General features: G+C 41.3%; 2 protein-coding genes and 1 long non-coding RNA gene across 6 annotated transcripts in view; 2 read left to right on the top strand and 1 right to left on the bottom strand.

Moving 5' to 3' along the window:
- Positions 1-340: 340 nt before the first annotated feature.
- On the top strand, positions 341-23,028 carry LOC118359981 (transmembrane protein 269-like). Of its 2 annotated transcripts, XR_008083103.1 has the most exons (9): positions 341-515; positions 595-616; positions 2,967-3,027; positions 5,719-5,866; positions 9,059-9,156; positions 11,670-11,813; positions 11,983-12,183; positions 14,080-14,240; positions 18,991-23,028. XR_008083103.1 is itself a non-coding variant. In XM_035738951.2 (8 exons), the coding sequence occupies exons 1-8, from the start codon at positions 439-441 to the stop codon at positions 19,098-19,100; spliced, it is 861 nt and encodes a 286-aa protein (XP_035594844.2). In that variant the 5' UTR covers positions 352-438; the 3' UTR covers positions 19,101-23,028. The 2 variants fall into 2 exon arrangements, 1 of the variants encoding a protein (XP_035594844.2); XM_035738951.2 differs by lacking the exon at positions 14,080-14,240 and having other exon boundaries at positions 352-515.
- On the bottom strand, positions 22,378-33,907 carry LOC118359982 (uncharacterized). The gene is made up of 3 exons (XR_004820788.2): positions 30,224-33,907; positions 29,367-29,436; positions 22,378-28,697 (listed from the first exon to the last, which is right to left on the bottom strand). It is a non-coding gene; the product is annotated as an uncharacterized LOC118359982 (long non-coding RNA).
- Positions 33,908-44,630: 10,723 nt separating this feature from the next.
- The window catches only part of LOC118359979 (membrane-associated guanylate kinase, WW and PDZ domain-containing protein 3-like), a 195,799-nt gene continuing 179,481 nt past the window's right edge, over positions 44,631-60,948 (top strand). Inside the window, exon 1 of one of the 3 annotated variants that reach the window (XM_035738950.2) lies at positions 44,631-45,919. In XM_035738950.2, coding sequence (XP_035594843.1) covers positions 45,613-45,919 — 307 coding nt within the window. In that variant the 5' untranslated portion in view covers positions 44,631-45,612. The remainder of the gene's footprint in view (positions 45,920-60,948) is intronic. The other 2 variants (XM_035738948.2, XM_035738947.2) reach the window with 2 other exon arrangements.

Genomic DNA, 60,948 nt, shown 5'->3' with positions numbered 1-60,948 from the left:
GCCGAACCGATGGGAAAAGTGTTCCGTTGCTATGTTTCGTTCTACCTTTATAAAATAAAAATACATATTTATACTCTGAATTATACGTTGAAACATACAGATTATGAAAGCAAATACATTGTTTTGTTAAAACCAGATGAAACCAAACCGCGAAAAATCAAAATGTTGACAACCACCATATGGAAATTAGCCATAGCGACTTCCGACTGATTATGACAGAGTGCGTCACATATGTTAATGTTCATTTAGAAAATAGATTACCAACTACACTTGTGTTATAACTAAATCCATCAGTAAAATTATGATATTATCATAATGTAATGTTGTACAGTAGCCAGACAAACGAAAGACAGTTTATTGTGCGTCACATCCGGTGGAATATTCTAGCGGATTCTTCTGTTGGACTTTAAAAGCAGGCGCGCAGAGACGCAGACTGAGATGCTTTTTTTTTTTACAGGTGAACCACTGAAACGTTATTGGGACGCAACAAACAACCACTTTGTACACATGAAGAAGTAATTATTACAGAAGAGATTCATTTAATACGATTGCTTAGTTCTATTGAAGCCGTGTCAATCATTTGCACTATTTCAGCATCATCTTTAGGTCCTTCCAGGTAAGTCAGACAGTTTAAACTATCCTCAAATCAGTTTACATAGTGCGCAGAATACCGATTGTTGACTTCCATATATAATTATTATAAGCATTTCAGTCTATTCTATTTAGAAAGGCAATGAATTGTAGATTTTGTCCCCTAAATGTGTGACGCACTTGGTATAAAATAAATTGCAGCAACCATTTTGTTTTTGTATTTTGAAAAATTATTGTATTTTTAAAAATACATCTACTGTGAGAATGATGCGTTTAACACCCGAGTTTACACATTTTAGGGGAAACCCTTACAAAAAAATATTGCAGATTTGAAACTGTAGTAAATGTGCAGTAACTGCAGTCGACGGTGATATTTTGGACGCATTAATTGCAGTTATACTGCAAAATTACTGCAGTAAAAAAAACGTATGCAGGACGCAGTATTTGCACCATACTGCACTCTGACTGCAATCTTTTTTGTAAGGTTAGTAAGGAATTGATGTAGTTATTGTTATTATTGTTATGTAGTTATTGTAGCTATTGTAGTGAAGAAACTGCGTAGTGTGCGCACACAATAGAGATAGGTAGAGGTCTCAACTTGAATATAACCCATTTTTAGCATGGACATTGCCATTGAGGGCTTCAGCAATTTATAGTCAACTGGATTTTGATTCCTATGGGTTGGGAACTATCAGCCAGTAGACGGGTTTCCACCAACTCAAGATTATTAGACAAAAGCAATGTTGCCCAAAAAATAGTTGTAATTGGATATAGGATTAGGATTGTCCTTACTTTCAACAATGTGTGAATTGCTTCACCTTGCTTTTCTGGTTGGCTGACAAGTTTCACCATGGCAACACGTTGACACATGAGTATTATTAGAATGTCAAATATTAGTCAATTATTGCATTCTATCCTTGTGGGCTACCTGAGACATGAAACCGATAGGTTGGGAGGGCATACAAGCTGTCGGCAATTTTATTAATGTGCCATTTGCCTAAATGGGTAATGGAAACACTTCAACCACTACATTTTTATTTTACACAAAATATAATAGCATAGTAGAAAGTTAGGCTACTGTAGGACAAAAACATCAACACATTGTTCTCTGTGGCCAAAACTCAACTAAAATGAAATATCCTGAAATAGTTGGATCCACAGCCACATATGGAGGTTGCATGGGCAGCGACATTGAGACAAAGATGAGACCTCTATCCATCTCTATGGCGCATACCCACTGGCTCAACCAATAGCATAGGTGAGCAGCACTGAGTGCCTTGTGATCCATGGCATTGTAGCTAAATCATCTAGTACTTTAAGTGTGTGTAGTACATTTATCATGTAGTTAATGAACTAGAATTATTGCTTTTGAAATAGATTTTCCTTTGAAAATGACAATCTTATATATAGGAGTGTATTTGACTAGACTAGATAACGCTGGTATAGCGTGCAACATGACTGCTACTACGAGCCTAATGTCATTTATTCATTTTTGTGGGGAAAAAATTCGCTTCAGACATGCATTGCAATTTCCGAGATATTGATGGGTGATTGAGGTACTGCAGGCATACAGTGTTCCTTTATGCCTGACAAGAGTCCATTCCGAGAATGATTAGAAGATCGCTCGGTCAATTATCAACTGCAGAGGACTAAACCAGTAGTGCTAATTGTTTTGTAGCATACCATCATTGACAAATAGACATGGCTTAAAACCTCAAGCTCTAAATAAGACATGATTTACGTGCGCCATTAGCTATTGTAGCAGTGGTTTTTCTGTTTGTTGTTATGAAGTTGATCATGACATTAAGACTGATAGATGGCCAAATGAAAATAAAGTAATTGACGATCAATCAGTCGGACATTCCTGGACACAGTATATACTGTATGATGGCCTTCCTTCAGTGTGTAACTTAACTTGTATGGTGAGTCAATGAATAAGGCAGTATAATATTGGTCTGAGACGCATGATCATTTGCTATTAAAGAAAAATAAGAATTGAGTGTTATGTTTCGAGGTGACATTACTTGAATGTACCGATTGTCCAGTCTTTCAATTAAACAGTGGGCCGGAACTAGAAAGAATAGTTTTAGGCTACTGGAATTCTTGCAGTTTAAAAAATGTATCCTGCCCAATGGGGCAACATCAGAGCAGTCTCAATTTGCCCAACTGCTCTTCATCATGCCCTGCCAATAGAGCAACTTTTAATGTCAATCCAACACTTGCATAAGGCAAGTGGTTGGGCCAGTTACCTGGACACAAGTCTAGTCGTGGACTGAAAATGATATTTTAAGCTTTTCATTAAGTATGCTTTTCAGTCCAGCACTAGGTTTAATCTGTTTCTGGGTAACAGTCTCTAAATGTAGACTGTTTTCTAGCTGCTGTGCTGTGGGCAGACTGACCCAGAGAGAATCATGATTCTGCTGACTCCATCCTCTGGTAAGTGCTTATTGCTGGATGCCCCTGGACAAATGTGCATGACATGGTTGTGATTTTCTGTGTCAACACTAGAGCCAAGGCCTGGTAAGAATCATGCAAAACCGGTGTAGTTTATTATTATATATATATTTTTTCACAACTCAGATCATTTTTTCTTCTTCTTGTACTTATACTAGCTTAGAGTTATATAGCAAGTTGTCAACTATTAAATTGTAGAGTGGATAATACATAGTTACTCATCAAAATTAAATCTATAATCAAATGTCAATGCAGGTTGTATGTGACTAGGTAGAATGTAATGCTACGATAATATCTTGTTTTTGTTATTATTTTTCATCATTTTTGTAATATTAAATTAATAGGAAATTATTTCTCAGTTAGTGTGAGCATGATGTTTTTTTAAATGTACATATTCCATAATTTCCCAGTTGTGAAATTTGCCCCCCATGCTCGTCTTAATAGGCAGACATCCTGGGCCTGTATTCACAGAGCGTCTCAGAGTAGGTCCCCACTGTCTTATTGCTTATGATCTAAAAGGCAAGACTGATCCTAGATCGGGACTTCTACTCTGAGACACTGTGACTATAAGCCCAGAAACATATCAACCTAAAAGTGTGAATGTATCTGGCTCTGGCTTAATACTTGGTGGTATTTCTCTGTGGTGAGACAGTATTGACTGGCCGGATTAGGGATCAGACCTGACATATCCTTTTCCATTGAGTTATGAAAAACAAGTTGGCCATTTTTTTATTTTTCCAGAAGAGCTGCTAACTGGGTCAATATTTCAATATTTTTCAATATTTGTTGACATTCTAGGCAAACAGACAAAGATTAGTGGCAGATACTGTAAATGTATCTGCTTATTGATTCGCCATAGTTTACCATTTGGTGTTTTCTGGTTAGGTTGTCGAAAGCCAAGTAATGTAAAATGTAAATCAGAAATGAGAAGCATGCTTGTCAAGTGAACTTCTTAAAAGTTGTTGTTGGCTTGTGCTATGTCTCATACACTGTTTTCTTTCAGATGAAGAGTCTCTTGAACTCGACTGGCTTTGGAATCACACGAAGTTCTGTGTGCAAAACAGAATAGTAGGAACATGACTTTAACCCTTTTTCACGTACAGACGTTAGTTTGTTAGACTCTTTTAGTTTTAAAAAGGGTTGCTATGGTAACTTTTTTATTTATGTTTATTTTATGTAGAGGTATATGGGTCTTTGTCGGCAGAGAATAATCTCTTGGCTACTTTTATCACCTCGGCTTATTAACTTCTGTGTGAAATCCAAACTCCATAGCGAAGCCACAGACACTCAAGAACAAAGATCCTTTGTTTGCCTTCTGTGAAAACCCTCAGCATTGCAAGGACAAAAAACAGCCCTGGCCATAGTGAAGTACCTAGCGTCACTGGACCATCCTGGTTTTTAAGTAAGATAACCTATCTATGATGCCCTTTAATGCTTCAAGATTCTGGCATCATTAATTCAATGAAAGTCCAATTAAATTGCCCTTACACTCTTCGATTACTTTAATAACCATAATGGTGGAATTACACAGTATTACACTGATAGGAACTTTGATATAACAATACTTGGCTTTCACATAACAAATGTATAAGGAAAGTATGTAATTACTATGACATTTCCACAAAATACAAACTATGGAAGAAAGAAGAAAAACCGAACAAGCAAACTGCCATTGACACTTTTTAAAAGCTACCCATCCATGTGAATGTTGCTGTCATTGTTCCAGGTCACTGTTTTGCCAGTCAACTAACCTAATGAATCAACAGCCCAGTAGACTCATTATCTCAGGGTTTCACTATAGTACTATGTGTGGACAGTCCATTACAATAGTATAGTACCATGTGTGGACAGTCACTTACTCTCTCCCCACCAGCCCGTCTCAGCTATACATGCACTATATATTTGCTGAATAATTATTCCATGTGGCAATGACTATGAGTATATTAACACTACCAAATGATGGTTACTGTACATACTGTGCCAGCCCCTTTTCTGAAAAGTGGATTAGTCTATCGAATGGTGGGTCTCCAATAAACTTACATACTTCTTGGTAAGTGCTACTACTTTTTATTAGCTACATGAATCAATCTTGCATAGGTTTGTAAATAATGTACAATTTGTATATAAAAAATGAAGTTTCTTTGCAAATGTTCATTCTTTGATAACAAATACATTATTTAATACTGTGTAACAACTATACATTTTTTTTTAAGCACAACCTAAACCACTTGTGAATTTTATTTAGGTTCTCGCCTATACTTGAAATCTGCTGGTTACTAGTACTACTGTATGTTGGATGCTGCACAGTAGGTTGGGTGCATGAGGTTTGACTTTTTCCCTTTTAATTTGCATTCATCTTTTTTCATATCTTGGTACAGCTTCTGATTCTATCCTGGTCTTGAGGGGCCACAAGTAGCAAGCCAAACACGTTAAAGCTGATAATTGGCAAAGAAAATATTGGTTAAAGCAATGATTATCTTTTGCGTGTTTGGCTTGTTTGACATATCCGTTTAAACCGGATTTACATACTGTACAGCAGTTTAGGTATGTCCATCAGATATGATATGGTCCTATCATATCTGTAGTGTTTTAGCTACAATCCTCTTAAGAGCAGCTAAGTGAATCTAACATAGACCACCAGCTAATAGCAATCACTGTCCTCACTGTTCTCAGGTTTCTTCCAGCGTACCAATAAGCTATTTCTAAGCGAGCAGGCCACGGGTGTCCAGCTCAAGGAGTTTGTACGCAAAAATGCAGCCAATGCTCTGTCTATGGCCAACATGCTCATGGGCATGGCCTCTATTCTCTGCAGCCTGAACGGGTGAGTGAACACAGCATACAGTATCTGATTTTCTTTGACAAAACCATACTATAGCTAACATAGACAGTGGCAGTGTTATGTTATTGTAGTATACATCTTTGTTATATCTGTGAGGCGTTTCTTTTTTTTTTTAAATGTCCTGTTGACGGTTGACACAAGCGCATGTCCTGCCAAAAAAAAAAAGGCTGCGCTGTTGAGGGAAGCCAGATGAACGCAAGCAGCTTATCAAGGTCAGGTCGTCTGACCGTCGGCTCTAAAACATACAGCACACATCAACCACCACCCTTAAAGCATTGGTGGTGTTAAATTATATACTGTTTCTGAAGTGTCTATGGCACGAAAAGCCGTCAGTAAGTAGAAGATACCGTTTATGATATTTTCTGTCAACAAAGCTGCCCTAAATGCAATTTTAAGATCCTACGTCAACTGTATGTCACTCCTGTGTCTAGGTATAGAATTAACCCTAATTTGTGCAGTTTGTAATAGTTTCAGGGTTTCAGGTTTTCATTCATTGTTTCTGGAATTGGCCTTCCATAGAAAAATGTGGTCAGAGGTTCTACAAGAGATGGATCAAGTTTATTTGAATGCTCTCCCCAGCTGGGTGCAAATTCTTGTATACTGGGAACAAGAGATGAGGATTTAACACTTAACTACAAATGTATTCTTCTGCTGTGGCCATCTGATAAGGCTCCCTCAAGAAGTCAATGGGAACAAAGGATCATTGATTTAATTCCCAATGAGGCTTTCTCTACAGCATTTCTTTAAGATGTGTAACCCCTTTTTGAACTAACTTGGCCAAAACAAAGCCCACATTTAATTTCAGGACTGCCTGGCCTGGTGCGATTTCCATTACTTGAAAGTTCTCGTACTCTACAGTGCATTCGGGAAATATTCAAATCCATTGACTTTTTCAAAATGTTGTTACGTTAGAGCCGTATTCTAAAATTGAATACATTTTTCCCTCATCAATCTACACACAATACCCCATAATGACAAAACAAAAACAGTTTGCTCAAATGATCACATTTACTTAAGTATTTACATAAGAATTCAGACCATTTACTCACTACTTTGTTGAGGCACCTTTAGCAACGATAACAGCCTTGTCTTCTTGGGTATGACTCTACAAGCTTGGCACACATGTATTTGGGGAGTTTCTCACATTCACTCTGCAGATCCTCAAGCTCTGTCAGGTTGGATGGGGAGCATTGCCGCACAGCTATTTTCTCCAGAGATGTTGAATCGGCTTCAAGTCCGGGCTCTGGCTGGGCCACTCAAGAACATGCAGAGGCTTGTACCGAAGTGTGCTTAGGGTCATTGTCCTGTTCGAAGGTAAACCTTCGCCCCAGTCTCCGGTCCTGAGCTCTCTGGAGTGAAGATCTCTGTACTTTGCTTCGTTCATCTTTCCCTCGATCCTGACTAGTCTCTCCGTCCCTGCCGCTGAAAAACATCCCCACAGCATGATGCTGCCACCGCATGCTTCGCCATAGGGATGGTGCCAGGTCTCCTCCAGACCTGATGCTTGGTATTGACCAAATAGTTCAATCTTGGTTTCATCAGATGAGAGAATCTTGTTTCTCATGGTCTGAGAGTCCTTAAGATACCTTTTGGCGAACTCCAAGCGAGCTGTCATGGGCCTTTTACCGAGGAGTGGCTTCCGCCTGGCCACTCTACCATAAAGGTCTGATTGGTGCAGTGCTGCAGCGATGGTTGTCCTTCTGGAAAGTTCTCCCATCTCCACAGATGAACTCTGGGGAGCAAGACCATTGGGTTCTTGGTCACCTCCCTGACCAAGGCCTTTCTCCCCCGATTGCTTAGTTTGGCTGGGAGGCCAGGTCCTGAGTGCTCTGGTGCGAAGATCTCTGTACTTTGCTTCGTTCATCTTTCCCTCGATCCTGACTAGTCTCTCAGTCCCTGCCGCTGAAAAAATCCCCACAGCATGATGCTGCCACTTCCATGCTTCACCGTAGGGATGGTGCCAGGTTTCCTCCAGACGTGATGCTTGGCATTCAGGCCAAATAGTTCAATCTCCACAGAGGAACTCTGGGGCTCTGTCAGAGTGATCATCGGGTTTTATCATCTCCCTGACCAAGGCCTTTCTCCCCAGATTGCTAAGTTTGGCCGGGCGACCAGCTCTAGGAAGACGATCAATAGAAACAGGATGCACCTGATCTGAATTTCGAGTCTCATAGCAAAGGGTCTGAATAGTTATGTAAGTAAGGTATTTCTATTTTTTTTTTAATGCAAGTTAGCAAATTCTAAAACCGGGTTTTCACTTTGTTATTATGGCTTATTGTGTGTAGATTTGAGGTGAAAAAATATTTTATCCATTTTAGAATAAGGATGTAACGTGTCAAGTGGTCTGAATACTTTCCGTATGTCGGCTTTAAAACACTTTTTACACATACTTGACCTCTGTGATTGTCGTCTGGTGCTTGTATGTCTATGATCTGCATAAATCCATTTAAATTCAATAAATTTTTGACAGCACCCAGTTTGACTTGACCAAAACCTTCCATACATATTTGGCCATTGTAGGAAATGGAAAATATACACGTTTTGAGATATAATTTAAACGCTTACAAACAGGGTTGTCTTTAACATAAATTAGCAAAAAATGTGTGAAATAAATAATCAAATAGTTTGACCACACTGTAAGCTTTGAAATGATATGAAACTCGACCATTGATCTTTTCCAGTGATGAAGACACGGATGTGTCATGGTATGGTGGGGGTATGCAAAATGGGTCAACTTTGAGCACCTTTTATCTCCTGTATTTTTGCATTCAGGGAAAATGAACTTACGGACCACTTCTTCTGTGGACAAACGTTTATGGAAAGTTTTGTTTAAATCAAAAGTGATGCTGTCAAATTTTTTTATTTTTTATTGTTTTGTCTGTCTGTTCATCTTGTTTATCTATTTCTGTATCAAAGCTATGCTCTTTATTCCCCTTTGTTTATTGTTTTTTAGCCTTGTTTTATTGTATGATATGTGTTTTTCTTACTCTGTAAAAGCCACAAGTTAATCCAAAAATAAAAAGCAGCCCTTGGTGTGATATTGCCATAAGTACAGTGGTAATAAACAAGTAATCCATAGGTTACTGTGTAATTACAGTTGTATCATGTAATGTCTTACTATTGTCATTTCTATTTTGTAAAACTGCAACCCAACATTTTCCCCTCCTTTTGCAGCCACCAACATGCAGCCTGCTGGCTGGTCCTGATTGGCTACCTGCTGGATTTGGCAGATGGGGCAGTTGCCAGGCGACTTGATGCATGCTCACCACTAGGTGAGTGGAGTGGTGTCCAATATCTCTAGCCGGGGCTAAACTTCCACTGAGACACTGATTATTCACTAGCCTGAAACATGTAGTTATGACAAGGACTATGAGCGGGAAAGACACCACAAACAGGATCAGGCTAGTGATGCACACAACCCAGCCATCTACTACTGGCACTGGTCATTATAGCTGATGGATCAAATGGCCTAATGGGCAACGGTTACGACCTTAAAAGACAAAAATATATGCCATGTATAATTCAGAAGATCATTTACCAACCTACAGTGCATTCGGAAAGTATTCAGACGCCATGATCTCTTCCCCCCCACCTCACTTTGTTACTTTACAGCCTTATTCTAAAATTAATTAAATACATGTGTTCCTCATCAATATGCACACAATACTGACATAATGACAAAGCGAGAACCGGTTTAGACATTTTTGCAGATTTATTAAAAATAAAAAACAGAAACCTTATGTAAATAAGTATTCAGACACTTTGAGACTCAAAATTGAGCACAGGTGCATCCTGTTTCTATTGATCATCCTGTACATAATTTGGAAAGGCGCACACACCTGTCTATATAAGGTCCCACCGTTGACAGCCATGTCAGCAAAAACCAAACCATGAGGTCGAAGGAATTGTCCGTAGAGCTCCGAGACAGGATTGTTTCGAGGCACAGATCTGGGGAAGGATACCAAAACATTTCTGCAGCTTTGAAGGTCCCCAAGAACACAGTGGCCTTCATCATTCTTAAATGGAAGAATTCTGAACATGTTTCTGAATTTCCTTGAGTGGCCCAGCCAGAGCCCGGACTTGAACCCGATCGAACATCTCTGGAGAGACCTGAAAATAGCTGTGCAACAACGCTCCCCATCCAACCTGACAGAGCTTGAGAGGATCTGCAGAGAAGAATTTGAGAATCTCCCAAAATACAGGTGTGCCAAGCTTGTAGCATCATACCCAAGAAGACTTGAGGCTGTAATCACTGCCAAAGTTGCTTCAACAAAGAACTAAGTTAAGGGTCTGAATACTTATGTAAATGTCATCATTTTTTCCACAACAAAAACATTTGATTAGCAAAAAAATCTGTTTTTGCTTTGCATTATGAGGTATTGTGTGTAGATTGATGAGGAAGGAAAAACTATTTAATCAATTTTAGAATAAGGCTGTAATGTAACAAAAGTCAAGGGGTCTGAATACTTTCCATATGCACTGTATATACATATTTTAGAGATGGAACCCAATCAGCATAAACAAAAGGTGCTATCCAGAACCTTAAGGTTATTTGGCTGTCCCCATAGGAGAACCCTTAGAAGAACCCTTTTGGTTCCATGTAAAACTGTTGGGTTTCCACAGAGGGTTCTACATGGAACCCAACATATTTTTTTCCCTGGAACCAAAAAGGGTTCTCCTATGGGACAGTAGGTTGTATACTGCAACAAGTTTGTACCAAACGGGTTTTCCTTACAAAGACCCTATTAAAAACATTCATTAATGTTTGGGAGAATCCAAAGGGAACTTAAGCGATAGCAAACCACAGAAAAACGAATCTCGTTGCAGTAAGTGTACTTGCTGTCATTTAGCTGTGCTGATCAGCTTCTGTCTCTGTAGGTAGATCAGTAAATTATCTTCTCTGCATTGCACTGGTTCCATGTCTTTGTTGAAATATGTCTGCCGTAGACTGTATTATTAGGAAATGGCCTAGCTAATGATTATATAAAAAAGTTTATTTAAATATATTTTTTTAAAGCAAACTCCTATTGTACACGACACAGCATATTCTCAAGTGATCATAATGGGATATGGCGTAATAAAAAGGCACATGCAGGTGGCTTTATACATAACGACCTCCTGTGTGCAGATAGTCACGTCTACACTGCCATGGATCCCACGGCTGCCTGAAATAGCTCCCAGCAGGTGCACCACAATGCATCGTCACCCGGATATTTCAGGAGCTTTGTGTTCCAACACTGTTTTTCTGCATGACTTTGCAGGTGGGTGTTGTTGTGCCCCCGTTTTTGTGTCAGTTGAACTTTCACTTTCCGACTAAGCAATCTGATTTGGGGGGGGGGGGCTCATGCTCCAATTGTCTGTTTTATCCCAATGCTTTCGGCACTCAACATATCTGAAATTGTTGACCCCTGTGCTGTGGAATTCCATCTCGTTCATTGAAGCTGGGGTCAGAATCACCTCCTGCTCGACTCTCGGTGACAACATGCTCCCTGCTCTGGGGGGACAAGCAGACTGTGGCATTCGGGAATGTTGTTTACAAAGGAAAGTGGCAGGCCTGTTATGCTGACACCGACATTTCCACTACAGATGACCCCTTTTTACATAAACACAAATGCGCACACAGGAAAGGGAGAAGTAGACCATTGGCATCAACGAGATTAGATCAACTTGTTTGGTCTTATGTTAGCAGTGAACTAACCTCACAGCAGTAGCATGTAGACATTAATCTGAGACAAGTCATGAGACAAATGTATAACTGGTCACTTCCTGTCGTTCTCTGGTTCAGGTGCTAAACTGGATGATTTTGCAGATTTCACAACCTTTGGGATTGCAACATCATTGCTCCTGAGGACACATGCCTTAATGGACAACATCCTGTGCATGTGCTACGTCCTGTCTGTGTTTGTCCGCCTCTGCTTCTTCTCCAGCGGTAAGTGACTTTGCAAGGAAACGTGAAATGCCAGGATAATGGCATGATCAATTTCACTCTTTGTGTATTTATCATTCAAAGTACAGTCTAGGCTGAATAAAGACTGAATCATGTCAGATTCGGTCTTCATTTAGGTCTCGTCTCTCTTTCTGTGTTTATTCATCTCCAGGCATCCCCTTCATGTACCGTGGCCTGCCATGTATCTACTCTTCCGCCATCCTGGCCTGTCTCTCCCTGTTGACCGGAGGTAACATGGTGATCCTGCGGGTCACTGCTGTGGCCATGATTCTCTTCATGGTCAACCAGGGCTTCTACCCTCACGACAGGGTCCTGGAGTCACAGGCCTGGAAGAAGGTGGTCTACGCTGGAGGTAATACACCAGATGCTGTGTTTCTTGGTCCAGGGGACAAAGGAGTGCACTATTTAGTGTTTGCCCTAGCACTACACATCTGATTCAATGAATCAAAGGGCTGATGATGATGAGTGGAATCATATGTGTAGTGCTAGCCTCGTACAACCAAGCCTGATCTCGCAAGCATGCATAAATAATTTGCTGCGCGGATCGTTTATATAAGCTCGCCGGATCAGGCTGGTTACACGGGGCAAGTGTAGTGCTACGGCAAAGACAGAATGGTTCACCTCTTTGGGTCCCCAGGACCAGGGTTAACAAACTGCACCAGTAGAATAGGTAGTAGAGATGCTGATTTAGCTCTTGAAAATGTAGAATTCAAGTTAGAAACACACAAAAAAAGCTGAGGCTGCACGTTCAAATCGACGGCCCTCTTCCGCCCTCCCCGTCCTGCCAACCTCTGGAAGCCTCTTCCCCAGAACAACTGTATCACGTTCTGCACTTTGTGCTACTTTACCTTTTTTTGGTTTATGTTTTTTTTTTTTTACGTAGCTGCTGTTCATTTTCTCTCTTTTTTTCCACGTTTCTCACGACACCATCGTGAATTATTCTTCTTCACGTTTTACGGGTGAAACACCCATGCAGCATCTGCATGCCAACCATTTTCATGGGAAAATGCATTTAGATGTTTTTGTTCAGTGTTTTTGTGAACAACTTTTAAAGCAGATGTTAAACTGTATCTTATCTGGGTTTTGTTTCAATCAAAGCACATTTTGCTAAAATCTCTTTTTTTTTAATGAGGTGGATGTTTTTGTCTTACAGTGACATTATACTATGCTATTATATTCAGTTATGTAGAACACTAATGAATCATTATGTGATTTTGCAGATATTGATTCAGCTTTATTAAATGAGCACCGTTCTCCATTATTATAGTTTTCTGTTTCTATATTAGAATTTTTGAAACATCTGTTTTTTAAATGTATTCAGTTAAGTTTGTTCATTTTCCGACTTGATTTACTAGGTTTTTATTCAGTTTTAGTATGATAAAAACGTTCATATTTTATATTATTCAGTTTTTTTGGTGTTAGGGACAGAAAGTAGCCTGCATGGGAGGCTTAGCAGCCATTGTTTGCATTGTAGGTTCTAGTTCTTCCCTGTTAGCTAGTAGTCTCTGAAATCCCAGACCTAGAGCAACAGCACATGTTGGATTCTCTTGGACATTTCAATAACAACAAAAATTCTTCAGATCGACAACTCTCCCAACAAATCCTGAGTTTGGGTAGGCGGGCCAAAGCCTGTAAAATCAAACTTTCTGTAGCCTGTAGAAAGATGTCGCGATTTGAGAAACGTTTTCAGGCAAAACCTTTGCAGTGGTTTTAGTGAAGGCAGAGGATGCAAACTAGCCACTTGCGAAATGCACTCATTAAAAATAACTTCTGATCTCCTCCTTGCTAGTTAGCTAGCTACTACATTGTGTCCGGCGAGGATGTTGACGCTAGGCCGTGACATCAGGCAGTTCAATAGAGATCATTACATGGAAATAACACATTTTTGCATGAACATTGCCATTGAGGGCTTTCACCATTTTAAAGTAGTCAATTGGGTGAGACTTCCTATGGGTTAAGGTAGGATCACATAATTCCATTTTGTTCATCAGGAGGGGTCAGACAATTAATTATACTTGTGAGCAAACATTCCATAACTTGAGGTGGCAGTAAATCGCCAACATTTCCTTTATGCTTGTTCAAACACATTTCCAGGTGGCCATATGCACCCTTTCAGTTTGTTTAACAATGCATAGAAGTATTAGAAAAATAAAATGGACTACTTCAAAATGGAGATAGCCTCAATGGAGCTGTCCGTGCTCCCACAGACGCCATTTCCCCCAGCCTCTGACGAATTGTCTGCTTTCAGAGCGCCTCAGACAGACTTTACTGGAAGCCTATGGCAGGAGCGGATGATCTCTGTCCACCACCATCTAGCGCAACTCGTAGAGCCTTCCCCTAAGTGGGCTGCATCCAGGAGCCAGTATTGTTTCTGTGTGCAACAAAGAGAACCCTCTGAATCAGAACTCGGTGAGCTTGTGCAATATGGAAATACACTACCTATTCACAGCTGCTTTTGTAGTATCTGCTAAGAAGAGTTTGACACTTCACAAACAGCCAGTGGCAAGCCAGCTCCCACATAGATGGGTCCAACAATCTCCTCCAGTTCTTTATAGTAGTTGTAGCGTTCTACGTCATTGGTATAAAAAATATTGTGTGTTCACTTTTTACTGGGATAGTGTTCTGCACAACGACATACTGTACATCATTCTGCCTCTGATGGCATCTTTACTTTTTCTATTTGAAAACAGTGTACATCACGTTACGCTGGCTAGCTATTAGCGTGAACGGTGATGTTTAGAAGTTGTGGCGATATGTTCCTACTACCTCGGGCTCTGGGAAGTTATTTCAGCATAATTAATTTTACCGACCCAATAAGATCCCACCTTGTCGAGACTATTTTGTTTTATCGACAATTGGAAAGTTTAGCGAAACGTTTTCTGTTTCAGTCAGTCCTGTCATGTTTTTTTTTTTTTAATGGGCATGCACTTTATTCGCATAACAAGGTTTGATGGAAACATGGCGCGTCAATTCGAATGATCAGTCTGCTGCACATATGGTACAATGTGTGTGTGGGGGGTAAATTCAATTGTTTATAGTTACAACAGACAATGATTGTTTATAGTTACAACAATTTGGTGAAGTTTCTATACCAGACAGACACCCAATCGTGTGTGTGTGTGTGTGGGTCGAGTGAGAACAGGAGGAAGGGCAGGGGAGCAGAGGGAGCAATGGCTACATAAAAACAAATAAGCGATGTAAAGTAGAGAATCCCGCACATGTGCAGACGGTCCGGTTGTTTACCTATTGGGAAGTGGCATCCAGAGAATTTAGTCCACACAGCTACTCTGTAAAACAAACAAAAATCTGTTCTGGGATAGTTAATATAGCACCTTTTTTAGAGATGTTTAAACAATTCTTCAAAAAACTGGATGTTTGGTCCTGTGAAGTCTATTGGAATGTTGATACCAGGGGCCTCATTTGTAAAGGTGAGTATGTATAAAAAACATGTACCCCAAAATGTGCATGCACCAGTTTTCCCACTTTTAAAACTGAACTTGATGTGAGGGTCTTTAGACCATGAGTACGCATATCTTCTAGTGTGAGTACGAATATCTTCTAGTGTGAGTACGCATATCTTCTAGTGGTTGTACTATTGTATTGCAAGTAGAACTAAGTATTTTTTATTTTTTTTTCAAACGGGGGATATTATGACGCTTATTCATAATCACAAGATGCAGCCATTTGCCGTTAGTGAGAAGAGCAAAAATATATTTTTTTAAATCTCAAATAATTAGATTTGGGAATCTATTTACTATTATTTTATTTTCATGACCATTGCAGAATAAATTCCTCACCTTTTTCTAGCAATGATTGGTTCATATTCCCGGACTAGCCATGAAACAAATGATTATGCGTATCTCTCATTTAATTGGGCCTATGTAGGTAGGTTACGTTTTTCAGGTTTCGCTGTATGTGATCCCACAGGCAGCATCGTTTTATTGCCTACAGACTCATTTACCAGGTGAACCTCGAGACAGTTGATATTATTTTTATTACTTGGAAGTAGGCCTATGTATGCTACTGCAGTATGTCATTTCAATATGTTTTGAGTAGCTCAAGACAATGTTTCCCAATTGGAAATCAAACATTATGCAGACAGATCCACAATAATGTCCCATTGTTTTTCTCGTTCAGAAACTCAGTCCTTTTCTACGTACAGCATACATTCTACCAACCTTGTAAATAGACGGTAGATTATATCAAATATTTGACACTGAGTCGGCTACAGTATTGCTGTGTGACAGGAGCAAGACAGTCTAAGCCTTTGTAATCTCAGAACCTATACCAAGGCAGGACATGGAAACACAACATAATCCATTGATAAACATAATATTGAGCAACAATTCATCCTTTGCATAAAAGTGTGGGCTGTAGCCTACTTCTAAATTGTTTCCAAATGTACAATAAATCAAACAGAATGTGCAGACAGGCATTTGGTATAGACAGCCAGGGATGAGTATAAATGACAAAATACCCTGAAGACCAATGTAACAAAATAAAATGTGAAATGTAAGTGAACAGCAACAACATTCTCTGTCAAGGTTTTACATAAACATCTTGCTATGACTGATATGTTGTTGTTGATTTACCTTAGTTGAATGTTCTGTCACTCTGGATAAGAGCTTCTGCTAAATTACCAAAATGTATATGTGAAAATGAACAACTGCAAAGCACACTGGGTATTGTCATTGGGCTTGTTGTGGGGCAGTGCTCATAAGAGTAATACTCAGCATGCTTTGCAATGGTTGATTTAAAAAAAAATATTTAGATGTGGTTGATTTAATAGCCGCTATTATCACACCTTTGTGCCATCAAACTTGATACCAATTTAGGGTGGAAGGGGGCCACTATTGGGAACCGCTATTAAGAAATGGTATAGAAAAAGTTATTGGAGTGTATTTCAGCCCAGTGTAATACAAAATACTCAGAAGTAATTCAAATACATATTTCAAATACATGTAACAGAAATACTGCCCATCTCTATAGGAAGCATGCGTGTTTAATTTGACAAAGTTACTGCAAAATATTGCGCCCACGCCTCTACAGAAATGTGATCAAATATGCTATTGTTCATTTACAAACTGTTGTGACCTAATTCCAATAGTATCAAATTATACACCATAAAAGGTGGAGTGCGTTTTCTGGGCGGAGTTTGATGCTCGTTCACGTATTCACAGTTTTACGACAGGTAAACACGGGACAAATGCATTTATGGCTTGCACCAAGTTTATAGATCTTTTTTTTTTTTTTGATGTACATATTCTTTTCTGAAATGGCACACGCAGATATTTAGTATGACATTTACACAATGGTTATAAATGAGGCCCCGGGGCCTCATTTACAGTGGGGCAAAAAAGTACATATTTATTTTCCACCATAATTTGCAAATAAATTCATTAACAATATTTTTCCTCATTTTGTCTGTCATAGTTGAAGTGTACCTATGATGGACATTACAGGCCTCTCATCTTTTTAAGTGGGAGAACTTGCACAATTGGTGGCTGACTAAATACTTTTTTGCCCCACTGTATCAACCGTGTGTAGATTTTTTACTAAATTATGGCATTTGTGGAGATTCTACGATTTGCGTGCGCCACAAATGATTGGGATTTATCGAACTGTCGCTCGTAATATATACGCATGCCTTCACTGATAAATCAGAGCCATACTATATTTGTGTGCTCGAGACCGAGCGTTACAACCCGGCCTGGAAAACACCCTCCATTCACCTTTTTATGGAAACAAAAACACCCTAATTTGCTGTATGATTTGAAGATGTTGGTACTTTGCCATCTCTGTTTCTTAAAGAAATCGGAATAGCAAATGAGATCACATTTCTGTAGGATGTTTTAATCTTTTGCAGTAACTTTTTCACCACAAAAAAATACATGCCACCTATAGCGAATACTGTCCGTGCATTCTGCAAGATTGATTTGTCTATTGAAGAATTTAAAAGTAAATGCGGCCTACCGCCCCACACGTCTATGCAAAATATTCTTCTTCAATATTTTGTTTGTCAATACATGATTGTGTTTCTATATCCTGCCTTAGTACACGCTATTATGTTGAGCTCCTATTGCACAGCAATACTAGCTATACATACTTACATAGGTTACTGGTCTATTTACTTTCGAACATGGTTGGCTATTGAATGAGCGGTGGATAAATGCTAGCGTAATATTGTGTAGAGGGAATAGATGAGTTATGTCAGAAAATGAGCAACATGGCCTGCAATATGATTGTGATTTAGACCTATGTGGGCATAATAAATGTATTAGGTGACATGCTGCTATACGATCTTCTTATCAACTGCAAATGCATCCATTTTGTCATTAGGCTACTTTTTATTAGCCTACCATTATAATTCCTGTGCAAACGCTTACATCTCCCGAAAAATAACTATATTTGCTTGCAATACAAAAGATTTGCAAACTTTCCTGTCAAGTTCAACATTTCTAAATACCAACCTTTGTGGGTAAACTTGTGCAAGCAAAGTAGGCTTTTTATGCTCACGCACCTTTGATAAATGAGGCCGCAGGTACTTTAAACATGTGAGCAGTAATACGAATCCTCCATTCAAAATAAGTTCTTACTTGAAGGGCAGTTCCACCAATTTTCAACTTCATTTTCATTATCTTCTGCACAATACAAATGTCTACATATGTGGGAAATTAAAGGTCTACCCAATGACATCATTAAAAGTTAAAGCACTGATTTTAAAACATTTTAAAATAACTGATTATACAACACTATAACCCTAACCCACGATGACTTGGAGAGCAAGACAATACCTTCCCTCTGGCTAAACTCTTTGCAGGTTTTTAAAAAGCCCATTATTTATTTATATTTTTAAAAATTATTAAATGTAATCCTCCTATTTTGTGAAGTCGCAAAGGAGCATTTTTTTTTTTTTTAGGACTCTCTTTTTAACCACAGATCAATGCTGTAGAAACTCTCCTTTCGCATATGTAGACACTGGTTTGGTGCTGGAGATAATGAATATGATGTTGAAAAATGGTGGCATTTCCCTTTTTTTAAATCGAAATGAAAGCTTTCTAAAATGGTTTCAGATCACAATAATCCAGCCATGAAAAAAGGTAGGCTATTCATTAGGTAGACGACTCATCTCATTTGTTTTTCCTGTTTTGTTTTGCAGGAGTTGTCATGGTGTTCTGTTCCTCTTTCTCTCCGGCATGTGTGTACTACCTGTTGTGGTCTGTCTCCTACATTTTGTTCCCAACATCTCTTTGGAGTTGCAAAGTGTAGTAGGAGTTAAAGGCCTTGCTCCAAACTCACACATGGCTTGTCAACAGGCCGTCCGGCGGGGTTAACTAAAGCTCCCAGACTGCTGCTGCTAGCTATCCACAGCGGATCGAAAAAGGACGTAAGAGGACGTTTTAATGTTTTTGTAAGATTTAACTGCCTTTTTCATCATGACCACTTGATGGATAATGTAATGTACCTTAGCCATTTTGTTTTTGATTAATACAGTGTTTGAATGTCTAGGTATGTTTTTACAATACAATGGCAGAATTGTACTGTACTGTCTTGTGTGTACTGTGTGCATAATTGTGCTTGAGATTACTCCAACTATTATGAAGTATTTTCAGTAAATAATAGTCATTTGAGACTTACTGTAAACATGGTAGATTCAAACTTATTGCATGCTCCCAATTTGTAATACATTTAATTAAAAATATTTTATTTTCATCATATTGCAGATACAAAAGAAGTCCATTGTATAATTAAGCAATAAGGCCAGAGGAGGTGTGGTATATGGCCAATATACCATTGCTAAGATCTGTTCTTATGCACGATGCAACACAGAGTGCCTGGATACAGCCTTTAGCCATGGTATATTGGCCATATACCACAAACCCGCAAGGTGCCTTATTGCTATTATAAACTGGTTACCAATGTAATTAGAAGAGTAAAAAGTAATTTTGTCATACCCATGGAATACTTAAGTGATAATGTCCGAGAAGTCGGTGTTTGGAGGATATATTGGCACGGGCGTTAAGCCCGAGACAAAGTCGTGGGGCCGGCTAACCATGCCAATTTATCCTCCAAACACCAGCTTCTTGGCCATTATCACTTGTATACAACTGGTAACCAACATATTCAAATAATGATTTACAGATTTTCATAAATTATATTTTGGTGACTTTATTCATTCCATTTAACCCTTCCACGGGATATATAGTCCTGACACAAATCTAGTGTTGCTACCGAGAGCCGGCTGGTCATTCGTTCTATCGGTTAGGTTGCCAGAGACGCGATCCAGTCGTTCGTTCTAAATGTTCCATTGCCATACTGGCTGGCAATTTTCTAATCCCTTGCTTGCTCGCCAACTACAGCTAATTTACAGTCACGTATAACAGTGCAGACAGAATAACAACAAAGTAGCTTCATTTTCATTTGTTTTAAGGTGTTTTTTAGTGACATTTAATTTCACCTGGCATGGAAAATGTGTTCAGATGAGCTAGCCAACAACACAGCTAACACAATCACTTCAAACTCGAGCTGGAAAGACTGCAAACTAGCTGCACTTTGTTTTTTCGTTTGACCAGTTTTCTATTGACATTTCTTCATATATCCATAAAAATGATGCTGATTCATTTTGACTGGCTGAGAAAAGCTGACTGCCTGTCTCATCCCGACACCTTCATTACTATGGGACAGCTGGAGATCGAATTTGAATATTGAAACAATGTTGCAAATTTCGGAGACAGGCAAGCAAGGTTTATACAAATCTCCGCTGTTAAACTAAATGTTAGTCTAAAAGAAATGTGAGATAATGTCTAGATGCTTTTTGTAGAGGAGATCAAGTTTAACTTCCCTGCCTGGTCTGATGAGACAGTGGATTGCGCAGTCAGATGGAACAGCAGTGGTGGAAAAAGTACCCAATTTTCATACTTTGAGTAAAAGTAAAGATACCTTTTTAATAGAAAATTACTCGAGTGAAAGTCACCCAGTAAAATATTACTTGAGTAAAAGTATTTGTGTTTAAGCCCAGGCTCTGTTGCAGCCGGCCGCGACCGGGAGGTCCATGGGGCGACGCACAATTGGCCTAGCGTCCGGGCTAGGGAGGGTTTGGCCGGTAGGGATATCCTTGTCTCATCGCGCACTAGCGACTCCTCGCGCGCATTGCACGCTGACCAGGTCGCAAGGTGTACGGTGTTTCCTCCGACACATTGGTGCGGCTGGCTTCCTGGTTCAATGCGCGCTGTGTTAAGAAGCTGTGCGGCTTGGTTGGGTTGTGTTTCGGAGGACGCATGGCTCTCGACCTTCGTCTCTCCCGAGCCCGTACGGGAGTTGTAGCGATGAGACAAGATAGTAGCTCCTAACAATTGGATACCACGAAATTGGGGTGAAAAAGGGGGTAAAAAAAAAAGTATTTGTTTAAATATACTTGAATATCTAAAGTATAAATCATATCAAATTGCTCATGCATTTATTTTAATTGTACGGATAGCCAGGGGCACACTCGGGTAACACTCAGACATAATTTACAAACAAAGCATATGTGTTTAGTGTGTCCGCCAGATCAGAGGCAGTAGGGATGTTCTCTTGATAAGTGTGTCAATTTGACCATTTTCCAGTCCTGCTAAGCATTCAAAATATAAGTACTTTTGAGTGTCAGGGAAATGTACTTTTCATTCCATACATTATTTTATTTAGAAATGCAGTAAAGTGAAAGTTGTCCAAAAGTAAAGTACAGATTCCCCCAAAAAACAACTGAAGTTAAAAATACTTTAAAGTACTACTTAAGTCCTTAACACCACTGGAATAGAGTAAATAGGCATTTTAACATCAGATTTAGCAGGTGGTAACTTGTGGAATAGACACAGGCTGGAATGCGGTTTTAACCAATCAGCATCCAGGATTAGACCCACCTGTTGTATAAGGTCTGATATACCATGGCTTTCAGCATTTAGGGCTCAAACCACCCGGTTTGTTTTGTAAATGATGGTCGACAGACTCTGGTTCATATCTTCTGTTCTACTTAACTCTACCACAGTGATTGTACATAATACATTGTGTGTGCATATGGGATTGTTAAATATTTAGTTTTTTATTTTAATTTCAAAAACCAAGTTTGTTTTTTTAGCATCAAACTGCATTCTTTAATCTTAAATTTGTCCCTTTTTTTTGTCCTCCTACTATTGCGACGAGAGATTAGTTTCATTTCATTGGAGGCAAAATGTATTCGTGCTTATGTTCCCACAAGATATTTGAATCACTAGAATTACAGTGCTATTATAAAAAAGATGTCACGGGCTAGCTATGGTGAATACAATATTGAGCATCCATGTAAGATAACTGGTTCTCGTGTTTAGCTCCAAACACATGAGCAAATTTTTATTCTAAGTAAGGGTTTGACATCTTTCAATTTGATTTACACGAGTGGTTAGGTTTTTATCTCCTGTGAACGTAGCTTTTTATTTGGTATTTGTGCACCTCTGCTTCTGTTTTAGGAGGCTTTGCACTTTCAGTAGTACCAAAAAAATAGCTTTTTACCCAAGGTATATTGATGAATGTATTATTTTTTTTCCATAACACTAGTGCCGGCCCGAACTGTGCTGGCTTGGATCATTTCCTTTCCTGCTGTCCTTTCCAGCACTGTTCCAGTAACTATGGTTTATGTGTAACTAGTCCTGCTCATCTTGGCTTGGTTCGGCTCTGCTCAGTAGTGTGAAAATATCTAGATATTCCTGTTCTTGATCCAGTCGGTCGAGCAAGGACTTATTCCATTTCCGCATGACTGGGTGTGTTATGAAAATGGCGGTTTGTGCCTCGCTTTAGGATTTTAGATGTGTGTGAGTGATGGAGACAATGTGACGAGTTTGTTTTGAAATGTCTTGAGACTGACAACAGCAACTCTACAGTACACCTATAAATGTCACCTCCACGTGGTCCAAACTGCTGGTTTGTTAACATCATGGTCAATGACGTGCAATTTTATGAACAAAATCAACAGCGTAGAGGGAGTGAAGTACACTTAAAGGCCAATTTTGCGTAGCATGATCAGTGACTTCAAGACTTCAACTGTATGACCACAATACATGCCTCATTACTACAGTTCAATGCACAAGAGTGATACTCACCCAATTATAAACCAGTAATCGTCTTATGAAGATCTGTATTTTTTATTCTGTACCTTTTGACAATAAAAAGTGGTGATTTATAATGACTTGCCTGGTTTCATGACAAGATGACATCAAGAACGCTTATTACATCTGTACAATTTCAAAAAATAACTCACTACTGATGGACCAAACATGTGAGGTGAGCAATTGTGACGTGACAATAACATTAGAAGATTTTTCTTCCTGACATCCATTTTGTGCTGAAATTCTCACTCATCCAAAAATCCCCAGTGTTCTACAACATGTGTACAATCTTACAATAAGGCTATAGGTTGCATTCGCCATACAATACTTACACACCCTTATGTTAAATAATTTACAACATTTAATCTAGGTTTAATAAAATCTCTCTTGATGTTGATGCCACAGTACACCTGAACCTAGAATCAACTACAGCAATGCTTTGTAAGGGACCAAATCCTTGCTTTCAGGGGCAGACTGGGACCAGAAATTGGCCCTGGCGTTTATCACGCCAGGCCATTTATTTTCGAGGCCCCCCTCACTGGCCAATTTCTAGTTTATCGCCAGATAATAATTTTGAACAAAAAAAAGTTAAACTCACTGAGCTAAAAATGGACCGGCCATCTGGCATTTGCCAGATGGCCAGTCTGCCCCTGCTTGCTTTTAGCCTCTTCATTCATGAATGTGATGCTTTAGGCTAGATATTTAGAGGAGCACACCTGCCCTCTTGGTGTAGTCAAAGATGTCTATGCCCTCTGGGATGTAGATGTCTAGTATCAGGTATGTGTAGGACTCCAGAAGCTTGATGATGGCGGAGAACACAGGCCGGTCCTTGAAGCTCCACATCCATACCTGAGAGATCTGAATAGCACAGAATGAGAGCCCAATGACATTAAATAGGTGGCCACAACATGGAGGCGGTACACAGCTAATAACAGGCTTTACTTGGCTGTGGAGTGATTGAATATACATTTTTGTTTAATGAGAATATTATACAGACTTTTTTTCCTCCACTAAAACTGGTCACCCTAAATTTTGTTAGCTTATTGGTGAGGTATATTTGCAAAATTACTTTAAATCAGATATGTGCAAGGTAACAGTTACCCAATGTGATCAATTCATATATGACGTATAGATTCCAAAAGATCATCTGAGGGTGAGAGGAAAACCGCTATCAAGCATGTTGATATTACAAAAAGCAACAAAGGCATGTAGAAATATTTAGTCAGAACGTTAATTAAACAAGCATCTACGTATACTCTAGGCTACGGGGGCAGATTCCCAAACACAGATTAAGTCCCAACGCTCACACATCACTCCTGTCTAGTTGGATGCTTCATCCTCTCTGGAACCTGCCATTTGAGAGGGACATCAGCTGTCCCCTGATTGGCCAGCTTGTCATGTTGGCCTGCTGCCATCTTCTTTGCCACCAAAAACACTGATCTCTCTGAAAAGTGCTGGAGTGGATCCAAGGACTCTGAATCCCTTTGGAGAACAGGGAAATTTATTTAATCTTATTTAAGTCAGTGGATGACTGGAATTAAATGTCTGAAATTAAATGGACCAATTATTTCTCTCTGAACCTTTTAATTAAATGTATCTGAAAAATGTAATAATGATTTTACATAATATTGGGAATAGAATTATTCAACATAGTTGATTAGTAAGAGCACTGCTGAGTACGATTTCAGCAAAGTAGTTACAGCTAAGTTGAACGTGAAGTCCCGGCCTTTGTTGTCTTACATTCCTCAGGGTCCATAGGTAATGCAGGAGGTTGCCAGGACTACAGAACCAGGTACATGGGTAGTGGTTCGTACTGGCACCACAGCATCTGGACTGGACCAGGTGGAGATGTTTACACATTGTCCCATGGAAAAGGATCCCGTCCACAAACTCTTGCCTCAGGCTGTTTTAAGCCATTTGAAAGGAGACACAGTATACTGCACGTAAGAGATTTCACCAAAGTTTTCAACTTATCAAAAGGAACAATATCCACTTAACTTGTTTTTCTATTTAATACAGTGGGATGAGAAATTCCCGCTAAGAGGTCAATTCCAAAATGTATTGTTTTTACCTGTGAGGTACTCACAAATCTATTCCATAACTCAAACTTTCTTGAGGCAAACACTCCAAATAGATGCAACTATGTTCCACACACACACACAGCCTCTGATAGCGCTGTGCAGTACAAGAGCATACCCCTGAGTGTCTTGACCACCACAGCAGTAGATATGTCCTCTCCAGAGTGTGCTTCTGCAGATGAGTCCATAGTGGCCCATCTGCTAGAACTCCAGCCCCCCCAGAGAACAGTCTCCTGGGATCTCTCATGGACCAAATGGGCTAATGGGGACACACTCTGACCTGATGGATGCAATGCAGTAGAGTGCTAAGCATTTGTGACAGAATGCATTTTAATTTCAACTTAAAAAGTGTTTTCTTGAGGTTGACCTTATAATGTTCTGTACTATGCCCTTCTACACTATATATACAAAAGTATGTGGACACCCCTTAAAATTAGTGGATTTGGCTATTTCAGCCACACCCATCGCTGACAGGGCTATACAATCGGGAACACAGCCATTCATTCTCCTGGCCTTACTGAAGAGCTCAAAACAAATTTTATTTGTCACAATGCAGTTAAGAAAATACCCACCAAAAAGTAAGAGATAAGAAGAACAAGTAATTTAAGAGCAGCAGTAAATAACAAAAGCAAGACTATATACAATGGGTACTGACCGGTACAGAGTCAATGTACATGGGCACTGGTATTAAGGTCATGTACATGTAGGTAGAGTAATTAAAGTGACTATGCATAGACTTTCAACGTGGCACCGTCATAGGATGCCATCGAGTGCTGAAGCGCATAGCGCGTAAAAATAGTCTGTCCTCGGTTGCAACACTCACTACCAAGTTCAAAACTGCCTCTGGAAGCAACGTCAGCACAATAACTGTTCGTCGGGAGCTTCATGAAATGGGTTTCTATGGCCGAGCAGCCGCACACGAACCTAAGATTACCATGCGCAATGCCAAGCTTTTGCTGGAGTGGTGTAAAGCTTGCCACCATTGGACTTTGGAAACGCGTTCTCTGGAGTAATGAATCACGCTTTACAATCTAGTAGTCCGACGGATAAAAATCTGGGTTTGGCGGATGCCAGGACAACACAACCTGGCTCAATACATAGTGCGAACTGTAAAATTTGGTGGCTGTTTTTTTATGGTTCGGGCTAGGCCCATTAGTTCCAGTGAAGGGAAATCTTAACGCTACAGCATACAATGACATTCTAGACGATTCTGTGGTTCCAACTTTGTGGCAACAGTTGTGTTGAAGAACTTGACTGGCCTGCACAGAGCCCTGACCTCAACCCCATCAAATACCTTTGAGATGAATTGGAATGCAGACTGCGAGCCTGGCCTAATCGCCCAACATTAAGTGCCCGACCTCAATAATGCTCGTGGCTGAATGGAAGCAAGGCCCTGCAGCAATGTTCCAACATCTAGTGGAAAGCCTTCCCAGAAGAGTGGAGGCTGATATAGCAGCCAACTCCATATTATTGCCCATGATTTTGGAATGAGATGTTCGACGAGCAGGTATCCACATACTTTTGGTCATGTAGTGTTTGTGCCTTCCTAGGTAGTAGAGGTTAGTCATGGTTAACAAAAGTGTACACTAATGCAGAGTGATGATAAGAGCAGATTGCATGAAACATTCATTCTGAAGCATGGTGGGGACTTCACTCAAATCTGCGCTATGTAACTTTTTGGCTGACCCAACCAAATTCACATAGAAATGTGTTATAGATCTGCCATTCTCAATGAAAGCAAGTCTAAGAAGCCGTAAATCTGTTCTACTGTATGTGGGCTATTTCTATGTGTCCCGGTTCTTAAGTTTTGTTTTTGCTTCTTTTACTTTCGGTTTTGGACACTAGCTTCAAACAGCTGAAAATACAATATTTTTGGTTATGGAAAATATATTTTATGACAGTTTAGATGGTACAATGATTCACTAAACTATACTTACTGGTTTTGTCACATAAACTGAAATTAAGCGAAATATTGGAATTTTAGCAACCAGGAAATGGAGGAGTGATTTCTGCATAGTGCATCTTTAAACAATATTACCGATCTAATACTACATGAGGCATTTACATTGAACAAAAATATAAAATTCAACATGCAAATTGTTGGTCCCATGTTTCATGAGCTGAAATAAAAGATCCCAAAAATGTTCCATACTCACAAAAAGCTTATCTCGCTCAAATTTGATGCACAAATTTGTTTACATCCCTGTTAGTGAGCATTTCTAATTTGCCAAAATAATCCATCCACCTGATAGGTGTGGCATATCAAGAAGCTGAGTAAACAGCATGATCATTACACAGATGCACCTTGTGCTGTGGACAATAAAAGGTTGCTCTAAAATGGGCAGTTGTCACACAACACAATGCCACAGATATCTCAAATTGAGGGAGCGTGCAATTGGCATGTTGACTGCACGAATGTCAATAATTACATGTTAATTTCTCTACCTTAACCCGCCTCCAACGTCGTTTTAGTGAATTTGGCAGTACGTCCAATCGGCCTCACAACCGCAGACCCCGTGATTGGCGCCGTGTCGGTGAGCGGTTTGCTGATTTCAACATTGTGAACTGAGTGATCCATGATGGCGGTGGGGTTATGGTATGGGCAGGCACAAGCTACAATGACCACAATTGCATTTTATCAATGGCAATTTGAATGCACAGCTACTGTGATGAGATCCTGAGGCTCATTGTCGTGCCATTCATTCGCTGCCATCACCTCATGTTTCAGCATGATTATTCACAGTCCCATTTCACAATGATCTGTACACAATTCCTGGAAGCTGAAAATGTCCCAGTTCTTCCATGGCCTGCATATTCACCAGATGTCACCCATTGAACATGTTTGGGATCGACGTGTACGACAGCGTGTTCCAGTTCCCGCCAATATCCAGCAACTTTGCACAGCCATTGATAAGGAGTGGGACAACATTCCACAATCAAAACACTATGTGAAGGAGATGTGTTACGTTGCATGAGGCTAATGGTGGTCACACCAGATACTGACCAACAGTTACATGTCTGTATTCCCAGTCATGTGAAATCCATAGATTAGGGCAGTGGCGGAAAAAGTACTAAATTGTCATACTTGAGTAAAGGTAAAGATACCTTAATAGTATAGGACTCAAGTAAAAGTCACCCAGTAAAATACTACCGGAGTAAAAGTATTTGGTTTTAAATATACTTAAGTATAAAAAGTAAAAGTATTAATAACATCAACTTCCCTTATATTATGTAAACCAGAAAGCACAATTTTATTGTTAAAAAAAAACGTATTTACTGATATCCAGGGGCACACCAACACTCAGGCATAATTTGTCTGTCAGATCAGAGGCAGTAGGGATGACCAGGGATGTTCTCTTGATAAGTGTGTGAATTGGACCATTTAAGTCAAAATGTAATTTTGGATGTCAGGGAAAATGTATGGAGTAAAAAGTACATTATTGTGTTTAGATATGTAGTGAAGTAGGCAAAGATATAAATAGTAAAGAAAAGTACAGATACCCCAAAAAACGACTTAAGTAGTTTGGATTCGGGGGCGTCTTGGATGGTTGGTGGCCTGGCGGTTGGGAGCTTGTTCTATGGTTTGGGTCCCCGATTTGACTTGGTGGGAGATTTGTTGATGTGCCCTTGGGCGGGGCACTTGACCCTGCGATTGCTCTGGATGGGAGTGTCTGCAAGAGGACAATGTAATGTTAACATTGAGAGGCTTCCCTGCAGGTAGATTGTACATTTACATTTACATTTAAGTCATTTAGCAGACGCTCTTATCCAGAGCGACTTGTATGTTTCTTCAACAGAACTACTCTGTTTATCATATAAGCATAGTTACTTTAACTATACATTCATGTACATACTACCTCAATTGGGCCGACCAACCAGTGCTCCCGCACATTGGCTAAGCGGGCTATCTGCATTGTGTCTCGCCACCCACCACCCCTCTTTTATGCTACTGCTACTCTCTGTTCATCATATATGCATAGTCACTTTAACCATATCTACATGTACATACTACCTCAATCAGCCTGACTAACCGGTGCCTGTATATAGCCTCCCTACTGTATATAGCCTCGCTACTGTATATAGCCTCCCTACTGTATATAGCCTCCCTACTGTATATAGCCTCGCTACTGTATATAGCCTCCCTACTGTATATAGCCTCCCTACTGTATATAGCCTCACTACTGTATATAGCCTCCCTACTGTATATAGCCTCCCTACTGTATATAGCCTCCCTACTGTATATAGCCTCCCTACTGTATATAGCCTCGCTACTGTATATAGCCTCCCTACTGTTATTTTTCACTGTCTTTTTTTACTGTTGTTTTTATTTCTTTACTTACCTATTGTTCTACCTTTGAAGACAGCTGCACATCCATCTATGACACCTGTTTCTTAGCATCTCTTGCATCTCTAGGAAGACAGAATTGAAGCAACTCTGTGGGCCATAGAACTACCTGAATAATCACCATAATGGCTAAAGTGTATAGTTGACCAGCAAAAAGCAAAAGGTCTAGGTCTTGTAGGTCTAATAATATGTATTGCAATAATAGGCAGTAACCTAGATGTTATCTGGCAAAGACCACATTACAAAAACCCATGTACTCAAAACTTTAACTTACATTAAATACAGGAGCTTTGTAAAGAAACGTATGTGGCAAATATTACAACATGACGACATGGTGTAAACACAATCAGAGGTATATTCATTACACCGATTATTTTGCAAACTGTTTAGTCTGCTGCAAAAGGTTTTGCGACAAACCGTTTACTCCAAATGGAAAACGTTGTATAACTTAAAGGAGTTTATTGACAAATTGACTTGGGTCCCGTTCTGTCTGTTTGCCGTCTGATTCTTAAACGGTTAACTGTCCAGTTGCAAGACGTAATGAATAGAACCCGGGCGTTGGCCTTCGTGTCAATTATCTACAATAATTACTCTTAATAATTACTCTTAGTGCCACTATCACATGCCTCGGTCTGGAACAAACCGTCTTCACTGTTAGTTACCAAGTAAAACTGTAGTTATTAGTGATGGGAATTCCGGCTCTTTTCAGTGAGCCGGCTCAGCTCACCAAAAAGAGCCTGGTCTTTAGGCTCCCAAATGGCTCTTTAAAAAAAATGGTCAGTTTGCGTTAGTTTGACTATGATTGGTGTTAAAACAATTCTAATTAAATTATTAAATTAAATCATACTCTACCTTAACCACAATGTATTTAAAAATGCATTGGTTTGTTATGAAAAATAATTATATTACGTATTTGCAATTAAAGTATAACTTTGTAATGTAAACACGTATGAGGGTACTGGCTCCGCCGCTATTACTAGCAGGCCCGCTAGTTTCTCGAAGCTTCGCTTACAGCTAGCTTCGCAGATGGGTGCACAGTTCACAAATGCAGGTGTGGGTTGTGCGTAGAACCGGCTTTAGTGCAGAATTTGCCAAAACAAAATCTCATATGTCTACATTATTAAAATGCATCCAAATGCTACTGTGCTTCCGACTCATTTTCCAGCTGTAGTTTTCACAGCTGTCCTTCCTCTCTCTCCTCCGCTGCCAAGTGTGTGACTGAGAGTGAGTTGGCTCCGCCCTCCCTCACGCATCTTTGGTTCATTGGTTGACACTGCGTGTCTGACAGGAACAACAGGTGAGTGTTCGTCTGAGCAGACAGTCAGAACGAATGTGTGCGCTTGAGTATTTAGGCCTATATTATTTTATTTATATTTTCGTTCTTTGAATGAGTTAATTCTATTAATTTAAATCGTTTGATGATTCATTGTTTATATATTTTTATTAATAGATTCGGCTCTTCTGATATGCGAGCCGGCTCTTGACTCGTTCGCGAACGACCCATCACTAACAGTTATTAGAGGGAACTTACCAGGGATATATCAGGACAGCAGGAGTTGAAAGGAGTAGGCCTACCGGCCTGTAACCTCTCCAGTGGCCGTAGGCAAATATCAACAACTTTATGAAAATACCCATTTTGTGACGTGGAATGTCCTTCTGGCTGAACGGGGGATGACCATGGAGGAGAACGCACAGGAACATTTTTAAATGAATGACTGATTATAACTCTATAGAAAATAACTAATATTGAGAGGAAAATTGTGTAATTGTCAAGAACATCGCGTAATGCTAGTATTTAAAAGCTATCTACCTCTCTACCGCACTAGCATTTTAAGCTTTTGTTGTGCGTGTCCTCCGTTCAGGTACCTTTTACGCACAAGCATTTTAGGCTTTTGTTGTTCGTGTCCTACGTTCAGGTGTTTCCCCGCCGTTCAGGTCTTTCCCCACAGACATGTGCATTGAGAGAGCTCCTATTAGAAGTGGAAGTCCGTGGATGGTTGAATGGTGGGCCTATAATTCGCCAGCAGATGGAGACATTTGATAATGTATTTCTTATTAATTTTACAACCATTTCTCATTTGGATTTGCTTCATTAAAAAATATTTAAAAGGTATACAATCGCCTATTTTATTAATTGTATTATATAGGCAATACGTTAAGCAAGGATTTAACTGGTATCTACAAATTATTAAAATGACACTTCATACCAATCCAAATCAAATTTTATTTGTCACATACACATGGTTAGCAGATGTTAATGCGAGTGTAGCGAAATGCTTGAGGAAAGTCATATTCCTGGTCGTAATGATGGTGAGTTGATGTTGCTCTTATATTCAGTAGTTCCTCCCGGCTGTATGTAATGAAACCTAAGATTACCTGGGGTACCAATGTAAGAAATAACACGTACAAAAACAAAATACTGCATAGTTTCCTAGGAATGCGAAGCGAGGCGGCCATCTCTGTCGGCGCCGGAAGTCTCTCCAGTCATCCAGTCAATCCAGGTATAAAGCAAAGGGATGTTTTTGTCAGACAATTCATGAGAAAAATGCTAATATCTGGCATCCATTGACAATGGCAAAACATTTTTGTGAGGATTCCTCAAATAATTGTTGTGGCCATGATGAGAGCCAGGCTGTGGGGTGGAGATGTATTTTAGGTAATGGTCCACTTGTGGAGAACTAAAAGCTGTAAATGGCACACAAATACATCTCTGGGTTATCCATCCTCTGCCTCCAATTACCAAGAGCAGCACCTGTCTGCAACACTGCATACTAACTAACCACCCAGACCCAGAGTAGACAAATCTATTATTCTGCCATGCACATAGAGAGCTACACTTCCTCTAAAACTGAAGACCTCCCATATCACAGACCAATAATCATCTTAGCATGTCAATCTTGGTGGGGCAAAAAAAAGGGGGGGGTGAATGCGAGCAAAGCCACTACACAACACTAAACAATACATTAATTGCAATAAAATGATGACAAACGGTGCCCAAACTGTTAGGGCCTACATAAAGCAGTCCCAACATTTTACCATGAATACACCTGGCTATCAGCGGAGCCTTGTCTGCCAGCGAAACAGTTAATTCTGACTCATTTATGGCCTTTAAAAAAAACATAGTTGATATGGCTGACTTGCTTAAACAAATCTAGTTGAGATGTACAAACTATGGCCTAAGGGGACGACATGGGGATAAGAGGCAATCCGTAATTTTGATTAAGACATTAATGAGCGAACTAGGACGGACGTAATCAATACAACTATCTGTTTAGCACTTGAAATGTACAGCGAGAAAATTCAGAACATGGGGCGTTCTTACACTGTTGTCCCTGTACACCAAGTCAGAACCGTAGGATAAATAAAGGGGCCATATAAGCTCTTACAATATTCAATGATTACATTTCTCTAAAGCAGGTTATAGGCTACATGTGCACCACCAAGTCAGAACAGTAGGCAAAATTAAGAGGGGTAAATAGACCAAATGATTAGGGTGGGCTATTAACATCTAACTACACAATATACACTTACTATTACTTTCTTAGCTACAGTATACATATCTCCCTGGCATATTACATAATTTATGCAGCAGCATACAATACATTTTTGGACTCACCTTGTTGTGCTGTCTTCACTTGAACAGGAAGGTGGCACCGCGGACCTTCGTGAGCAGATTTTGTCATCAAAGTCTAACATTCTATGGATTTATGGTGCTTTCATAAACTTGGAACTGTGAAAAAAACAAGGTCGAATCATAATGGCGTCATTGATCTCCAGGTCGTAGCTTTAGAAAGAGGCCAGATTTACAATTCCGAGTTGAATGACCGTTCAAAACTTATTTTCCCAATCAGAGCTCGTTTATTCTCGACTTCCCAGTTGTCTTGAACTCACTGAAGACAAGTTTTTAAGTTGTTTTGAGCGCGGCACAAATCATGCTAATTGACAGCATGGCCAATATTGAATGTTTATACAATTTTAAACTTGGAAAAGAGCCCCTTAATCCCACATTTGGGATCACAAGGCCACTGTCACTGATTCCTTCCAAACCACTCATTGTTGAATTTGCTATTTCCAACTTGTGTAATGTTTATGTCCAATGGCTGATGAGCACCGATAAGTTTTATCTATCATTTCTCTTCATTATTTCTCTTCATATGACAAGGATTGAAAAGGATTTGCCAGTATATTGTCAACTTGATTCATGATGACTGCTAGCTAGGATTTTGAAAGTATGATGTTGACATGAGGCCTCCTTACTGTCCCTAGAATTTCTAGGCTGGAGGCAGGCCCTTCTCCCATAGAACTCAATTTTTATGGAATGGTCTGCCTATCCATGTGAGAGACGCACACTCGGCCTCAACCTTTAAGTCTTTATTGAAGACTCATCTCTTCAGTAGGTCCTATGATAGTGTAGTCTGGCCCAGGGGTGTGAAGGTGAACGGAAAGGTACTGGAGCGATGAACCGCACTTGCTGTCTCTGCCTGGCCGGTTCCCCTCTCTCACTGTGATTCTCTTCCTCTAACTCTTTTACAGGGGCTGAGTCACTGGCTTACTGGTGCTCTTCCATGCTGTCCCTAGGAGGGGTGCCTCACTTGAGTGGGTTGAGTCACTGACATGCTCTTCCTGTCCGGGTTGCCCCCCCCCCCCGCCCCGGGTTCGTGCCGTGGGGGAGATCTTCGTGGGCTATACTCGGCCTTGTCTCAGGGTAGTAGGTTGGTGTTTGAAGATATCCCTCTAGTGTTGTGGGGGCTGTGCTTTGGCAAATTGAGTGGGGTTAAATTCACACAGGACACCAGATAAAACAGGAGAAAAACTCCAGATATAACAGACTGACCCTAGCCCCCTGACGAATAAACTATTGCAGCATAAATACTGGAGGCTGAGACAGGAGGGGTTGGGAGACGCTGTGGCCAAGTCCGACGATACCCCCGGACAGTGCCAAGCAGGCAGGATATAAGTATGCTCACTCTAATTCTCTCTCTTTTTATCTCTTTCTCTAGGAGGACCTGAGCCCTAGGACCATGCCTCAGGACTACCTGGCCTAATGACTCCTTGCTGTCCCCAGTACACCTGGTCATGCTGCTGCGCCAGATTCAACTGTTCTGCCTGCGGCTGTGGAACCCTGACCTGTTCACTGGATGTGCTACCTTGTCCCGGGCCTGCTGTTTTGGACTATCTCTACCACACCTGCTGTGTCTAACTCTGAATGATTGGCTATGAAAAGCCAACTGACATTTACTCCTGAGGTGCTGACTTGTTGCACCCCCTACGAACACTGTAATTATTATTATCTGATACTCCTGGTCATCAATTACCATTTGAACATCTTGGCCATGTTTTGTTACAATTACCATTTGAACATCTTGGCCATGTTTTGTTATAGTCTCCACCCGGCACAGCCCTGAATGACAGGTCACCACTGTATATAGGGCCTACTATAGGCCTACTCTGTAGCTACATGACAACATTGATAATCACCACAACTAAATGTTATCAACCACTGTGAATCAGTTTGTAAAATATCGGAGCCCTATGACTATGAGTATTAGGTGAAGTGGTCTTCCCTAATGAAGTCAAACCAATACATAACCATTCGCAACCTCTGGTCGAGGATGCCCTATCACACAGGAAAACAGCTGATCCAACCAAGAGGTAACGGAGTTTGAAATGTTTGTGAGACTGCGCTAAACAATGGCACCGGCTACTTTTAACTTGCAACCTGATTTTCAAATGAACGTTTAAGTAACTTCGATGTGTCTGTCTTTCCTAAGAAGTTGGAGAATGTGTCAAATAAAAATGCAGATAAACACTAAAACAAGCGGTCCACGGATTGTCTACGCATAGGAGGAGTAAATAGCATTGTTATTCTGCCCTACACAGTATCAAGAACACAGGTCATACTCAAAGTCCATGAATGGGAATTAATGGATGAGAATGAGCACATAAAATTGCTGACGGCAATCATTGTCACATGGTTTGGGCTGCATCTGGAACCAGGGGTGCAACTAGTTTTAGAAGTCGGGGGACATAACCTGGTGGGGGTCCTCCCTCAGATTTTTGGGGACATCTAAAGCTAATTTCCTCAATTTCTACTAAGGCTGTAGCAGACAAAAAAATCCTTGGTCGAGAAAGAGTAGTCTTTTCTTTCGACCAACTGATTGCCAAATAACAATGTGATTCACATTTTCAAACAGTCCATTTATATTTCTCAACGGGGCTTTACATTTTTGGGTGTTGTTTTTTTCTTGCCCGAGTAAGTATCTAGTGTTCAGCGAAATAACAACATTGTCAAATACAGGTAGCCTAATCAAATAATTTACATCTAATAACATTAACCGTTACTCTCTCGCGGGAATTCCACTACCGATCTGTATGTAGCCAAACAAAAGCCAAATAAATTGACAAAATTCGTAAATGAAATGAAAAAAAAAACTTGTTTCTCACAAGTGTAGCATAGGTTGAGTTCTGCAAAACACCGTGTCCACTCTGACAATGTGAATGGTAAATGACTGTAATAATAATATATTGAATGCATTAACAGAAATGATCGTAACCAAACAAACATCTTAGATTAGAAATTCTGGGAATTAACGGTAAACGTAGGCTAATGCTAGTGATATATGTAACAAGGATTTGATAGACACAGCAGACAATGCACACAATGAAGTTATGAAACAATGAATGCCCACGAAATGGCTCCTCAATGGATTTCACCACAGCCTCCTCAAAGGATTAGTCCACTGAGACAGGCGCAAATCAGACAGGCGTCTCGTGTGCCATGGAAAAAAGTTTTTTCCATACAGACCCCTTTTGTCATACAGTATTCCATATTAGGCACCCAAACTGTATGGAATTTGCACAGTATTTTTTATTTAAGCTTTATTTAACGAGGCAAGCAAGTTAAGAACAAATTCTTATTTTCAATGTCGGCCAAACACAGAGGACACTGAGCCAATTGTGCGCCGCCCTATGGTACTCCCAATCACAGCCTGTTGTGATACAGCCTGGAATCGAACCAGGGTCTGCAGTGATGCCACTAGCACTAAGATGCAGTGTCTTAGACCACTCCGCCACTTGGGAGCCTTAATCTTGTATACCGTTAAACTTGTAATAAATCAAATCTAGTGATGCATAACTTGACATTTCTGCCATCAAATGTGACATTGTGGGAGGATAACCAACCTTCAGATTAATGGCAATGCATTTCCAATCAAACAAAAAGAGGGAGAAGGGAGAATCTGTAGACATGCTGAGATAAAAGAACATACTCCTGACCAGAATTCAGCCAGTCTTCACAAGACTCCAGCAGAGGAATTATATTTCTGAGTGAATGATATTCAGATTCACTGGCATATAGTACGCTCTATGGAGGGTCTTAAACTGCAGTCATTTGTCTGACATTATATGAACACGACTGGGCATTCAACCATACCTGTATACATTCATCATCATCAATAGTGTCTCCCAGTGTAAGGGCCGACGCCGGACAGGAGAAGCAGGTACGGGGAGTCAGACATTTATTCGGGAACAGACAGATATAGGGAAGGTAATGTCACAAGTAATTGAGTCCAATGATTGCTGATGCGCGTGACGAGGGGAAGGCAGGTGTGCGTACTGATGGTGGCTTGAGTGCGTAATGCTAGTGATCCTGGCGCCCTAGAGCGCCAGGGGGAGGAAGAGAGAGCAGGCGTGACACCCAGGTCTTCCTAACATTTTTGTTTTGACATGTTTTGTGTTATCGGTAAAAGCCTCTATCAACCCTTGATACAGTTTGGAAAATAACTTTGGAGGTTTGTCAGAATGCCTTAAAATAGTTTCAATATTTGAAACTTCTGGCTTGTCCAGTGTTTGCTGCACAGAGAGAATAAAGTGTTGTACCTGCAAAAGATCACCTCAGCACTGTCACAGACTGGTCTTCCCTGGTTGCTTGACCCTGCTGAGACCCCTGTCATCATCTGACTCTGCTGAGACTCCTGTCATCATCTGACCCTGATGAGACTCCTGTCATCATCTGACCCTGATGAGACCCCTGTCATCATCTGACCCTGATGAGACCCCTGTCATCATCTGACCCTGCTCAGATGAGGCATGACAAATAATTACCTTGGTGTACATTTATACATTCTATTATAAATGAATAGAATCAATGGTTCAATAATTGAAATGACCATCACTCCCAGATCCCAGACTGTAGCCTAGCCATCAACTCCAGATGGAACTTTGTATCCATTCACTGATTGTTATAATAATATATAGTGAAAAATTAACCTGAGCTCCGTAGACTGGCCTTCCCTGGCTGTCTGATCCTGCTGGGACACCAGTCACCATCTGATCGTGCTAAGACATGGTGAGCATAGTGTTGTGTACTGACTCTGCACCATGACAGTGTAGCCTGTAGAGCTGTTTATACCATGTCAGTGTGAAAAGTCGTGAATTAGGTAGGGAAACAGACAGATCAATAACGTTACATTGCTATGCTGAATTATAAAAACTCCCATTGGGCTGAAAAAAAATGTAAGAATATTGGTCTTCAATCGTTTGGCCGCTGGTTTCATCCTTTGATTCAGGTCAAGTGTGATTGAGGCAAAAATTACAGCTAAAGTTAGTGAGCTAGCTGGGTCATTCCAAAATTGGAGGACATTTTCTTTCCCACCCATGGAATTTCCCAAAATCCATGCCCAAAATATAAAACCATGCACTTGTTTAAATTATACTTGTCCTGAGACTAAATGTAAATCTAGTTGTAGAACAAGTTGTTAAAATGATTTAAAATACCAAATAGCTCAAGTACCCCTAAAATGGCATTTTTCTCTTGTTGGATGACCAAATTGCACATCAAATATAACAGTCCAAATAAGTTCTAAATCTACTTTTTTTTGGTACGATTTTGTTGATATGCCTCTTGTAATTGTTAAAACAATTTGTTTAATCAACATATTTTAAATTATATAAATGATGCACTGAAGTTGTGTCCCACAACATGTACATGCCCTGTTACTGAAGCCTACTTAGCCTGGCAGAGGAAGAGAAAAGTGAGTCACATGAAGTCATCAAGCCATTTGCAAACACCATGGGTTAATCAAAGGTAAGTCCACTCTTCTATTTTTCATATTTTCCCCAATCTTTTCAGCCTTGACTGAGTGTGTCACTCTAACGAACACAACCCTGTTACGCATATCAGAATAAGACAAATTAATTTCAGAGTTGTGTTTGTAATTTGTAACTAACTTTGTCCTTGACAGTAATGCTACATTCCACAGCTAGCATCAATTCCTGAGAAAAAAAATTAACATTAGCATTGATTTACAACCCTGCTACTATAATTTGTCACGTTCGTGAGGAAAGACGGACCAAGGCGCAGCGTGATTTGAGTTCCACATACTTTTAATCCAAAGTGAAACTACAACAAACAATCACTGACCGTGAACAAACATCAGCACTCAAAAAAAACAACAACAACAATATTCTCCAAAGCAGGTGGGAGAAAGGGCTTCCTAAATATGATCCCCAATTAGAGGCAATGATTACCAGCTGCCTCTAATTGGAACCATACAACTCACCAACATAGAAATAAAATGACTAGAACACCCCCCTAGTCACGCTCTGACCTAAACACCATAGAGAACCGAGGGCTCTCTATGGTCAGAGCGTGACATAATTCAAGTAACAGTGTTGCACTACAGTAACAGCATTGTATCTCCTTCAGTTCACTCTGCAGGTGAAATGGATAAGTGACAATATATTTCTATGTTCTTTTAGGCAATGTGATGTTGGGAGGAAGAAAATGGAGGGCTGCTAAAGCAAAATTAAACAGGGAGCTGCAGAAAATACAAGATCAGTTGAGGAAAGTCAAACAGCGATCAGAAAAATACAGAAAGCGGCTCCAACGATCGAAAAAGGACAACCCATCTCCAGAATCCATAGTCAACCGGTTGGTTCGGCAAATCTCAGACACATCCCTAAGGAGAAACCTGTTGTTTCATACAGCAGTAGCTGAGGAAGTGCGTAACAAGTACACATTCAAAGAGGAAGGAACCTCCTGAAGAAGTACAGGTTGATTGGCAGAGGAGGTTTTTGGATTTTCAAGGAGGAGGTGGACAAAACTGGCAAATTAAAATGTCTACAGCTCCCAGAGGAAGAAACACGAGGCTGATTGCTTCCACCCTGAGATCAACGGTGAGATTATTATCTTTACATGTGTAACAGTATGACTTTAAACCGTCCCCTCGCCCATACCCGGGCGTGAACCAGGGACCTTCTGCACATATCGACAACAGTCACCCTCGAAGCATCGTTACCCATCGCTCCACAAAAGCCGCGGCCCTTGCAGAGCAAGGGGAACTACTACTTCAAGGTCTCAGAGCAAGTGACGTAACCGATTGAAACGCTATTTAGCGCACACCGCTGACTAAGCTAGCCGTTTCACATCCGTTACACATGACAATGTCAGCAGGAACTGGAAAAAAGCAAACGGTGACAAAAGAAAAGGAGAAAATGCAGAGAAGATTAGTGGTGGATTCAATGAAGAACCTCCATTTGAAGTTCCTGGATGAGCATACCAACCTCCGTCTATCATACTCACTGTTCTGCACACTTTGCCTCTACTGGGTTGTGCATCCAACATCGGCAGATCGTGACACGTGCATGCGCAAACAACATGAAATTCTAGGCTTTATTGCCAAAAAGCTTCACCAGATGTACATCCTCGACACATCCAATGTGGAGAGCCTGACACATGCCATCACAAGCAAGCAATGTATGTATGGGGAATGTGAGCAATGCACCAATAATACCTATGCATTCAAAAGCCACTACAGAGACACCGATCGCATCTCCTACCTCCAGTGGGCCACTGTGGACAAAGAGCACAACAATTATCCTGGAGCAGCCTCAAAGATCACTTTGAACAAATAATTTGAATGCCCCCAAGAAGAGCTGGTGGAAACTTCTAACGTTTTGCTCCAGAAGTCCAGGCGCCATCTCTATAACATCAGACATCAATATGCTTTCTCACGGGCCCTGAAGCTGAACCTCCCTGCAAATTAATGTGCAGTCCATATTGACTGCTCTGAGAACTACGGCTGCAAGTACAGTGCTCAAGCACAAGCTGTTCATTTTGGTGCATCACACCAACAGGCCACTTTGCACACATGGAGGGGGCATCTGCCCCTACCTCCTGCACTGTATCGGCATCCAGGCTGAAGGGACTACCTGCCATATGGCAACACCTGGAGCCCATCCTGAGAGAAATCAGAGAGATATGACCAGATGTGACAACCATCTTTTTTTTTTTTTGCGACGGTCCTTGCCACACAGTACAAGCAGCGTGGTAATTTTGACCTCTTTTGTACTGACATTTTCAAGAAGGGTTTTACAAGAGGAACCTGGAACTACTTTGAAGCCAGTCATGGCAAAGCTGCCCCAGATGGTGTGGGTGGCACATTGAAGAGGAGGGTCGACAGGCTTGTCAGCCAAGGAGTTCATATCCCCACGGCATTGTCCCTGTACCAAGCTCTAAGTGAGGGACAATCGAAGGTGGAATTGTTTTACATTCAGGAGCAAGCTGTGGAGGATGCAGTGAAAGAAATGCCAGATGAGGCTCTACCAGGTGGTCACTCTTTCACCTGGGAAAGTTCTCTACCGCAACGTCAACTGCATTTGTTCTGCAACAGGGAATCTGGAGTGTGATTGCCGAAAAACAAAGTGCTTCAGCTTTAATGCCACAGATGACCACACAGAAGACCCCATGCACAGCACACCCAAAGAAGTGCAGTGGCACAGTCCAGAGGTTGTGGGGAAATGCTGTGCCCTGGTGTATGACCACAACATTTGGCCGTTGAGGGATGATCTCCTTTGGTATCCCTTTGAGGATGTGCTGACCCTCATTCCTCCCCCAGAGAACTTTACCTCCCGCCACATGGACATCACAAGTGAGGTATGGAATACTCTGGCCAGCCACTAAAATTAAATCTGTACATTATAACATCAGCTTTCTAAAATATTGATCAGTTCATGACTATTTTTGATATGCTCATTCATTTTAATGCCAGGTTGTCAGCCTACTGTGATATAACAATTTTTTTATTTTTGTCCATTGAATGTTTGATCAGATCCAGTTTGTGGTCTTGTTGACATGTTTATTTTTTATCATTACTACTCATCCTGTTGATCCTTCTTCGAAAATATATATACAATATTATTAAACAACATTCCTATGGTACTGGGTATTATTTGTCACATTTATGTCATGATCTACAATCAATAGAAATGTAATCCATTCAACCCTGTTACTTTGAGAAACACTGTTACTCTAATTTGAACCCTGTTACCAAAGCCTTTATATTTAAATGATCTTAAATGATTATTTTCAGCCCACGAGGGTTTAACCTATTGTTCTTTTAATAGTTTGAATGTTTATATGCATGACGTATTTGAGCAAAAATTTAAAGATAAATACTGAAATTAGTAGAATTTTTCAATTTGTTAAAACAAAACGTGTAACTATTGAAAAGTTGGGCAAGATAGATTTCAAAAGTTGCTTACATGAATAATATAAGTCAAGTCTTATCTGAAATTAAATGAGCATTGAATGTGAATATGACTTTCTTTACTTAATGGTAAAGGATTTATTAATGTTTAATAAATCCTTTACCATTAAGTAAAGAAAGTCACATTGAATACTCATTTAATTTCAGATAAGACTTGACTTATATTAATTTAAGCAACTTTTGAAATGTATCTTGCCTGAGTATTCATAACAGGGTTGCGCCAAATATAGCACACAACAAATAAAATATCTCATAAAAAGTGTACCTTTGATGCCTGAGCTGGACGAAACAAATGATTTGACAGTTTATTGCATTTTTTCTTAAATACATAACAGAAAATGATCAAATAAAGGGTTATTTTTTCAAAAGTGTTGATGCCAAAATTGTACTCCAATTCTGGAATGACCCAGCTAACATTAGCCAACTTTTGGTTAGCTCTAATAGTACATCAACTGGCAAACTTTCCAAGTTATTTTACTTATGTTGAAATGGGACAAAAAGGCTACAAAACATTTCCATACACACAACAGCTGCTAGATGCTGCTACCTGACAGATAGCTAGGGGCTAGAGCTGGACTGGCTGTGGTAGCTACTAGCTAGCTAGTTTATTCTCTTCAGACAGAAAGAACGTCAGTCGAGAGGGGATGAAACATTAGCTAATGTTACATGTCAGTAACACTACTAGCTCAGCACTGGGAATAAATATTCATTCTTTCTGTTAAGTCAAACAGTTACCTTGACAACTACATCAGTCAAATAAAGAGCAGCCAGTTTATTCTCTGCTTGCTTTTACTACTCAGAGAACAAGCAAACAGCCTACCCAACCACTCTGAGGTGTCTGCATGGTAGGGGGGTCATGTCCCCAGTGAAAGTTGCGCCCCTGTCTGGAACTATAGCTCTATCGAGGGATTTTCAGATCTAGATTCTATTGTTACACCAGATAATGTGATTAACTCCATACTTGGAGTTACAGGTTTGACTATTCAAAATGTCACCAGAGATTTTAACTAACCTGGTAGACTATAGAGAATATATTTGTTCTAGATTCGGCCAAACATGTCATCTAAAATGTCTGTGTCCAGTTGCAGGTGATGCATTTGAATTTAGAAAATGCTCGGTTAAAATAAAAATAGTTGCTCCATGAAGTAAATCCATCAATGTGTACGCTGCCATTTTGTCTATTTAAAATGCATTTTCTCTCATTAATTAAGGTGGGTCCACCCCAAAGTGCCACGTCATGATGACACGGCTATCTCATGCTGGGAACTTGGAAATCTCCGACATCCAACTTCAGTGTGTTCAAGACAACTGGGAAATCGGGGAGAAAAAACGAGATCCGATTGGAAAAAATAATTTCGAACAGTAGTAAACTCTGGCATTTTTCTAGAGCTCCGACTTTCCGACCTGAAGATAGTTGACGTCATGATTTGACCTTGTTTTGTTTTGTCTTGAAAGCACCACCAATCAATAAATAGACAAGATGGCGGTGTACACATTGTTGGATTACTTCATGGAGCAAAAAAATATTTTATTTCAATAATGGTGCATTTTCTAAATTAAAATTCACCATCTGCAACTGGACACTTCCATTTTAGAAGATATACCTTTGGCCAAATCGAGAATGAAGATGGTATCACCAATACCAGGTTAGATGAAAAATCGGACGTTTTGTTTTGGCAAACCTGTAACTCCCAGTAATGGATACCGCTCATCTTTGGTTAAATCACATTATCACTGCAGTGCTAGCTGTAGTTTATCCTTTCAGTACTAGATTCATTCTCTGATCCTTTAATTGTGGGTGGACAACATGCCAGTCATGCTGCAAGAGCTCTCATAGGCTGGAGGACATCCTCTGGAAGTTGTCATTATTACTATGTAAGTCTATGGAAGGGGGTGAGAACCTAGAGCCTCCTAGATTTTGTATTTAAGTCAATGTACCCAGAGGAGGACGGAAGCTAGCTGTCCTCTGGCTACACCATGGTGCTACCCTACAGAGTGCTGTTGAGGCTACTGTCGACCTTCTGTGCAAAATAGTGTATTTTAATCCATTATTTGGTGGCGTGAGTATAGTTTTATCTAAAAAGGCCAACTTTTTAAGTGTTTTACCATTTACATTTTTATGAAATTCACTGAGGATGGTCCTCCCCTTCCTCCTCTGAGGAGCCTCTACTGCTCTGTGTCTACACATTCTCAGGACCTACAAGTTAATTTAACCACAAGATGGCACAGTTACGCAAGAGTTGACGCACTGGACATCCTCCCCTCAATAAATTACACGCGAAAATACTTGGCCCTACAGTATGCTATAAAAATTATACAAATGGATTTGTAATTGCACTGTCCTGGTTCCAGTTAACAAACTACTAATTACAATTGTTAGGACTACTTTGTAGTTTCATAGCACTATGATGGCAATTTAATTGACAGCGTCTGTAATCTACAAGAAAATAATATTGTTGCAATATTTCATCTACCTAGTGGGCACGCTCGATTTACTCAGCTGAGCGCCGGGTCCCAAAACGTACCCAACGCGTGTGACTGGGAACTCAGTCCACCCAGAAAGCTTTGACGAGCTAAATCAAGCTAAGCGGGTCAATTGGAACAGAGTTTGCGCAGAAGCCCCGCCCAACAATTTCCATTGGTTGATTTGCATTGTTTTACTCCGTTCCCACCATCTGATTGGAAGCAACCCCAAGCAGTCATTGGCGCCTGGATGGGCTTTCCTTCAAGAAATCAACAAGGTGAAAACAAGCAAAAAAGTTATTCGTGATTTCTTGTTTTATGGTTAGTTCCATAGACTCCTGCGCCTAAATCTCCCCAGTTCTGTGAGCCACCGGGCTGAATCTGACACGAGACCACATGGGGCGTCAACTGACGAGACGGGGCTCTCTGAGCTGGGCTTACGAGGGTTGAAGAATAGGGAGCAAGTTGCCAGCAGAGTAGGCTACACTACCCGAGTTCTGCGAATACATTCGCTGCTGATGCCAGATATGTTGTTCCGTTTCCAAGGACTGCGTCGCTGAAGTCACCGGTGGAGGAGGTAAAACAAGTGCGCGGAACTAAGTTGGCCCCTGGCGAATTTTGGATGAAGAATTGTCAGAGGGTGTAGGCAACAGTTGTTTATGCTCAATAATTTAACGACATAGCTAGTTGTTCTGGGTAATTTAGTTCACGGAATTGATACATCGACTGAGTCAAGTGGAGAGTCTGTGTAGTCAAGGCTATAGACTCAACGACGGATCGATCCAAAATTGAGTTATTGGCTATTGTGCGTAATATGCTTTTATAAAACTGTTTATCAGACCGATTCACTGTAAGTAAGCAGTAGGCTACTCATTCAGAAGTAGAGCTTCATTGCCCAGCTACCCAAGAATTTAGTGCGAGGGACAACATCAGCATCCCCGCGATCGATCTAGCCTCCTGCGACAACACTGACGCAGATAGTCTTGCACTACAGTCTATTGTATCGCCGACCGGTGACGTTCCAATAATTCGGGATGTTCATACGGATAATGCTTTGAAATGACATTTGCTCAATGAATGGAATGGAATACAAAAACACTAGTGAGCAGATTGTTTCATCTCATTATCTCTGTGCAATAGTCACATCTGCATCTTAAAAATAACTGCTTGTCTCGTGTCTCAAACAACCACACAGTCTGGGACTCTAAAGATTTACAAGAGGGATTAAACATGTCCAAAACGCTTAAGAAGAAGAAGCACTGGTCCGGTAAAGTCCAGGAGTGCGCGCTATCATGGGGGAATGCCGAGGAGTTCGGCTCGGTTGTGGACGTACAAGGGGGAGCAGAGCTGGGAGAATTCCCATACCTGGGACATGTGATTACGGAGGCAGTGGTCTGTCACGTCGGGAGGTTACCGAACATCGGGGACGTGCTTCTGGAAGTGAACGGCACCCCTGTCAGCGGCCTGACCAACCGAGACACCCTCGCTGTCATCCGCCACTTTCGGGAGCCCATCCGTATCAAGACCGTCAAACCAGGTATGTTTAGTGTTGTTATTACCGTTCAGAGGTTTTGCAGCCTAGGCCTACTCTTCAAAGTTATGCATTTGACCATGATGTGTTTCGTAATATGGCATACTTGTCGTACTATGGTAACCTTGGTCTGGTCTGTGAAATCAAATTGACCCCATACGTGAGCTGTGACAACATGCATTCTTCTAGTTAACTCTCACCTGCCCCAATGTCCACTCAGATAATCACATTCAGAAGACTTGAATTGTTGAATTGCCAGTACACACACTATGTGTTGTCCTTTCGGTGTAATCCTATTTGCCCAGGGCAGTTAATGGCCGGAGTCATAGCTGTGGGGTTAACTGGGACTGCACACGGTCTCTGGTTGGAATGGAATAAATAGTCAAGCTTGTAATTGGGCTGCGTCTTTGGCCTCCAGGATAGTGGAAGGATCAGTTATGTGTGGCCTTTATTTGTCTCCTAGACTGCTTATGCCAGTACATCAAGCAGTATAAACTGGGTCATTCCACCAATCCAGTGCCTTTTTGAGAAGTGTAACTTGGTTAAATTTTTTGTTGTTTGTAACATCCTGTCATAAAGATCACATGTTAAACATGATAAAAACATTTTTTAAATCTCATCTGAAGAGGTACAAGGAAAAAGACTGTGACAAATACAGTAACAGGGAGGACTGTAACAGGGTGGATGATTTCTTCTTAAGTGAGCCAGAACTCCCCATGAGGACTAGAATCTTGTTGTGTGCAACAGGGAGGGGCAATTGAATGTAAGCTGCACATGAAACAAGGTGTGAACATTTCTAGCCTGCTGTCTTTGTAACAGGGTGGACACGTTATGCTCGACCTGCTCCGTTTTCCACCACAAAACACCAGAAAATGGCAAAAAAAAGACTAGGAACGGCTCACCTGCCTTTACACTGTTCTCACTATTAGATGTTCAATGTTTCTTTTGAAAAACATATATTTAAAAAGGAATGGTTTCACCATATTAAAATGTGAGTTCAGTTCATGTGACAAGGTTGACCTTCAAACAAAGGACATACTTAAAAGAATCGCTACTTGCATGGAATCAATAATAATCTTCAGAGATGACTTTTGTCAAAGCAAAGCAACACAATAACCAGGGATTTATGAAGATGGTGAAACTTGAAGAGATTTTGGAATGAAGTGGGTGACACGGGGTTGACAGAGGGACATGTCAAAATGCTGAATTTTGTCACTTTAGCAAATCTTCATATAAAAACAAAATAGGATTAATTCACTTCGCTGTGTGGTCTATATTAAAAAACCTCATGGACGTTATCCCTCTCTCTTGTCTTATCTCTGTTTTACATGAATGTGGTTACTGGTTTTGCGTATACACAAGGAGACGCATGTACATGAAGCGGGAATTGTTTGTCATACTTACATGGCAACTTGTTATGGGTGGTGGGAGGAAGTGGTACGTTTCGACGTGTGTATGGTTTTGCTGTATGGACTGTCCCAAGTAGCACCCTGCTTTTTGGGACGCAGCCATGGTCCGAGTGACGAGACGCTCTGAAGAAACACTAGTGATGGGGGAGTCGATAGTTAGAATCGATAGTTAGAATCGATAGTGTGCCTGTTATCTACCTTCCTTTCAAATGTGGGGTTTGGCAAACTGTTGCGCTTGATAGCCGTGCCAGCCGTGCCGGCCTCTACATGGTGTCGCTATCCCAGCCAGTCTCTGTGTAGTGTTTATCTGTGTCTATCCCTCAGCCTCATGGTTAATTCACCGATCATCTATCTTTGATGGGGTCTCCATGCCTAGATGAGGCTGTCTGAGGATCTGATGTTACCAGGCCGATGTTGTTGTGAACTCCAGTCCTGAGATGCAGGGCCTGGGTTACAGGGCTATAGACAAGTAGGGTCTGTCACACTGTAGCCTGGCTAGTGGTAACCATGGCACCACTGCCCATCTGTTGGCAGCCAGTGAGTTTATGACAACAGGCACCTGAACTACACTGTGATGGTGGGGTTGGCCTGAGCTCAAAAGCTGAAGCTGGGTTGGAATCTTTAATCTGTTGCTTTGCTTACTTGTTAAAGCTATACTTTATTGCTATCGACGACTGTCTTTGTACTTTGTCTTGTCGAAGCCGGTGGTGATGAATCAATTTCCCTTGAGGGATAGATTAAGTTCTACTACAACACATACACACCTGTATGCATAGAAGTCCAATGCTCAAGTAGACTAATCTACAGTAACACATGATTGCATATCTTTGAGAATTATTGCAGTATTGCCTTATCTTAACATTTCCTCACCCTCTTAGCTTGCTCAATGCTCTCCACCTTCTCTGTTGTTTTCTCTTCTCTCTGGGCTGCTTCTCCCTCCTCATCTACCCTCCTAGGGACATGCCTTCTCATTGGTTTTCTGTTGTCTTGTGATTTCTCTCCCCTTCATTCAATCCCCTCATTGACTCTTCTCTCTCTCCCTTCCCCAGTCTCCACAGCACCACGGGTCTATCTATAATACTCTGATAGCTTATTACATTATTGTACGTCAATGGAACAGTACATCTTCAGGATTGTGTGCAATCCAGATGCTGCGTTTGTGTGTAAATGAGTATGGGGTGGTTGATTAATACACCCTAAATTTGCACTGAAAGTGCTATGATCCCAGAAGAGCATTTCCCATCCCGTCTTCGTAACTGCATATTCTAGCCATGAGCATTACATCTGTGGCTCTGAGCCAAACAGGAGAAGAGCCAATGTGATGCTGCTCTCTCTATCTTGCTGAGTGGCTCCAGGTCAGGATTGGAAACGTAGCACACGTCCTCTCTTTAAGTAGTCAGAGGGTGTGTCCCAAATCGGACCCTATTCCCTTTTTATAGTGCACTGCTTTTGACCAAGGCCCATTTTAGAAAAGTAGTGCACTATAAATGGAATAGGGTGCCATTTCTCCCTGGTCAAAAGTAGTGCACTGCGGGCCTCCCGACTAGTGTAGCAGTCTAAGGCACTGCATCGCAGACCCGTGAGGTGGTGCACAATTGGCACAGCGTCGTACGGGTTTGGGGAGGGTTTGGCCGAATGTGAGGTCCTTGTCCCATTGCGCTCTAGCGACTCCTTGTGGTGGCCGGGCGCAGGCAAGCTGACTTCAATTGCCAGCTGTACGGTGTTTCCTCCGACACGTTGGTGTGGCTGACTTCCGGGTTAAGCGAGCAGTGTGTCAAGAAGCAGTGCGACTTGGCAGGGTCATGTTTCGGAGGACACGTTTTCGACTCTCCTGAGTCCGTACGGGAGTTGCAGCGATGGGACAAGACTAACTACCCATTTGGATATCACGAAGTTTGGGGAGAAAAATGCTTTAAAAATGAGGGAAAAATTAAAAGAAGTAATGCATCCAGTGTTATCCTGGAATCAGACCTGATTGTGTGATCTGCTTTTATAAGCAGATCTACAATTAGACACGTATTTGTACCCCTTTACATATTCCACATTTTGTTGTTGCAACCTGAATTCAAAATTGATTCAATCCATTTTTCTCTCACCCATATACACACAATACCCAATAATGACAAAGTGGAAACATGTTTTTAGAAATATTAGCAAATATATTGGACATGTAATACATAAATATCTCATTTACATACATACACACAACCCTGAGTGTTAGAATCTCTTTTGGCAGTGATTACAGCAGTGAGCCTTTCTGAGTAAGTCTAAGAGCTTTGCACACCTGGATTCTTCAATGTCTGTCATTGGGAATTGATCATCGCTAGACAACCATTTAAGTCGTGCCATAGATTGTCAAGCAGCTTTAAGTAAAATTCTAACCTGGCCACTCAGGAACATTCACTGTCTTCTTGGTTTGCAACACCAGTGTAGTTTTGGCATTGTGTTTTAGGTTATTTTCCTGTTGAAAGGTGAATTCATCTCCCAGTGTCTGGTGGTAAGCAGACTGAAGCAGGTTTTCCTCTAGGATTCTGCCTGTGCTTACCTCCATTCTGTTAAAAAAAATTATCCTGAAAAACTCCCCAGTCCTTAATAATAACAACAAGCGTACCCTTAACTTGTTGCAGCCACCACTATGCTTGAAATTATGGAGTGTGGTACTCAGTAATGTATTGGATTTGCCACAAAAGTAAGACTTTGTATTCAGGACAAAAAGTTAATTGTTTTGCCACATTTTTGCAGTATTACTTTACTGCCTTGTTGCAAACAGGATGCATGTTTTGGATAATTTTTTATTTTGTACAGGCTTCCTTTTCACTCTGTCATTTAGGTCAGTATTATGGAGTAGCTACAATCCTCTATTTTCTCATATCACAGCCATTCAACTCTGTAGCTGTTTTAATGTCATTGGTCTCATGGTGAAATCCCTGAGTGGTCCTCTTCCTCTGGCAACTGAGTTAAGAAGGTGCCCGTATCCTTGTAGTGACTAGTTGTACCTTTACACCATCCAAAATCTAATTAATTACTTCACCATGCTCAAAGGGATATTCAATGTCAGAATTTCTTTTTTTTTTGCACTTCTTTGTGAGGCATTGAAAACCTCCCTGGTTGATTCTGTGCTTGAAGTTCACTGCTCGACTGTACAGATAATTGTATTTGTGGAATACAGAGATGAGGTAAACATTCATAAATCATGTTAAACACCATTGTTGCACGCGGAGTCCATGCAACTTATGTGACTTGTTACGCAAATGTTGACTACTGAACTTATTTAGGCTTGTCATAACTAAGGGGTTGAATATTTATTCACGCAAGACATTTCGTCTTTTGATTTTTAATTAACTTGTAAAAAAATAAAAAAAAGTGGTGTACTTTTCTTCTTCTATTGAATCCATTTGAAATGAAAACTGGAACCAACAAAATGTGGAAAAAGTCTAGAAGTGTGAATACTTTACTTTCTGAAGGCACTATGTTAAATAGCCCAGCAGTGTCTCGTTATGATAAAACCATTAATGAGAGAACCATTTCACACTGGTTTTACAATCTCCAGCCCAGCAGAGTACCGCTGTAGTGTGGTGTTTAATGTGGTTTGTCTCACAGTGCTAGTTTTATGAGATGGCTGCTCTGTTTCAACCAGTCGAGGGTAGCTTTACCCAGCCAACGTCTGTAACTTCTGTCCGAAACTCTTAACATATTTCCGCTTCGATGGAAAAAGTCTTGTATCCATTCTAACGGCTGTCTCTATACACTGGCAGGAAAATCTTCTTCCTTACAGCATTGTTTTATCACCAAACACCATTTCATTATTTGTATTTGGGTAGAACGGTACCCCTTGTTCCCAGCTCACACAATGTCAGTAGGAGACAACACTACCAGAAAATTATGCTATTACAGAAGGCTCCAGCTAAGTAAATAACTAGTGTTGGTTGCCTTGTAAATAAATGTCTGTCGCTCAGTGGGTTGTTAACCACTGACAGTAACAGCATAGCACTGTCACACTCCTCCCAGTCTTCCCTGTTTTTTTTTTATTTTTATTTTTTAGATCAAATCAAAGTTTATTAGCCACGTACACAGTTTTGCTGATATCACAGGTGTAGCAAAATGCTTATGTTTCTAGCTCCAATGCAGCAATAACGAGCAATATAATAACAATGCACACATTCTCAAAATAAAAAAATAAAAATGTTTAGCGATGATCAAATGTGTTCATTTAGCTTTGCCTCGGTGATGGTTCCTTTCACAGTGCCTTACCTAGGACAGAAACAAGCCTGAGAAGGTCTCAAAGTCTTACTTCCGTCATGGTGCAGAGAGGCTCACTGACAACAGGCCTGTCACAGAGGGGAGTGATACCTCTGAACTTAATGGGCTTGTAACAACGTTCTGATGCTCTATAGCTCACCATGATCATGGACTATGGAATTGTTAGTCATTGTAATGGTTCTTATCAGCCCTTATCAGTCATGCTCCAGTGTTTGAGATAGAAGCATTATTACAGTCTCCCCGGCCTGCTTAGACAGGTTAGAACCTTCTCCCTTTGGTTATTGGCCCACTGCATTCCAGATGCAGATGGAACTCCACTTGATCTCGTCTTCACGTGTGCGTCACAGGAGGCTGGTGAGGGAAGGACGGGGTCAATCATTCCTGGATTGGAGTGAATGGGAGTGAATGGGATCAAGTACATGGAAACCACTTGTGTGATACCGCTCCCTTTATTCTGTTCCCGCCATTACTATGAGCCCGTCTTCCCCAATTTAAGGTGCCACCAGCCGTGTGTGTTACTCACGCCTTTTGGAGGAGGGAACACAGCACCCTAATACACTCAACTCCCCGTGGAGTGAAAGAGGTATGTGACTAAGTGCTGGAAAGGATGACCGAGGCAGAGAATATTACCGTTAACAGGAAATGTATTTCCTTAACACGGTAATTGTCGGGAAAAGGGGCTTGACGGAACCAAAGCAAAGAAAGTAAAAGTTAGTCCCCTCTCCTACCTACCAACTACTTACCTATTCTTAGCACCACCTGGCACACTAACCAAAATACAGGGGGTGGTCCGCCCAGGTCTTACCTACTGTGCATAGACAGAGTACATACTACGGGTATATGCATGCCCGCAGGCCTGTTGCCTAAACACTCCCAAGGTGCCTTCCTCTTCCCCCCTCTTCCCCCCAAATGAAACAGAATAAGTCAAACTCTGAACAATTTGAATAAACTAAAAACACTAAATCCTATGGCATACACATACCTCTGCAGGACCGGCTATAAAATACTTTACAACAACTTATACTGGGCAACAACCAACACAGGACATCACTGGTTTTTCAAGCTGCAGAAATAGTCGGTAATTGCAGACAGCTGTATCTCCTAACGAGAGGGCGGGGTAAGATCTCCAATCTGAAATGGGGCCGACCAATCAACTGCAACATACAAACCCAAATCAATACAGAAACTGGGGAACGTAACAGTGTGTGTGTGTGGTATTACAGGCCTGACGTGTTTCATTCCCTCCTACTGGCTGCTGTCTCTGGGCTCATTCCCCAACCCTGTCACTCTCCTTCGCCCGCCATCCCACCATCCAATCCGCCCGTCTGTCCGACAGCTAGGCTGTCAGTGGGGAAGGAGGGAGGGAGTGAGAGCGAGCGGATGGGTGCGCGGAGGCCCCAGACAGCAGCAGCTGCTGTGAATACTAAAGCATCCCCCCTCCTTCTTTCCATCCCTCCCTCTCCGCCCCTGACACGGCCGACTCCTGCAGCAGCTCTCGCTCAGTACTAAGGTGATTTTTATATAGGCTGTGTTCCGGGTCATCTTTATTGTAGTCGCATTCTCCGGTCGCATTCCAGGTCATTTGCATTGCAGTCGAGCTACGCAGACGATCAGATCTGGTCGGGAGAAAGTGTTTTAACTTCGAGCACATCTCAGAAGATTACTGTGTTTTTAATTTGCTTCATGAGAAGTTCTAGAAACACTTTTAGGCATTCTCCAGACATCGGATCATCTGCACAGTGTGCAATAGAGACGGCCTGGAATGTGTCCCGTACTTCAACTCCTCCGTTCCCACATTACAGAGCATGAGAGACCCACTGAACCCTCTCACAGGACGAGAGTAGGAGGAAAGGGAACCAGGGAAGACACACGAGGCTCTGTGGTGCCAGTCTATTGGCCCAACACTTGTCGTTCCCATCAAAGCTGCGTGGCGTTTAAAATATATTCCACTTGTTTGTTTGCCTGGCGGGGAACAGACTTTTAATAACTAGTGGCGAACCGGACAGCGTGTGTGGGAGCCCGCGTTGGAAACCTAACAAAGATGCAGAGTGACACGGGTGTCCCGGGCACTTGTTACTTATCCCTGTTTTATTGTCCTGTCTGTCACTTTGAGACCGTCAGCATGGTGATGAAAAGGGCCTGCAGCAATGATGACGTTTTAATATGATCTGGGGGGGCATGACTTGGCAGGCCGGGTGTTTACAGACAGAGGAGATGTCTGCTGCTTTCACTAATGCCCCCTTCATTTCTCTGACCGAGGGAGTGGAGTGGCCGTGCCACGGTGTGGTGTCGGGAGTAGCAGCCGTGTCTCTAGGTACATAGATGCCTGTGGAAGTGCAGTACAACACGCGCATGCTGTCTCTTGTCTGTTAATTGACCCCATGCAGTGAAGCATCATGGCTGCAGTTTATTCCCCTGGAGATGAGGTGAGGTCAGCCTTGTAAATGGTCAGTATGAATAACACATTCTGTCACAGGGAACATTATCCCCAAGCTTAATGGTAAAGCGTAAGAGTCAATGGCCTGGGAATATAATGCAGCTGTTCTGTTAAGACAATGCATCCTGGGACAGATATCTAGTCACGTAGGGAAATGTTTCCCTTTTTCTTTACCTCCCTCCATCCGTGGACAAACAAACGGGGTCTGTCATTCCCCTGTGCAGCAGAGTGAGCTCTGTCATGGACACCCTGATAAGCAGCTTTCAGGCTAATGGCTTGATGCTTGGAGAGACAGGTACACGGTGGGAGGCTGGGGGTGATATCACAGCGCTAGCAGCTGTGTGAAGCTGTGCCTTTTTGAGCAGTGACGTCGACCTCGGACAGAAGCACACAATGATGAATTTCTGTTCATCTCATGAAGGTGGTGACAGACGGTGCTTATTCACAGCCAGCTGCTTTTAAAGGGAGATAAGGAAGTGGAGAGTGGAAGGGAAACGAAGGAGGGAGAGCAGGGAAGATTGGATGGCGTGTGCACTGCACAGAGGGGCGGATCTCAAGTAAGATGATCAATTTATCGGTCAATTGCACACAAGGTCCAATCGAAAGCTTTACTGCTTTTATAAACAATTTGAAACCTCTAAAATGGTATTTGGTGAACACCAAAAACAAGCCAAATTTACTCCAGCCATTATCACCTTGGCTGCTGTAGCTTCATTCCCCTCAGTTGATAAGGGACATAAACATTCTACGCACTAGCTCAGCCAGTGGGATTAAAAACTCTAATTTAGTTTCATGTCAAGTCAAACAGCAATTAACGAGCCATCTTCCAACTCTGCACTGTTTTGAGAGGAAACTTGCGCTGTTCACTGCAGCCAGGATAACAGCCTTCCCGCCCGCTCCGAGGCGTCAACGTGGTCCTAAAGCCAGCCTCTTGACTGGAGTAGTGTAGAGAAGCTAGCTAAGCTAGTCAGCTTCAGCTAGCTCGACTAATTTATGCCACATGCTGCGCTTTCTCCCCAACCCCATTCAGATGAAACAATTGCAGACCTGTCGGTTGTTCCTTGTAGCCTAGCTACTCCTTCTCATTTCACACACTTTCTTAAAATTCTTCATTTTATTCCATCTTGCATTGCATTCGTGAACTGTCACTCCCCTTGTACGCATTGAGCTTCTTTGATTGGCCAACATGAACAACAAGCTACATGTGAATGCTACCAGTCTTTTTATGGGGCGCACCATGCACGTCATAACTACATTTCATTTTCATCATAATGTCACGGCCCCATGTCGCCAGGAACTATACACGATTCCTGGAAGTTGAAAATGTCCCTGCTCTTCCATGGCCTGAATACTCACGAGACATGTCACCCAATTGAGCATGTTTGGGATGCGCTGGATCGACGTGTACAACAGCGTGTTCCACTTCCTGCCAATATCCAGCAACTATGCACAGCCATTGAAGAGGAGTGGGACAACATTCCACTGGCCACAATCAACAGCCTCATCAACTCTATGTGAAGGAGATGTGTCACGCTGCTGGTCACACCAGATACTGACTGGTTTTCTGATCCACGCCCCAATCTCTTTTGAAGAAATCTGTGATCAACAGATGCTTAGCTGTATTCCTAGTCATGTGAAATCCATAGATTAGGGCCGACTGAATTAATTTCAATTGACTGATTTCCTTACGAATTGTAACTCGGTAAAATCTTTGAAATTGTTGCATGTTGCGTTTTTAAAAAATATTTTTGTTGTGTGTAAAAATGTCACATGGATATTTTAATTGCATTAAGAAAAAGGCCTTTTCGGTGTTAAAATGATCCTATTTATTTAATACTTAGACAAGTATTCAAATACTATTGTCCGTTCGGATATTCTAGTAACCGTGCACATCGCTAGTATGAAATGCCGCTATTGGCCAATTTTGGTCTGACTCCTGAGTACGAGATGCCCTTCTACACTGCAGAGGCACCGAGGGTCATTGGGAGCAGAGGCAGCTGGCATCTCTACCCACATAATCTCCTGACCAGAACGTTTCCCATGGATGCAGAGATTATAGAGGGATCAGAAATGCAAATATACAGAGCGAGGATGTGACTGAGAGGTTGGGGTTGCTTCTTTGTACACACACACATACATACATGTCTATAATAAATTTAGTTTTGACTCCTCCCCAGCCTGACTAACACTCCCCTCGACACCCCACCACTAGAGAACAGGCACAGTTGGCTCTTTGGATTCGTAATATCTGCAAATAACTCTCTCAGCCCTCCTTGTGAGCCGCCAGTGAGCGCACGTGCATAAGAATGAGAAATTAAGGCCGAGATGAGGATTATTTCTTCAGTTCTAGTGGCCTTTTGAGGGGAGATGCAATTAGAACGATGGGATTTGTGGCGCTTTTTATTCCTGCAGGCTGGGGCTTGATGTTGTCATTGATTCTCCTTTCCTCAGTCATCATTCTGATTTCCACAGATGTTCCTTAGTTACCACCCACCCTGTCCTGCTCTGTGATGTTGCAGGTGTTCTGCCCTGCTGGTTGTATTTTTAGAGCTATTTTTGTTTTCTTTGATTCATTCTCCCGCTCTGTTCTCTTTCTCCGGGATTGGTTGGTGTTGTTAGGGAGAGATGGGCCCGAAGCTGTCTTTGTCTGGCCCCGTGGCTTTCTGCTTGCTTTGTGCTCCTCCTGACTGTGGTAATAAAACCACTGAACTGCAGAGAGATGGTTCTCGATCTCAGGCCTGGCAGGGCCGTGTTGGACCACGGCCCTGCCCGTCTAGGCCTCTCGATTTGTCTCTGTGGTCTGTGCCAGGCTGCCAGCTCAACCCACTCAGCTGTTTGTCACTGCCACTCTACCTTGATGAATCGATTTGAGTCACTCTGGTGGCGGTACCCATGGTTTCCTCCAGGACCAGAATCAAACATAAGAAAGCCACATCAACCTACCTTCAAATTAACCACCACCCGCTCAGGACCTGGGACTGGAGCGAAGGTTCAGCTTCCAGCAGGACAATGACCATAAGCACACAGCCAAGACAGCGCAGGAGTGGCTTTGGGACAAGTCTGAGTGTCCTTGTGGCCCAGCCAGTGCCGCGACTTGAAACCAATCGAACATCTCTGGAGAGACCTGAAAATAGCGGTGCAGCGACGCTCCCCATCCAACCTGACAGAGCTTGAGAAGATCTGCAGGGGAGAAACTCCCCAAATACAAGTGTGCCAAGCTTGTAGCGTCATACCCAAGACGACTTGAGGCTGTAATCGCTGTCAAAGGTGCTTCAACAGAGTATTTACTAAAGGGTCTGAATACTTATGAAAATGTGATAACGTTTGTCTACCACTGTGAGCCGGCAGACTGGAAGACAACATGTTGCGACAGCACACACAACCTCTTTTATTCAGTCCACGATTTGTCATTTCCTATTCTTCACTAATAGGCACGACCCTCCTGATGAATTGCAGATTGTTTTGTGGCTACAGCTGTTGTTAGCTTTGATTTGGGCCCAGTGCCAACCATGATAACTTTTTAAGGGTGATGTCTGGTTATATTGTAGCATGCTGGCTATTCTGCCCATTGCATCCTCATAAAGTCTCCCACTGGACAGATGAAGGAATTAGGCCACAATTTGCACCACAGGACACAAGTACGTACGGTGGGAAAATGGTTAATGCTGCCGGACCGCAGAAAATCGAAGGCTCTGGGAAAGGAAAGCTCCACTCAGATTTATTATTACCAATCTCTATGGGGTTACCTGGAGTCGGCAGAGGACGTGAGCTTCATTTCTAAAACCTGTCATGTCATTGGATTGGTGTATTGCCGGGGGAGACAAAAATACTGCAGAGTCCCAATGCTCCAGTTAGATAAGTGTCCTCATCAGAATTCATGGATGCCAGAAATCCTGCTCAGGCCATTTGGTTGGCCTTGCATTTGAGGTTTTCTAACAGCTTATTGATCGGTCCAATCTCAGCCTGTTAAGCCTGCATCCATAGCATAGCGGTAGGACCCCTGGTCTCCATGTGGAAGGACACACACACACACACACACACACACACAAAAAAAAAATAATAGTGGAGCTGCAAAGAATTCCTTATAGCAACAGGGTTAATTGTGTGATTTCTCAGCAAGTATACACTTGACTATACCAAACATTAGGAACACCTTCCTAATATTGAGTTGCACCCCCCTTCACTCAGAACAGCCTCGATTTGTCGGGCATGGCTCTAATGCTTCCCACAGTTAGGTCCACCATCAATTTGGGTGGTGGACCTCATTTAATACACGTGGGAAACTGTGGCGTGTGAAATGGGTGCGGCTGGGAACCATACTCCATTCAAAGACACTTAAGTATTTTATCATGGCACATACACAATCCATGTCTCTATTGTCTCAACAAGGCTTCAAAAACCTTCTTTAACCTGCTTCCTCCCTTTTTTATCTACACTAACTAAAAGTGTATTTAACAAGTGACATCAATAAGGGATCACCAGACAGACCAGCTATTCTTAATGTTTCCTGGTAGTTTTAAAGTGTATCTTTCACATTTCATTGGTATGTTGTTGTTTACCATTGTGAGCCGGCAAGACTGGAAGACACACAACCTCCTTTATTCAGTCCACAATTGTCATTTCCTGTTCTACACGGCCCTCCTGATGAATTGCAGATTGTTTTTGCTTCTGAAAAGAGGAGGCCTTTATATAATCAGATGAAAGCACAAGGCTGGATGGCCTCTCCTGTAGCTCGAGCTCAGTTCAACTTCACAGGGCCCCTCTTCACTAGCAGCACCCCTCAGTACCGGGGCCTCTAAGGGCCTTTTTAAACTCAATAGTCCTTTTGAGATTGGCTCTTTACAACTGTATTGGTCAAAGGGAGAAGATGAGAGGTGGCTCTATGTATTGTCCCTGTGATTATGTGACTGTTGGAGTGCCCATTAACAGTTCTCATTCAGCACTTCTAATGCCGGAGAGACTGGGGATCCGGATCACTGATTGCCTCGGCATATGATGGCACAGCATGAAAACCATTTTGTCTTTCATGCACCCTTCTTCACAGACGGCAAACTCTTTCTCTCTCCTTCTATGACGGTGTGGATCCTTCAGATGTGTTGACTAGTCGGGAACTTACATGCACTGTCTAAGACAACCTGTCACGGTTGGATGACCCAATGGTTGTTCCAGGAGAGCCATGTTCCCCCCCACATTCCCTCCTCTTGATCATTGAGTCTCTCTGCTCTCCTCGTTTCCCCCGAGAGAGGATTCTAGTATTGTAAGCAGCATATGTACATTTTGCCTTCAATTGACTTTTTATCGGCAACAATGTGTCACGAGAAATAGATCTGTCAGCACTGATGGCAGCAAGTGAGTTCTCCCAAGGTGCTTTTCAAAAAAGCCCTTCAGATATAATTGAGTACGTGCCAAGCAGTTTTAACACATTGCGTTTTTTAAGGACAAGCTGGAAAATGTCACATTACTTGAAGAACAAGAAGCAGTACTGTAGTATCTGCTAGTTTATTATTATATGTAAAGGGATTTTAAACATTGCATAGACAACAATGACAACAACATGCCTTGTCTAAACATGTTTCAGAGTACTGTAACATAAGTCCCCGTGTTTGTAAAAATATAGCTCCCTTGCATATCATGAGTACAAAGACGAGACTAATATTTGTGGGGAATTGAGTCATGTAAGGAATGCAGATATTTAGAGTTTGATGGCGGTGAGAACAGAATGCGCTTCTGGGAAGCTGCACTCGACACAAGAGAAGTGTATTGTTACCAACAGGTGTTCTGGCAGCCAGTTCACATTGTTTCCATTTGGCTGTGAGGAGCACAAGATGTCCTCTATTTCACTGAAACACGGTCTTACTTAGTCTTTTTAATTCTCAGGAAAAGGAAAAGTGTTTTCCTCTATACTTTTAACTATATTTTCTCATAATAAGCTCCATGGAGTGTGTGGGAGCAGCGTCTTTTCTTTGTTGAATATCATAGAGACAAGCTGCCGCACAGTATTTGACCCAGGTATACAGATCTGAAGTGTTGTGACTAGACATTGACCAATTATGATTTTTCAACGCCGATACCGATAATTGGAGGACCAAAAAAGCCGATACCGATTAATCGGCCGATTTTTATAATTTTTAAAATATATATAAGTTAAGTTGTAATTGTCATTATTCCAAATAATGTTTTAATTTATATTATATATATATATTATATTATAATATTATAATAATATTTGGAATGATGACAATTACAACTTAATATAATACATCAATACAATCAATTTAATGAAACATGTTCAATTTGGATTAAATAATGCAAAAACAAAGTGTTGGAGAAGGACGTAAAAGTGCAATATGTGCCATGTAAGAAAGCTAATGTTTCAGTTCCTTGCTCAGAACATATGAAAGCTGGTGGTTCCTTTTAACATGAGTCTTCAATATTCCCAGGTAAGAAGTTTTAGGTTGTAGTTATTATAGTAATTATAGGACTATTTCCCATCTATGCCATTTGTATTTCATTTACCTTTGACTGTTGGATGTTCTTATAGGCACTTTAGTATTGCCAGTGTAACAGTATAGCCTCCGTCCCTCTCCTCACTCCTCCCTGGGATCGAACCAGCAACACAACGGCAACAGCCACGACATCGAAGCAGCGTTACCCATGCAGAGCAAGGGAAACAACCACCCCAAGGCTCAGAGCGAGTGAAGTTTGAAACGCTATTAGCGCACGCTAACTAGCTAGCCATTTCACTTCGATCACACCAGCCTCATCTCGGGAGTTGATAGGTTTGAAGTCATAAACAGCGCAATGCTTGACGCACAACGAAGAGCTGCTGGCAAAACGCACAAAAGTGCTGTTTGAATGAATGTTTACGCGCCTGCTTCTGCCTACCACCGCTCAGTGGTAGATACTTGTATGCTTGTATGCTCAGTCAG

The sequence above is a fragment of the Oncorhynchus keta genome, chromosome 27 (assembly GCF_023373465.1).
Source record: "Oncorhynchus keta strain PuntledgeMale-10-30-2019 chromosome 27, Oket_V2, whole genome shotgun sequence".
NCBI classification, from domain to species: domain Eukaryota; kingdom Metazoa; phylum Chordata; class Actinopteri; order Salmoniformes; family Salmonidae; genus Oncorhynchus; species Oncorhynchus keta.
Note: the sequence above shows the minus strand (reverse complement) of the source record. Positions and strands in the feature narration are given on the sequence as shown.

What these genes read in the sequence shown, in the direction of transcription:
- LOC118359981 (XM_035738951.2), top strand. Translation starts at nt 439, where the DNA reads ATGCTTTTTTTTTTTACAGGTGAACCACTGAAACGTTATTGGGACGCA. An exon ending in ATTCTCTGCAGCCTGAACGG is followed by an intron (nt 5,867 to 9,058) that starts GTGAGTGAACAC and finishes CTCCTTTTGCAG; the next exon opens with CCACCAACATGCAGCCTGCT. An exon ending in GAAGGTGGTCTACGCTGGAG is followed by an intron (nt 12,184 to 18,990) that starts GTAATACACCAG and finishes TTTGTTTTGCAG; the next exon opens with GAGTTGTCATGGTGTTCTGT.